Source organism: Rosa rugosa, chromosome 3 (assembly GCF_958449725.1).
Source record: "Rosa rugosa chromosome 3, drRosRugo1.1, whole genome shotgun sequence".
NCBI classification, from domain to species: Eukaryota; Viridiplantae; Streptophyta; class Magnoliopsida; order Rosales; family Rosaceae; genus Rosa; species Rosa rugosa.
In genome coordinates this window covers 34550864-34621774 of record NC_084822.1, presented here as the reverse complement: position 1 = coordinate 34621774, position 70911 = coordinate 34550864, and the positions used below count along the sequence as shown (strand labels likewise).

General features: G+C 41.0%; 5 protein-coding genes, 1 long non-coding RNA gene and 2 other non-coding genes across 9 annotated transcripts; 7 read left to right on the top strand and 1 right to left on the bottom strand.

Annotated features, from left to right (window-relative positions):
* Positions 1-278: 278 nt before the first annotated feature.
* On the top strand, positions 279-2204 carry LOC133739889 (uncharacterized). The gene is made up of 2 exons (XR_009860873.1): positions 279-1658; positions 1846-2204. It is a non-coding gene; the product is annotated as an uncharacterized LOC133739889 (long non-coding RNA).
* Positions 2205-11131: 8927 nt separating this feature from the next.
* LOC133737620 (uncharacterized) lies at positions 11132-14529 on the bottom strand. The gene is made up of 2 exons (XM_062165144.1): positions 14245-14529; positions 11132-11941 (listed from the first exon to the last, which is right to left on the bottom strand). Exons 1-2 carry the CDS (start codon positions 14527-14529, stop codon positions 11132-11134), a joined length of 1095 nt encoding a protein of 364 aa, XP_062021128.1.
* Positions 14530-20693: 6164 nt separating this feature from the next.
* Positions 20694-22609, top strand: LOC133740990 (aquaporin NIP1-1-like). Its single transcript, XM_062168918.1, has 5 exons — positions 20694-20813; positions 20934-21158; positions 21689-21886; positions 22160-22221; positions 22399-22609. Exons 1-5 carry the CDS (start codon positions 20694-20696, stop codon positions 22607-22609), a joined length of 816 nt encoding a protein of 271 aa, XP_062024902.1.
* A 25470-nt stretch (positions 22610-48079) lies between these two features.
* LOC133736534 (transcriptional elongation regulator MINIYO) lies at positions 48080-55347 on the top strand. The gene is made up of 10 exons (XM_062164057.1): positions 48080-48355; positions 48452-49217; positions 49765-49859; positions 50098-50285; positions 50627-50732; positions 50832-51092; positions 51697-51885; positions 52006-54261; positions 54367-54576; positions 54991-55347. The coding sequence occupies exons 1-10, from the start codon at positions 48146-48148 to the stop codon at positions 55180-55182; spliced, it is 4473 nt and encodes a 1490-aa protein (XP_062020041.1). The 5' UTR covers positions 48080-48145; the 3' UTR covers positions 55183-55347.
* A 557-nt stretch (positions 55348-55904) lies between these two features.
* Positions 55905-56056, top strand: LOC133741609 (U4 spliceosomal RNA). The gene has a single exon (XR_009862052.1). It is a non-coding gene; the product is annotated as a U4 spliceosomal RNA (small nuclear RNA).
* A 1640-nt stretch (positions 56057-57696) lies between these two features.
* Positions 57697-59197, top strand: LOC133735511 (acetylserotonin O-methyltransferase-like). The gene is made up of 2 exons (XM_062162917.1): positions 57697-58490; positions 58758-59197. Exons 1-2 carry the CDS (start codon positions 57711-57713, stop codon positions 59055-59057), a joined length of 1080 nt encoding a protein of 359 aa, XP_062018901.1. The 5' UTR covers positions 57697-57710; the 3' UTR covers positions 59058-59197.
* A 735-nt stretch (positions 59198-59932) lies between these two features.
* On the top strand, positions 59933-60049 carry LOC133741611 (U5 spliceosomal RNA). The gene has a single exon (XR_009862054.1). It is a non-coding gene; the product is annotated as a U5 spliceosomal RNA (small nuclear RNA).
* Positions 60050-61455: 1406 nt separating this feature from the next.
* LOC133739429 (uncharacterized) lies at positions 61456-64588 on the top strand. Of its 2 annotated transcripts, none has more exons than XM_062167207.1 (4): positions 61456-61637; positions 62156-63572; positions 63679-63735; positions 64026-64588. In XM_062167207.1, exons 1-2 carry the CDS (start codon positions 61586-61588, stop codon positions 63424-63426), a joined length of 1323 nt encoding a protein of 440 aa, XP_062023191.1. In that variant the 5' UTR covers positions 61456-61585; the 3' UTR covers positions 63427-63572; positions 63679-63735; positions 64026-64588. The 2 variants fall into 2 exon arrangements, with proteins under 2 accessions (XP_062023191.1, XP_062023192.1); XM_062167208.1 differs by having other exon boundaries at positions 63645-63735.
* The last annotated feature ends 6323 nt before the right edge of the window (positions 64589-70911 follow it).

Sequence of the window (70911 nt, the reverse complement as noted above, 5' to 3'; positions counted from 1 at the left end):
ACTCCAAAATTTGAGCACATTTTTATCACGCGTAGCAAAGGCCCCCTTATTTTAATTAGGCACAGCAGACAAACCCCATCGCATCTTGGATATAGAGAAGATCTGAAATAACACAAGCATGCAACGAGCTTGGAACTTTATCAGCTGCATCGTTGCCCCAAGTGCAAAGTTGAGCTCATTTAAGCTTTGATTCATGGCCAAAGAATAAGAATTTGTGCCGCAATTATTTGTTTCATCTTTGCTTGAAGCAGCCGTATTTATCTCGAACTCTCAGAATTTTCAAATGCTTGGCATTCCATACACATGTTCTTCTTTTTTGTGGTTAACGCAACGATTAGAACAACGTAGGATATGATATACAACCATTCAAGGATTATTTCACTAATGTTGGTAACTACAATACAAGCAATCAGTATCACGTGGGAAATATGAACAATAATACACGTACTACTAGCAAAACAAGCATTACATACAGATTTTTTTGACACTGACTTTGAAAATCAGTGGTCATTGACTAAACACACAGATAATCCGTTTGAGTTAGCAATTGACACAGAGATCAGTATAAGATAGAGCCAGTTAGGTCCCAGAAGAAAAAAAATTTCACAATATTCCGTGTGAGCTACTATCACACACAGATATCGGTGAGAGACCATTTTGATTAGACTGTGTTGCAGAGTTTTGATATAGTAGTTCACAGTGACTTCACACAGCTATCCGTGTGATTACCTTATGTTACCGAAGTCTGTATGCAATGTTTTGATAAAAAGTTGCATCGATAATTGCAAAAATGCAATTGACACATATAACAGTGTCTTTTGTCAGTCCACACGGACATCTGTGGTTATGTCAATATACAAATGACACTGTAAAACGTATGAATTGATAACTGATTTCAATATAACTTAGACTTGTAAAATAAATTCATTCTCAGCTGAACTTCCTATGGATTTTCTCTCTTGAGTTCTCTGTTCTCCGATCTTCGACGACACACCCGTCTTCAGATCTTGGTCTCCTCTTCCAAGAGTTCAGACAGCAACTCCGGGTGATTGTCATATGGATATATGAATTGGTGTTTCTTATGAATATTCTTTTTCACTTTCAGGTTTCAGATTGCTTTTTTTCATTTTTTTTAACTTAAAACTTTTTCAAACTGATTTACTAACACCCAAGGTACTAGTGCTTTACTCTGAAATCTTCAAGATTAGTTAGTTCATGAGAACCATATCACGAAGCTGACTATAAATCTCTTTCATCGACGACAAAGACGACATCGCTGCTAAAAGTCATCGCCGGAGCCTCGGAATCCGATTTGGAAGCGGATCGATTCGGAGTCAGCGGCGGCGTTGTCGGGTTCTATTCCGGCGCATCAATATGGAAGAAGTTGAGGTTGTCGACGATTGGAAGTCGCTGGGTCTGGTTCGACTTGGTTTTGGTTCAAGGCCGATCTCTTGCCGGAATGGAGTTTGGGTCGAACGTCGGCCGTGTCTGAAGATCGTTCACGATCTGCTCTGATGCATCGACGAGATCTGGATAATAGTACTCATCGGCCTTCGATGAGGAGCTTGATGTTTAGGTTGGCTTCTGGACCTATACCCTCTTCAAATTCAACCATGCATGTCTTCCTCACACTGTTCTGGGCTATTGCCATAAAAGCTGTAAGTTTCTGTTTACAATAGCAGATCTGCACCTTCTACTGAGTTTTTATTATGGTTTAATTGCTTTAGTGTTGAGGTTGGTGGGAAGTGGGAAGTGGGAAGAGGAGGAACTTCATTAATTGTTTCTTCACTTTGTTTAGAAATTAATATATGGTTTGTGAATTATATATATGGTTCAATATTGCAGAAGGCAACTATGCTGAGAAAGGAAGTAGAGATTCGTTCCTGAAATGAAGAATTAGATATGCAGTACTTGGCAATTATGCAAGAGAATGCGAAGACGGCGGAATGCTTGGTACTCTGGAGGGATTTTCTCAAGTTTTAGAATTGCATCTTGGAATTCCAAAGTTAGTTTGTTGAACTTTGGAATGAGAAAGAACAGATCTTGGGAAAGCAATTTTTTTGAGACAAGGAGTTCAATTATTTTGCTGTATAAATTTAGTATATTTTTGCATCGAAAAAAAGTAGATCTTGCTAGATGATTCTAATCTTTTGTAACTTCTTTTTGAAAAAACAAAAAAATGAGAGCAGATATTTATATTTTTATTTGTTTTTTAATTTGCAGAATTTGTTTTTTTTTTAAATGCCATTACTTTTCCACATTGAAATCAGTGGGGTTGGGAAGCTGTTTCACACTGATTGAAACATTAAAATATCACAACGCATGTGGGCTATTCGTGGGGTCCACTACAAATTTTCACACGGACTCCTAAAACCGTGTGAGATACTTGTTTTGCTAGTAGTTATCAGCTAACAGTACTTCGCAGAATGGCCGACAATTAATAATAATAATAATAATAACAATAATACAATAAACTGTTTATCAAACTAAAATCGAAGCAAAAACAAAACATGGTGTAAATCATGGTGTAAAAATGTTTATAAATAATACGACCAAGATTCGAACCAGATTTGGTAGAGAATGCCTGGCGCAAATCATGTTGTAAAAATGTTTATTAATAATCCATAGAGAATTTGGTAGGGTATGCCTGAAGAGCTAACCATAAAAGCCTGTTGAGAGGTTTATCAATGTGTTGTCTAATAAGTGTGGTGTGATTCACTTATTCTAGTAGTGCCTTATAACTTTGCCAGGATCTGTATGAACACTCGAGCTCCAAAACTCGTAGCACAGCTCTTCTTTTAGGCCTCACTAGAGATGGCATGCTTAGTTAAGCTTGTAGCCCGCTTGCGGAAATGAATTCCAATCCAATAACAGTGTTGCCATTAGAAGGCTCAACAAGTAACAGTTTTAGTGCAATAATTATGCAAATCAAGAACCAAAGTAGTTGTCTTCTCAAAAAAAAAGAACCAAAGTAGTTGCTCTTATATGTGAAGTTAAGTTCCGTTGCAACTTTAATCCATCCACAAGCTAAACTTACATATCTAAACTCGATATCCTTAGAAGACCAGAACTGCATATTAAACTAAACAAATATCGCAAATATAATGTCATAATAGCATGAGTAATGTTAGGTGAAATTAATAGATACTTTTTCTCTTGCTTATCACATAAAATAATGAAAAACCAAGCCGTGGAGTCTTCCATAAGTGAATAACCTGAAGGATGTGAACTTGCACAGTGTGATACATAAACTTTTAGAAGCAGAGTCAAATGTTCATCACTCTTGCAAAGCGACCAACATTCAAAACAAAATCAATGAAAGTTGATTTTCCACCTAATACAGAAAAGACTTTGGATTTTATAACAAATGGCCAAAAACTCAACAGCATCATACTTATGTTGAATAGATAAAGTCGTCAAATAACCAATAACAATTATCCAGTGTTGAAGTTAAGTGCTTGCCAACCAAACTTTACCACAGAAAGCTGAAAAGTTAAAAGTTTTCAATATTAATCATTAGTAAATTGAAAACTAACAGAAGGTGAACATTTTTATACATGTACTTTTAAAAGAAATACAGAAAGGAGTAGTCTGTTGAGTTTTCATTTCTATTCCCAAGTTGAACAGCCCCAAGTGCAAAGATTGTTTTAATCCAAGTCTTTGCTCTCTCTGTGGATTGTATCTAACCACTAATTTCATTAATTAACTTTATGCAGGAAACAAATTAACATAGCCAACCAACTTCGAACCTTGATTTGACACTCCAATTTCATGTGAGGACTACACAAGGACCGAAAATCAGTGAACACGTATATCTAGCTGGTTGCATTAATACATGAGTACTCCCTTGAAGGTCCAATTAATTTTTAGAATTGGAGACGGTTAGTGTCTGTTCGGACTCTGGAACGTTATAGCTAAGGAGCGGATTTCAGGATACCTCCAAGGCTCCATAGCGGAGCTGGTCACTGGCTACAGGTTTCTTTCCTACCAGACCGGAGGTGGCCGAGAATGTTATGTCAAAAAGACCAACGACGATGAAAAAGGAGGAGGAGTAGGAGCGCTATGCTCAAAATAGAATGAGAATGATTACAAGATAGAATGGATCTCTGTTATGAACAACAATGACTAACCATATGTTGATATCTGTAATTAAGAACAATATATCTCATGTCTTCACATATTCAGAACAAAAATATACTAAACATAATGCAACAAGAGCAAGGGAAAATCAACTTTGTGGTAAGCAGCCCCACTATTGTAACTTGAACTGGACTTGGTAGGGCGAGCCAAGCCTTGCAGTAGTTGTTTGGCTCCAAAACCAGTTGGCTTGCAAACTGTCTCTTTTGAGCGAGTGATTGAGCAGGCGTGCCAGCACCGCGGGGTGCAGTCGTTGGGGTAGTCCCTTGACCTGACTTCTTCTTCAAGCGCTGTGGACGAGGAGAGCACCAACCTCGTCACAGGATTCTTCTCTAGCCTTTCGGAAAAGGACTTTTGCCTTACGGATAAGGACTTTGGGTGTGATCTCTTCGGTCACCAAAATCGATACTCAACGTTGTAGGTTGAGCAGAGCAATCACTGGGAAATCTTGAGAAAGCACGGGGTTTGCTAAAGCGTATCTTTAGCTTCGCTGGGTTGCGAGGGCGTTACCCTTGCTTCGCTGGAAGTAACGGTGGCGGTTGCGCTCGCAGTCGGCTCCTGGGGAGACTGGGACTGGAAGTACGGTCGCCGGGTTTCAACAAGGTTGAAGGTTTGCTCCGGGGAGGCTCTTTAATCGCTTGGATTGATTGATATGAGAGAGGTCCCTTCTTCGTCCTTGAAACCTAGTATATATACTTAGGGTTTCGACTGTTCCTTGTCATAGAAGGGATATTGATTGAAGTTTCCTATTCAATCCCCGCTACCCGACTCCAATAAGGTTTCGTTTTCCTCATGGATTACGGAATGGGTGAAGCTGAAACCCAAACCCGAGTAGGCTTATTTTTTGGGCCGCGGGTATCGGCCCGTTATGCTAAATCCACTAAAGGATCTTGCCAAAATTACTTTTGGGCTCAAACATTGCCCCCCAGGCCCCGATATCAGGCCCATATTTATAACTGATTGAAGGGGACTTAAAACGACACGTCTGATGATCGAAACGATGCAATTAATGAGGGTTGCGTCTATTCGCTTGGCAAAACGTCTTTTCGTCGCATCGTTTCCCTCACAAAATCTTTTATTTAAATATCGCAGCCACCCTAGGCCTGTCACATCAAAACCCTTCCAGTCTCTAAAACCCAGAAAGACTCCTGCTCCAAACCCACTTTGCAGAAACCCAGAAATGGCTCCGCCAAAGAAGGTGATCATCGATCAAGAAGAAGAACTTACTGAAGGCATCGCTCGCACCTGGGGAATCAAAATCGGTGCCCGCTGTCGCGCTCATACTTCAGTCCAGAGACCTTTGCTTCTCAGGTTTTCAAATCATCACGTCGGGCTGGGTTCGACACCGCGAGACTCCATTCCTGACGACGCCATCGTCCTCTATAGTCTGCCCATTCGTCAACCCGCCCAAGTCCTCCGGAGGACCCCTGCAGATTTCAGCAGTTGGGGTGCACACAATCATCGAGCGAAAATAGGGCATTGGCCGTCCAAAATCAGTCCAGATGAGCTTTCCTGGTATCGTGAAGTAAGAGCAAGAGATTTGGCTCGCTGGAACAGGGCAGGTATTACCCACACCATCGATTTATGCTTTCGCCTTCCTCGCGGTGGGAATCGCTCACCACTCGCTGCCTTTCTTTGCTTTTGGCATACTACCACCAACACCTTTGATTTTCGATTTGGCCAAATGAGTATAACATTGTTGGATATCCTCACCATTACTGGATTACCCATCGATGGCGAGCCCTACCTGCATGGCCAATTTGATTCTGACACCTTCACCGCCACCATGGCCCAAACAAGTCGCAGTGCTCACAGCGGTTCCTATCCGCGGTGGGTGACCCACTATCGCAAAGAGCGCAATGCGACTGGTGGTATTGCTTTCCTGGAGTACTGGCTCTGCAAGTTTATTTTCTGTACTTCTGCTTGTAAGCCCACTGGTGCTTGGACTCTTCTAGCAACGGTCCTCTACAACGGCCGCCGCGTGGGGCTAGGACAACCAGCGCTGGGTGCCCTCTATCGCACTTTATACCAGGCCACAATGCATCCCTTCGAGACTAGCATTTCTGGCCCCTTTTGGATTCTCGACTTCTGGATTCAAACCTACTTTCCATTCTTCCGCCGTGACGACATTCCTCTATTACCACCATCTGATGCCCTTATTGGTCAATGGTTTTGTCGTGAGCCGAGGTACATATCTCCACCATATTCTGAGTGCTTCTCATACTTGTATCTCCTGCATGAAATGCCGTACTGTGATTTAATACTTAATAGGAGATTCCCCGCTCCTCTTGAAAATGGGTTCCTTCCCAGAGCACCTGGTTATAGCGATCGCGCGCGCTTGGCTTTTCGCCGCGCGATCTCTTGTTCAGATATTAGGCTCGTTGTTGATGAACTCACCTATGAGCTTTATGCTCCCAATCACTTTGCTCGCCAGTTCGGCCTCGTCCAATTGGTGCCATTTCCCCTCTATGATGCCTGGAACCACAACACTTCTTGGCGCCGGATTGGCCCCTTAACTGGACCTCCACCCGAACAAAGCATGCTCGCGCTGGTCGATCTCCCTGACTGGGCGGCTGATATCGTCCCCATAGACGGGACCGCTGAAGATTATGATCAATGGTGGAAGGAAGTCTCTGTTAACTGCTAGAGGCAAAGAGATGACGAACTCTTCGCGGCCATCTTTGAAGAACTGAGATATCCTTATGATGCTGACATTGAAGAGCTCGCTCGCTTCCATGAAAATGAAGAAAGACCTCCACCACCTGAACCGGCTCCGCGACCCGCGCGAGCCCCACGCTTGGTTCAAGCTGGAATTGTAATTCGCGAGCCCCCTCCAGAGGTAAGTTCATATTCGTTGTTTCCTTGATCATTTTCAACTCCAAACTCTTAACTCAAAGTTCATAACGGGGGCGCGCACCGTCTTCAAGCCATCGCGCCGCAGGTGTTCCTCCGGCCACTGGCCCGGCCGCTAAACAGAAAGCAAAGCTGAGCACGCTTGAAGTAGAGGACTCCTCCTCTGATGATGATGATCCTCAAACTGTAAGGACTTTCTTCTCAACACGCATAATTTGGCAGCCTTCTCAAATTCTAATTTGATTTGTTTACCAGATCGCTGCTGCTTTAGCACGCAAACGCAGTCGCGCTGAATTCCGGACTGGTCTTTGGGCAACAGATGAACCAGTCGCTGATCGATCGGTAAAATTCCTCTCTAAAGCGGGTATTGACCCTTTGTTTTGCCATATGTAATAACGTTTCTCTGCTTCAGGTCCGTCACAGGTTTCCGAGGCCAGTTGGAGAAGGCTCCTCTGCCGCCGGCGAAGGTGTATCTGGCACGTCAGCCCAAGAAAACATTGGTGACTCTCCCTCTGCAATCAATGCTGCAAGCAACATGCAGTTGGTTGTAATTCCGGCACAAGTCGTAGGTGACAGTTCGCATGAGCCTGAAGAAGGGCTGCCACTTCTCCCTATTCCCCGCGAGCAACCAATTCTCCTTCTAGGATCAGGAGTACCCGACTCAGGTCCAACTTCCGGTGAGACTGCCCCAATACCAACAGCAGACTCCCGCGAACTACCAGCTGAAGAGGTATTTCTTATAACCAGAAATTTTATCTTTATCCTTGATTCGGTTATTCTGAAGATGTTTCTTTCCAGGGTCCCAATGCAGAAACGGTAGTCAGAGAAATAACGGATGAGGTTCCTGCTGAACCCGCTCCCAATGTGGTTGGTGAAGAACCTGCTCCTCATGCCCCCCAAGTCATTGAAGTCGAGGAGATAGGAGTACTGCCTGAGCCCATGCCAGAAGCAGTACCTGTTGCGGAGCCTCTTGAAGCCCCTGTTGCTGAGGAACCCACTCCGTCCACTTTAGAATGGTTAGCTCGCGTGCTTGAAGTGACCCCACATGGGGTTGTAGACGACGCCAAAGAAGGTCTTCGTCGCCTCTTGGGCCCTGATATTTTAATCCCTGGGGCGCCCGCGAAATTTTTGGAATATCTGAGAGTGCTTCTCCGCGAAGGCGCCGTGTCTGAAGATCAATTTCACGAGGTTAACCAGCTGTTGCAGCAACTCCCACAAGGGCTCAATGAGAGGACGGTCGCGAGCGCTCAAGCCAGGCAGACCGAAGCACATTACCAGGCCCTTACTCATCGAACAGACAACGCGCGCGATTTCTTGGGTGACCAAGCTGACCTCATCAGGGACCTGACGATCGAGAGGAACCATTTAAGGTCCCAGATTCAGGCCCTTCAGGCCCGGTTGACTGATGTCACTGCTAGGCTCGTCCATGCGGAGCCTCAATTAGAACAACCCCTTGCTGCCTTCGAGGTGCTGTCCCAAGAACTGGCTCAAGCTCGAGTGGCTGCCCAACAAGCCGCACAAGCCGCCGCGGATGCTAGTTTTCGCCTGGACTAGCTCTTTCTTCGCTTGAACCATGCAGGTCGAAGACTTCTGGACCTCTGATATTCTAATCTCAGGCCCATATTTGTATGAACAATATAATTATTAATTATCTAAATATTTAGCCCACATTGCTTGGCCCAAATATCTGTTCAATTTATTTTTCAAGCAATTTAGCATTTAACTTTCTTTTATTGCTTTTGAAACTGTTTTGAAAAGATAATCTCGAAACAGAGCGGTTACCTCCTTGGAAACTGTCCCGCTTCCCACGCGCTTTCAATTATCTTCATTTCCGAGATCTTTGCATTCAATTCCAACGATATTCATATTGATGGCGTTGAACATATTCCAACTGCCCAACGCGCAGTTAAGACCACTGAGACTGGTCCTATAAATACCTGCGCTTCGAGAAGACAAACTCAAGCAAATATGGCTTTGACAGTAATAGTTTCACAAACCCTACTTCTCTTCCTTTTGTTTCTGAAATCTTCTCCTCACGATCTCAGCCTCAACCTCAAATCTTTAGGTTTTATGGCTTAATCTCACTGCCTGGGTAGGTCTTATGGCCTTATCTCAGGTCCATCCGCATGTCTTTGGTCTCTGGAAATCCGGATGGAATTCCCCGGTTTCCATTAGGTTGAAGAACACGCGGCGCTCCTAACGCGGCGGAACCTGATTCTGAGGGACCCCTCTCCTTAAATTTCTCGCGTTGGAGCAGGCGAAAGAAGGGAGGAAGGCCACTCGAGGCCGGCTGTTCTTTTTTCGCAGCCTACCTCCGGGAACAGACTGTCAGACTTCTGTCATTCCCCTGGAGGTAGATGTGGTTGTGAGTCGCACTCTCCTGCAAACCATCTCCATCTCGGAGGGTAATCCATTAGAAGGTTTAGGATGGATTATTTCCTTCCTTCTGCCTCCAGTACAAATGAGAGCAGCTGTGACTCACATCAAAGGAGCATGTGGGTGAAGAGAGGAAGAGTATTCATGACCAAAGCTCAACCACCCCCTTTGTCACCCCAAGATCACAAGATCCAGAAATTTTTAGCAGATCTACAACTCTTATGATTATTAAGCCACTTTTGGCCTTGTAAACCGTGAATGTAATTATCTTGATTTGTAATGCTTCTGGCCACAAAGCCACTTTATGAATGAAAGTTTCTGAATATTCTTCAAAAAACTGTTATAAAATAAGGCCTCATGTATAGGCCATTATATATATATATATTCTCGACACATATTGTCTATGAATTTGAAAATGTAAACTGTTCACCAAAATAAAGCCTCATGTATAGGCCATTACATATAATTCTCAACACATGTTGTCAAGGGATTCTGTAAAATAAATGTATAGAGTGTTGCCCCCTAGTATTCGTAGGCGAAGCAAATCCATGAAACAAAGGCCACAGGAAAGGCCTAAAGGGATGATGGGAGCCGAGGAAGACTATGGTTGCCCCCCAGTCTGGAAAGAAGGAGGATCTGGAGGGTCCTCGTATTCCCAAACACTAGGGTAATACTTCTTCAGGAAGCGCCCGTTGATGGGATTGCGATGGATGTCGCCATCCAAATCTTTGAGGTGAAAAGTCCCGCGCTCCAGAATGCGGTGAACAACAAAGGGTCCTTCCCATCGTGGAGTCCATTTACCGCGACCAGTCAATTTCTCGCCAAAGGGCAGAACTGCTTTCCAAACAAGGTCGCCTTCCTTATAACTGCGGCCACGTGTCCTCTTATCATAGGCGCGGGCGATACGCTGTTTTTCCATCACTAAAGTGTCCAAAGACGCCAAGCGCTGCTCGCTCAGGTCCTCATGCTCTTGCCACATTGCTTGAACGTAATCTTCGCCAATTAGGTGATGCTGATCCTGGACGCGCAAGGATTGAACGTTGATTTCTAGGGGTAAGACGACGTCATGCCCAAACATTAGTGCATAGGGTGTTGTAGCAGTAGGGTTTCTCTTGGATGTGCGATAAGCCCAAAGAGTCTCATACAACGTTGTGTGCCACAAGCGAGGGTTTTCGGCAAGCATCTTCTTGATAATGGTGATAATAATCTTGTTACTGGCCTCTGCTTGACCATTGAACTAAGCGTAATATGGTGTACTGTGGACAAACTGGATGCCCAAGTCGTTGACGAGGTTCTCTACCGCACCGCCCATGAACGCGGCTCCCCTGTCTGAGACAAGCACTTCAGGGATGCCAAACCTGCAAATGATGTTCTGAAAGATAAATTGTCTAATAGTGGCACCTGAAGCCTCTGTCAAAGGCTCAGCTTCGACCCATTTGGTAAAGAAATCAGTGGCCACAATGATGAACTTGTGTTGGAGGGAAGAATGAGGGTGAATCATCCCAATCAAGTCCAATGCCCAGCCTCGTGCAGGCCAAGGTTTGATAATAGGCTGCATGGGAATATTGGGAACGTGTTGCACCGGACCGTGTGCCTGGCACTCTTGACATCCCTTCGCGAACGTGATACAGTCCTTCAAAATGCTGGGCCAACAATACCCATGTCTGCGAATAAGCCAGCGCATTTTAGGACTCGCTTGATGGGCGCCACATACTCCTGCATGTGTTTCTCGCATTAAGCGCTTTGCTTCGCGGCCATAGACACATCAGAAGTCTATGCCATCTTTCCCACGTCGTCGCAACTCGTCACCCCTGAGGAAATAGTTTAAGGCAAGAAAACGTATCTTCCTGTCTGTCGTAGGGTCTGGTTGCTTGAGGTAATTGATCAATGGAACTCGCCAATCGACGTCAATAGGCTCCAGGACTGCGACAACCGGATCGTCTGGCGGGTCAAGCCGTGCAAGCCACGAAGGCAACGTGCGACGTTCGACTTTCAGAATGCGCTCGCGAACCCCATACTTCAATGTGATGCCTGTGGCCAGCTGAGCAAGCTCGTTGGCCGCAAAATTGCGCTCGCGAGGTATGTGTTCCAAATCCGCGTCATCAAATTGATCCAAAAGCTTGATGGCGCGATTCAAATAAGGAATGAGCAGACAGCTTACGCACCTGTATTTCTCTTGGAGCTGACTTATCACGAGCAGAGAGTCACCGCGAACCTGAACGTCTCTCACTCCCAATTCCAATAACACTTCCAACCCAATGATGAGGGCTTCATACTCGGCTTGATTATTTGTGCACTTGAACTCCAATTGGAAAGAATAAGAGAAACGATCACCTGCTGGGTTTTCCAGTACAATCCCTGCCCCTGCTAGCGTTTCGGTTCTGGAACCATCAAAAAATAATACCCAGGGTTGCAAGGAGATTGTAGCTTGATGCCAGATGGCATATTCTGGGATGCACGCCAAATCTGGTCGAATTGCGGTGGCGGTAGCTATCTCTAATTCCTTCACTGGGGGAATATCCAGCATAGGATGATGGGCCAGAAAATCTGCAATAGCCTGTCCCTTCACTGCCTTCTGTGGAACGTATTGTAGCGAGAATTCAGATAGAGCTAATACCCACTTGCCAATGCGTCCTCTCAGAATAGGTCGCGACAACATGTACTTGACCAGGTCAGTTTGAGCGATGATGCATGTAGTAAAGGATAACATGTAGTGTCGCAATTTGCACGCGGAAAAGTACAGCGTGAGACACAGCTTTTCCATAGGAGTATACCTTGTCTCGCAATCCGTAAGTGTCCGACTGAGGTAAAAGATGGCATGCTCGACACCTCCCTCATCATCTTGGGCAAGTAGGCTACCAATGGAAGCCTCAGCTGCTGAAATGTATAACTTCAATGGGAATCCAGCGCGAGGAGGCAAAAGCACTGGTGGGCTTGCTAAATAGGCCTTAATCTTGTCGAAAGCCGCTTGATGTTGAAATTCCCAGACAAACTCTTTCTGTTCTTGTAACTTCAATAGTGGAGAAAAGGGCTGGATCTTACCTGCAGAGTTAGAAATAAAACGTCGCAGGAAGTTAATTTTACCCAGCAAGCGTTGTAGCTCCTTCTTCGTTCTCGGAGGGGAAGCGTTGATGACTGTGTTTGCTTTATCTTCAGGGACCTCAATTCCCCTCTGATGGACAATGAACCCCAGGAAATCTCCTGCTTGGACTCCAAACACGCACTTGGCGGGATTCATCTTAAGTTTGTGTTGTCGCATGCGCTCGAAGACTTTCCTGAGGTCTGTGATGTGATCCCCTCTCGTCTTGGATTTCACCACCACATCATCGATGTAAACCTCCAAAATCTTTCCAAGGATATCGTGGAAGATCAGGTTCATGGCTCTCTGATAAGTGGCCCCAGCATTCTTCAGCCCAAAAGGCATAACCACATACTCAAAAACGCCCGCGAACCCAGGACACCTGAAAGCGGTTTTATGTCTATCCTCTTCAGCAACTGGAATCTGGTGATACCCTGCGGTGCCATCCATAAAGGACAACAACTCATGTCCTGCCACAGCGTCTACCAACATATCTGCCACCGGCATGGGGTAAACATCTTTAGGTGTCGCGAGATTGAGGTCTCTGTAATCCACGCAGACCCTCATCTTACCATTTTTCTTGTGAACAGGCACTATATTGGAGAGCCACTGATTGTATTTGGCCACCCTGATAATGCCTGATTTATGCATTTTCTCGACCTCCTCCTTGACGAGAACTTGAGTTTCTGAATTCATTCTTCGCGGTTCTTGCTTCACAGGCCTCTTGTCAGGGAGTGTTGGCAGTTGATGGCAAACCAAGTCCTGTGACAGGCCGGGCATATCTTCATATTTCTCTGCAAAGCAGTCTTTGAACTCCAGTAAGAGCTTAATAAGCCTCTGCTTTTCGCTAGGCTCTAAGTAAGCGCTGATAGCCACTTCCATAGGCTCAGCTGTTGTTCTGAGATTGACCTTCTCAGTAGGGTCTCTGACCTTAGAGGGTGTATCGTCCAGCGCTGCAGGAGCGAGCTGAATTTCGACCTCATCTTCGTGATCGCGATCAGAGAATTCTTCACTGACGGCTTCTAAGGTCGCGATTCGATCATAGGCCTCTCTCTCCACTAAGTATGATGATAGTCGTTCATACAACGAGTGGAGGGCCTCTATCCCTTCCTCCGGAAGGTCGTAATCCATTAATCGTTCACGGGTTTGGGCACAGCGTGGCCAGGCCTCTCTAGGCCCTCTTTTGCGAGCGTGAGCCCCCACTGTGCCAAATCAGAGGCCGTCACCCCTGTGGGGCGGCCTTTGTTATCGATGCCACTCACCTGCAATGGAGTAATAGGCTCCAAGTAATACCTGGCATCTACATAATTCGCGGATACTGGGAATGGACGAGGGTCCGCTTTGATCACCTCAGCCTTGTCTGTTTCCCTGTTCCACATAACGAGTTCCTGATGGAAAGTTGACGGAACACAATAGCTCCGGTGGATCCAGTCTCTGCCCAGAATGGCGCTATAAGCTGCATAACAATCTGTCACGAAGAAAGCATAAACTCCCTCTGCAGGGCCGACCTTGATGCGCAAGAAAAGTAAACCTAAAGTCTTTGTCACGGTCCCCGCGAAGTTTTTGAGTGTAAGGGATGTAGACTGGATCTTCTCTTTCTTGATCCCGAGCAAGTGCATGGTCCTGGTAGTGATGACGTTTACGGCAGCTCCGGTGTCAACCATGATCTTGCTAACTTTGGTACCGCCAACTTCTGCTGTGATGTATAAAGGTCGCATGTGTTAGACCATAGCAGGTGTTGGCCTGGTAAAGCTCATGAAGAATTCGCTGCTGTTAGCATCTTCTGTTTCAAGAAAGACAGCCTCTTCCACAGGTGCCGTAACTGCTGAAGTAATCTGCACGGGTTGTGCGCTACTTCCCTCAGCTTCCACGCAATCCTGCGCGGCGACGGGCAGTGCATACCTTGCGGGTAGTACGTAAACCATGTTGCAGGACGTATCAGTCATGACTGTTTCATCCATGCCCTCAGCTAGATCCAACTTGAGTTCATTGACAGGGATGTCAGTGTTGAACTGCTTAGCCAACCGGTCCACCAACGATTCTTCAGTGAGACCTTTTATCTCACATTGCTCATGTTCCTGCATTCCGGTAATCCGCATAGGAGGAATTGACTTTGGCTCTTTGACTACATTCGCCTCAGAAGGGATGACTACTACACTCTGGACCTGTTTGGGTTTCCACTGTAAAGTGTCGGAAGTCCTGTCCTTGCCCCCCAGTCTCTCAAAAACTGAGGCTTTGGCCTCCAGGTCTTCACGAAACAGTTTGCGTCTGACAGGTGGTCGTTTAGTTGGCGAGCTCACCTTTCGAGCTGGGGGAGGTCTCCTTTCGTCGGTAATCCTGCAAAAAACATTAGGCTTTGAAGCCCCTGGTGCTGAGCTCGCTTGCTTCTGGAAGCTACGAGGAGTTATCAACGGTTTAGCAGCTAGCGCCTCTTGATGGTGGCGGTGGAAGCAGGTGGAATATAGGGCTTAGTTAGAGCATCTTGATGCTTGATCTTAGCCTGCTCCTCTTGTTTTTTATCCACTGCGGCCGCTCTCAACTTCTTGAAAAGATTGGAATCCTTTGGAGATGGCGGTGATGACACTTTCTCCTTTTCTCTTGGACTGGCAGGTTGATAGTTTCGCGATGGCGAAGCCCACTTGATGGGCGGAAGAGAACCAAAATGAAATGTCTGCTCGACTTCTTCGTGTGACACTTGGATGCCACACTCTTCCTTGCATCGCGAGCATAGGACCACGGATGAAGCTTGGCCTACTGGTTCAGCCTTTCTCTTTGTAGGGATTTTGTCATCATCAGCTTGGACTCCTTTCCCCTTCGTGCTCAAATCCAGGGTTGGTTTCCTGTGGTGCTGCCTGGCCCAGTTCACATCGACCATGTTGATCCCAGTGTCAGGAAAAGGGTTCAGGTCAACGAGCGCTGCAGCTGTTACTGGAGCTTCCACCTGCAAACTGCCATTATTAAGCCATACCTGAATCTGGTCTTTGAGCTTCACACAGTCAGCTGTGTTATGATTCCATAGGTTGTGAAATTTGCAGTATTTCTTTCCTTTCAGCTGATCTGGTCGCGGAAAAGGTCCGAAGTCGGTCTTCACCATCTTCGCGGCAATCATCTCATCCAGAATCTCATGTGCTTTATTGGCATCATATGTATATGTTGCGAATTCAGGTTTGGTGAAGGCCATTGACTTGAGCTTTACAGGTTCCTTGGAAATTTTCAATTGTTTCAAGGCTGGATTCTTCCTCCCTGTCAGCTCATAAGCAGCGATGTCATTATCCTCTTCTTCATCTTCTTCCTGCACTAGCTCTTCTTCGTGATGATGGTAATAAGGGTCATAGGTAGCTGGCTGGTAATGCAGGGCTGCAACTGTGCGATGCTTTCCTGGCACGTATGTCCCTTTGGATGCATTCTTCCTTGCATCAGTTTCTCTAAGAAGATGTTCAAAGCTGCCCACTTCTGTGATAAGCTCTCCCATTGACTGGATCATGCTGCCATGTTGCTTCTTTCGCTGGCGAGGCTCCAATCCCTTGATCGCCAACTTGATCAATTCTTTCTCAGGCAGGATTACGTTCAGTTTGGCCTTCTGGATCTGGAAGCGCTGAAGGTATGAGACTGCAGACTCAGTAGGTTGATGCGCCATCTGAGTGAGAGAAGCCAAATCCACCTCAGGTTCGATGGCTCCAAAGGTTTCTCGAAAGAGCTTTTCCATTGCGGGCCAATCTGCCACTGTCCCTGGTCGGAGTTTGGAAAACCACCTAAAGGCAGCTCCAGAGAGAGAAGTGCCAAAGATCATGCACTTGAGGATGTCATCATTCTGGTACTGGCCGCATTGCACCTTGAACCTGGCCAAGTGGGTTATTGCATTCTCGGTGTCCTCCCCTGAAAAAGTAGAAAATATGATATTTTTATAGCCTCGAGGGAAAGGCGCGAGCATTATATGCGGCGGGAAAGGTCCCTCATAGACCCCATCAATCTGGGCCCTAGGGTTAGCCAGTCTGATCATCTCCTCTACCTCATCTCGTCTCACATATTCTGGACCCGGAGGAGGAGGAGGTGGTGTCGCTACTGTATGGTGAACAGCCTGCACAGGTATTGCTTGGTTTGCAGCTGCTGTCCCTCCTCCTATCTGTACAACGCGGGCTGTAGCTGGTTGCTGAAGGGTCACGGCTGGCATAGGCATCTCTTTTGCCAAAGCTGTTATCTTGACCGGGTTACCAGCTTGGTCAATCCCATAATAGTTTCCTGGCAGCTCTTGATATACGTTCTCTACCCCATCGCTGTCGTACTGAATGAACACGGCGGAGTCGGACGAAGTTTCAATACCCTTTGATGCCTGCTGCTTCTGTCTAGCAGTCTGCCCACCTGACAGCTAGACCTGTAAATGGACCGGATTTTGATCCGGACCCGCTCCAGATCCGTGACTATTGGACGGGTTTGGATCGAAAGTTTTGATCCGTTGATCAGTTAATGATCCGAATCCGTTAACCCGTTTATTTAACGGATCAAATACGGATCTAGGTCGATCCGATCCGTTAATGATCCGGCCCGTTTTTTTAATAATAAAATATTATTTTTTATTAATATATTATTATTTTAAAAAAAATATATAAAATATAAAATATGAAGAATTTCTAATACAATTTTTTGCAGAAATCTAAGGGACAGATTCCAAGAAGCATTAAGAATTTTGATAATGTAATTCTACTTTTGGTGATACTTTTCATGTTGTTTTAATATTTTATTAATATCTTATGAGGTATCATGATATATATTTAATATTACTATTTAAAAATTTAACATATTTGAAATTATAACGGGTCGGATTAGCGGATCGGGTATCCGTTAATCCGGCGGATACGGATTTGGATCGAGCTATCAACGATCCGCCGGGTTAACGGAGCGGTTTGGATCGAATTTTTTTTTAAGTAAACGGATTTGGATTTAGGTCGATCCGATCCAAATCCGGTCCATTTACAGGTCTACTGACAGCGTGGTCTTTTCCTTGCTGTCGCCAATGACCATGGCTTGTTCTTTACCTTTCAATTGCGTGGTAGCAGCGGATGCAGCAGGTGCAGCGGTATTGCTACTAACCTTCTCGCGCTGATTTGGCGGCACATATTTACCTGAACCAGAAGGTTGGCCAAGCGAGCCAAGGATAGCGTTAGGATCTCCTAACGTCTTATTCAACACTTCTTTGGCTTGGTTCAACTCAGCTCTTTGCATGGCCACCTCGGTTGCAAGGGTCGCTCCATCTTTGCGAAGACCTGCCATATCTGACGCTGTTTGCTTGGTATGGTTTGCAAGAGCATCAATGATTCTTTTCTGCTGCTGACTCTGGGCATCTGCGATGCTTGTAGCATGAGCCCTTAATGCACTCTCAGTTTGTGACATTAGTTGCTCAGTTTCCACAGCTTGTTGGGAAATACGCTGGTTTATTTCTCGTAAGATCTTGTCTGTTTTCGCATTTGCCCTTTCCAGATCAGCGGCCATCTTCTTGCTATGGTTCTCGATATTTTCCGAAATGATCGCGCAAGCAACCTCAACGGTCGCTCCCTCTGGAATAGGCTTCTCAATGAAAGCCTCTTCTTCTTCACTCCCCACTGTATTGGAGACAGCGGCGGTGACAGGCTCACTGGCCTGATTAGTAGTGACAGTTTGACCTTCAGCAATGGTCGAATGACCCTCTCCCTGTTCAGTTGACATATCGGAGAATTGGGGATGAAGAGAAAATCTTTGAGTCACTTGTTCTTCAGAAAGACCACGACAATCCGCGCGAGGATGCGGTTTGTAACTGGAGGTCTTATGCTTGGAGCAGTTAGCGTAGCCCTTTTTATAAGGGTTTTCACTTGACTTCCCAATGGCTAACGTTCACGAAGAGACACTAGTTGGTCCCACTGGGCGTGCCAAAATGTTTGGCTCCAAAACCAGTTGGCTTGCAAACTGTCTCTTTTGAGCGAGTGATTGCGCAGGCGTGCCAGCACCGCGGGGTGCAGTCGTTGGGGTAGTCCCTTGACCTGACTTCTTCTTCAAGCGCTGTGGACGAGGAGAGCACCAACCTCGTCACAGGATTCTTCTCTAGCCTTTCGGAAAAGGACTTTTGCCTTACGGATAAGGACTTTGGGTGTGATCTCTTCGGTCACCAAAATCGATACTCAACGTTGTAGGTTGAGCAGAGCAATCACTGGGAAATCTTGAGAAAGCACGGGGTTTGCTAAAGCGTATCTTTAGCTTCGCTGGGTTGCGAGGGCGTTACCCTTGCTTCGCTGGAAGTAACGGTGGCGGTTGCGCTCGCAGTCGGCTCCTGGGGAGACTGGGACTGGAAGTACGGTCGCCGGGTTTCAACAAGGTTGAAGGTTTGCTCCGGGGAGGCTCTGTAATCGCTAGGATTGATTGATATGAGAGAGGTCCCTTCTTCGTCCTTGAAACCTAGTATATATACTTAGGGTTTCGACTGTTCCTTGTCATAGAAGGGATATTGATTGAAGTTTCCTATTCAATCCCCGCTACCCGACTCCAATAAGGTTTCATTTTCCTCATGGATTACGGAATGGGTGAAGCTGAAACCCAAACCCGAGTAGGCTTATTTTTTGGGCCGCGGGTATCGGCCCGTTATGCTAAATCCACTAAAGGATCTTGCCAAAATTACTTTTGGGCTCAAACAGTAGTGAAAGGCAAGGATCGCATGCGTAAGCCCCAATAGCAGGCTAATATGGTAACCACTCTCCCACCTTCAAACAAATGCTCATGTTTATCTGGTGTGGAAGACTATTTGTATAGACTTCTTGGTTTGATATTAACATCACATAGGTGACACCACCAGTTATGAAATTCTGGTTGAACTTTGTACGTTCATTCCAATATATCCAGTATTGCTTATGCAACAGAACTCAGCACGTCATAATTTGACTGCTGATTGTCTTCGCCGATATGGGATCTAATGTGGTTTTAACATCTAGCATTTCAACATGTGGTTTTAACATCAAGCATTAAACTGTTGAACAACAAACAAACCTCACTGGGGGAATTGAGATCTAATTTGCAAGATGCAAGGGATTACGAATTTACTTAAATTTAGTTTTCTTCAAGAAGTTAGGTTAAGAGAACTTCTGTTTTTAGCCCTGAAAGAGCTCTAGCTTAAAAAAAAAAAAAAAAAAAAAAAAATTGTTTCTAGTTTTACCAAAAATGATACTGTCGATTCTTTTAATTAGGATACATATTCGAGATTGTTCAGAGAGCTTTCCCAAATGTAGCCCTAATGAGTTAAAATTACAAAATAAAGAAATTAATTCTCACTTAAATTTAGTCTTATCTGATTACACATTTAATTTCTCTTGAACGGAAATTTAGAATATATATCCGAATTAACATTCGGATACATATTCGAGATTGTTCAGAGAGCTTTCCCAAATGTAGCTGTAATGAGTTAAAATTACAAAATAAAGAAATTAATTCTCACTTAAATTTAGTCTTATCTGATTACACATTTAATTTCTCTTGAACGGAAATTTAGAATATATATCCGAATTAACATTCGGATACATATTCGAGATTGTTCAGAGAGCTTTCCCAAATGTAGCTGTAATGAGTTAAAATTACAAAATAAAGAAATTAATTCTCACTTAAATTTAGTCTTATCTGATTACACATTTAATTTATCTTGAATGGAAATCAAGAATATATATCCGAATTAACATTCGGATACATATTCTAGATTGTTCAGAGAGCTTTCCCAAATGTAGCTCTAATGAGTTAAAATTACAAAATAAAGAAATTAATTCTCACTTAAATTTAGTCTTATCTGATTACACATTTAATTTCTCTTGAACGGAAATCTAGAATATATATCCGAATTAACAACATTTTCTATTTCTACATGTTCGCCAACTCAGACCATTGTCATTCAGACATTGAACAAATCCTCAATATTTTGTTTAAGACCCGTATTGTAACAAGGTACCTATAATTAGTAGTAATTAGAAGATATGGAAACCGGCATAAATGTCTTCTCTGTAATAGTTGAAGGAGCCTTAAATGCGTTTTTTCTGTTCACAAATTATATCTACTACGAAAACCTTCATATGAATCATAAGCCCTTTTGATAAAACAAATAAAAACCAAGGAGAGCATTTCCTACTGGCCAACATCTTCTCGCTCCAAGATTGAAGGGAGGGAAAAAAACACTAGCAATTTTCTCCTTCTGGCTTACTTTGCTCTCTCTATAATTCCCTAGCTTTTTTAGTACTTTTAAGCCATGGCTAAGAATCTTACAACCAGTGGAAGCCATGTTCTCAATGTTGAAAATGACAAACCTTGCTCCAATACCAACCAAGAATCAAGCAGTAGCTTTTTCTGTGTACCCTTTATGCAGAAGGTGACATAAATCTTGTTACTTTCCTTAATTTTTGGTTCAAGCGTACAATTGAAAAATGTGATCTTTCAGTTTTAAAATGATTCCATCAAATGTTTAAAGTTGAGATCTTTTTATTTTCAGGTGATTGCTGAGGTGTTGGGGACATACTTTTTGATATTTACGGGTTGTGGGTCTGTGGTGGTGAATTTGAACACAGAAAATACGGTGTCGTTTCCAGGGATTGCAATAGTTTGGGGACTAGTTGTGATGGTCATGATTTACTCTGTTGGTCACATCTCTGGTGCTCATTTCAATCCTGCTGTCACTATTGCTTTTGCTACCACCAAGAGATTTCCATGGAAACAGGTGAGCTAACTGCTAACCAAACTAAACATGCATGTGATATTATTTTGTTAATATCTTTCCTTTAGAAATCGTAAACTACCCAAACGCAGTATGAAAATCAATGTGTAACTTCTTGATTACTGTAAGAATGAGAAGTTTTCCAGAGGGCATTGTTTAGTAGTTTTGGCTTAATTAGTCAAGAGTATATGTGATCCTTCAAACTCTCCATGTCCCCTTTCACCAAAAAAAAAAAAAGAATAATAAAATCTTATGAACAAATTGTGTTGTATATTCACAGCTAGTTTGGCATTGCTTCTAAAATTGACTAAAAATTATTTCTACAATAAAAAATTGTTATTTTATGTGTTATATATAGATGGCTTGGAAGCACTTCGATGCTAGCAAATCTAAAACGTGCCCTTGCTATCGAGGAGTGCCTGCACTTCATGCATAATTTACACCACAATGTCTCTTATTAACCAACCACAACTTGATGAATACCCATCTTTTTAATTCAATGTGCTTTTTGTTATTTGATTTTCTCTCTATAGGTACCCCCTTATATTGCTGCTCAAGTCCTTGGATCAACATTTGCAAGTGGTACACTTAGACTACTGTTTAACAAGCATCAAGACCACTTTGTAGGAACAAGCCCTAGTGGAACTCCATTGCAGTCTTTCGTGATCGAGTTCATAATCACATTTTACCTCATGTTTGTTGTTTCTGGTGTTGCTACTGATAACAGAGCGGTTAGTACTATTCTACCTGTACCTCTACTGCAGCACTGGTCCTGAACTCTAGAGTTTTTCAGTTAAAAACTATCTAATATGACTACCTGATAACGGGGCTGGTGAATAAACTTGCTTAACCTTATGAAGCCTGATATAATTGGGATTTGTGTATATATATATTATCATATTGCATAATTTGACCCATATATTCCAAATTGTCTGCATCGTGAAATCTGTTATATTAAAAACTGTCACTAATTAATAATATTCTAAAACTGTTTGAGTATGCAGATCGGAGAGCTTGCTGGGCTTGCGGTTGGCTCCACTGTTCTTCTGAATGTGTTGTTTGCAGGGTATTAACTTCCTTATTAATATCTTCACAATATGATCCCTTCATATCCATCCGTATTTAATTAATGATAAATAGTGAAATGTTCTTCCTTTTGGAAGCTTCCATAGGTCAAACTAAGAACTTTGTCTTACTTTGTTTTTCATTCTATTAGTATGTCTGATTAGGGCATATTTTGCAGGCCAATTTCAGGAGCATCAATGAACCCAGCAAGAAGCTTAGGACCTGCAATAGTATCAAACCATTACAAAAACCTGTGGATTTATATTGTGTCACCAATTCTTGGAGCTGTATGTGGTGCCTTGGTCTACAATGTAATCAGATTTACAGATAAGCCACTGCGTGAGCTCACCAAGAGTGGCTCTTTCTTGAAAGGCGCATGCCGTACCTAATTGATGAAAATAGAAGAATAAGGGATTTGTTAGACAGAAAGTGATCTAATTGTGGGTGAGGGAGAAGAGAGAGGTAAAGACTATAAAAATCTCCGACAGCTTCCCTAGGGAGGTGAACTTTAGAGAAATTGTTGAGATGCTCTAAAGACCATTTACCCATCATTTTGTTTATTTTCTCTGAAAGTGGGGTTAAGAGCATCCTCATAGTAGGTCAAAAGTCAAATATTTTTAGCCTACCAAAAACATAATATTCTCTCAAATATGCATGGCTTATCAACAAAAGCAGCGGTGCTGCCACCGTAGACCAAATTCTATAAGCCAAAAATCAAATATCATCATAATTTTGTTGTTTTAATTTATGTTGTTCATATTTTAGTATGTCACATTCTACCACTCTTTTTCCCAGCTCGGAATATATCTTCGAGTATGGTTTTGACGAGGTTATCAATAAAACTAGTCTACTTTGTTATATGGAAATAAGTATATCATACAAATTAGTGATTACACATTTATTTTAAAAATTCTAAACATATCAAATATTGGGCTCATATTGAAGATCTCAACAAGATCTTTACAATGATATAGTTTTAATATTTAGTAACATTATAAATAACATATATATATAAATTAGTTTTCCTTAAATGCATAATACATGTTCATATAAAGAAACTTTTATCAAAAAAAAAATATAAAGAAACAGCGGGGCCCACAATGTTAGCCCAAATTTTGCCTATAAATTTTAGCCAGGCCAAATTTTTTGTTGATCTTTGGAAAATAGCTTACCATGGGAGCACCTTGTAAGCTAAAAGTGACTTTATAGCCTTCCATGGGAGATGCTCTTAAAGGGGAAAGTTAAATTACAATGTTTGAATGTTACCATATATGAAGTTTCCTTCTTATCCTCTATTAACGTAAGAGATCAAAATATGTTTTCTTGTTTCACTCTTCTCAGGTTAGGCATATTTCTCGTGAAGCGCATGGTGTAGCCAATAGATTGGCTAACCTCGCTAGCGTTAATTATTTAAATGATGTTTGGTTAGATGAGGCTCTTGTTATTATTCGGGATGTTCTCTACAAAGATTGTTGTAATATTGCTAGAGGTCAAGGCACTATGTCCCCCTCTATGCATAATTTTAATGATAATATAATAAGTCAGGCGTGGGGATGAACCTTCCAGCTTGGCTGGGTTCCAAACCCCTTAAAAAAAAAATGTTTTCTTGTTTCTCATTATATTAGTTTTGAGAGTTTTTTTTTTTTTTTTTTTTTTTGAAAGGGGTTTGGAACCCAGCCTAGCTGGGAGGCTCAGCCCCACGCCCGGTTCCATTTATTATATTAATAGTAAAATTTTGCATCGGGGGGGACGTATCACCTAAACCCCGAGCTACAGATAAACAATGACAATAATCCTCATAGAGAACATCCTGAATAATAGCAGGTGTCTCCCCTAACCAAACATCATCAAAAGAACCACTACTAGCAAGATGTGCAAGCCTATTTGCAACACCATTTGCTTCACGGTAAATATGACGGACTCGAATAGACTGGAAAGCATTAAAGTACTCTTTACAGTCATCCAAGACCCGACTTACCTCCGAGAAATTCTTCTCCTCACTCTTGAGAGCAGCAATCAAGATGGCAGAATCGCTTTCAATGTCAACGTCAGCCCAACCTTGGTAAATACCAAGAAGTAGACCAGCTCTACACGCCTCCGCTTCCATATTCAGAATCGAGTGTGCATGTACAAAAGGTCTAGCTAAAGCAGCAATACCCGTGCCAGAATCATCTCTTACCACTACTCCAATACCCCCACGACCATCCTCCCAGCAAAAAGCCCCATCAACATTAATTTTAAGTCTTCCACTCGGTGGACACTGCCACTTAACCTTTGGCCTGCCCTTTTTCTTAACTGCTTTGGGATGATATTTCTGATAATCTTCCAACAAACTCGACGTCCACTGCACCAAATTCATGGGTTGAAATGAAACCCCCTTCCACAATATATTATTACGTTCGGTCCAGATTGCCCAAAGCCCCATGAAAAAATATTCCCGTTGATCCACCGTGAGAAAGTCCATCATCTCCATTATCCAGTCCACCACATTACCCGCTGGGTGGAGCCTAGCATCTAACTTCAAAGGCCCAAAAAGCCAAAAGCAAAGAAGAGCAGGACATGATTTGAAAACATGCGTACCTGTTTCCAATTCTCCCATGCAAAAAAGGCACTGTGGGTCCTCCACCCTAATCTTCCTTCTCACAAGTGAGGACTTTGTTGGCAGGATACCATGCAATAATCTCCAGACAAAGGATTTCACTTTTGGAGGCACCCGGGCCCCCCACAAAGCCACCCAATAATTATGTTCCACTCTTCCACACCCATGCAGAGACGTGGAGGCCTTGTCCTTGCTGCACATGAAATTGTTAAGCACATGGTACCCACTACGCACACTATAAAGGCCTTTCCTATCATAATGCCATATAAGACGATCAACCCTCCCACGCAAGCTTAGAGGGATGCATGCAATTTTCTCCACCTCCCCCTCCGTGAAAAGCTCCCTCATAAACTCTACATCCCATTCATTTGTATCAGCATCAATCAAATCCATCACCCTTAGCTCCTCAGTACCCTCCAACTTAGGCGAATATGGCCTAAATTGACAAGGCTGTGGAACCCACGTACGGGTCATCCCACACCGAGATATCCTGGCCATTGCCCACCTGATACCGCAACCCCAATTTTAAAACTGCTCTCCCTTTAAGAATACTCCTCCACGTATAAGACTCCCCCCCTTTAAGCTCAGCATGCATGAAGGAACAGTGAGGAAAATACTTAGCCTTTAGTAACTTAGTAACAATTGAATCGGGATTCTGGATAAGGCGCCAACCCTGCTTTGCCAAAAGTGCCAGATTAAAATTCACCATGTTTCGAAATCCCAAGCCGCCGTCCTTCTTCGAACAACACATCTTCTCCCAAGCCATCCAATGAATCTTTCTAGTATCACCCTCATCCCCCCACCAGAACTGAGCCATTAATCTATGCATTTCCGAACAAAGATGTTTAGGGAGCTCGAAACAGCTCATCACGTAAGATGGAATTGCCTGAGCAACTGCTTTAATCAAAATTTCTTTACCCGCTGTGCTTAGTGTCTTCTCTCTCCAACCTTGAGTGCGGTTTCTAATTTTTTCATTTAAAAAACCAAAAGCCTCCTCCATAGAATAACTCAGCTCAGTAGGCAACCCCAAATACTTATCATGTTTCTCCACTCTGTTCACTCCTAAAATCGCCGCAATTCCCTCCTGCATAAGCATGTGTACATTCTTGCTAAAAGAGATACAACTCTTCAAGTAATTTACCTGTTGACCAGAAGCCCTCTCATAGTCTACCAGGATACCCTTCAGAGCCTCACATTGCTCTCTCCCAGCCTTGAAAAAAATGAAAGAATCATCCGCAAAAAATAAATGGCTTATGCTAGGAGCCTCCTTACAGATTTTGACCCCCTGCAGAACCTGCCTTCTTTCTGCATGCAAAATACAACGAGAGAGGACCTCTGCACACAGTAAGAAAAGATATGGGGATAATGAATCACCTTGCCGCAATCCCCTCGACGGTAAGACCAAGCCTCTAGGATCCCCATTGATGATAAAAGAATACGAAACCGTTGAAACACAACTCATGATCCATTTCACCCAAACTGGCCCGAAACCCATCCTCACCATCACTGCCTCCAAAAACGTCCACTCTACTCGATCATAAGCCTTACTCATGTCAAGCTTCAAAGCACAAAGCCCGACCTTACCACACCTCCTCCTCTTCAAACAATGTGAAATTTCAAACGCCATTAATGAATTATCAGAAATTAGCCGACCAGGCACGAAAGCACTCTGATACGGTGAGATCAATGCATCCAGAAACGGTTTCAATCTGTTAGCGAGGACTTTTGAGCCGATCTTATACACCACGTTACACAGGCTAATGGGCCGAAGCTGTGACATAAACTGAGGAACGTCTACTTTCGGGATTAAAGCCACATAAGTCCTGTTCACCAACCTCATGCACCGATCCGAGACAAAGAACTCCCTGACCGCCTCAACCACGTCATCCCCAATCAACCCCCAAAACGACTGATAGAAACACGGAGCAAAACCATCTGGCCCCGGAGCCTTCGAGGGATGCATGCATTTAAGTGCTGACCACACCTCCTCCTTTTCAAATGGTTTCGTAAGGGCCAAATTAGCGTCCTCCATCACCCCCTCCGTTACTGCTTCTAGAATATTCCAGAACTCTCCAGGCTGAGTCGACGAAAAAATATCCCGAAAATAATCCAGGACGATAGCTTCCAGTTCGTCGTCCCTTGAGCACCAAACCCCATCATTATTGAAGAGCCCTGTAATAGCATTCTTCTTTTTCCTGTTCTTTGCGCGCTGATGAAAAAACCGTGTATTTAAGTCCCCATCCTTTAACCAGAAAATCTTCGCCCTCTGACGCCAGAAGACATGCTCCTTGTGCAATAAGTCATTCAACTTAGACTGAAGGGTTGCTTTATTGCAGTCAAAAGCCATCGACAAGGACCCATCATAAAAGGAAGCTAATTGACTTTTCACCCTATCAATGTCCTTTTTAATATTCCCAAAGCTTTCTACACTCCAAGACTCCAACGTCTCCCTTGTTTTGTCTAATCTATTCCATAACTTTTGAAAGGGACCCACTCCAGTAGTACTTACCCAACATCTCTCCACCACCTCCTTACACTTGTCCTCCACCAACCAAGCTTCCTCGAACCGAAACCTCTTTTTCCTCTTTTTCCTCTTTTTCTTTTGTTCTCTGACCTCAAGAAGAATGGGGAGATGATCAGAAGAATTTGGGTCCAGGTGGCAGACCCTAGACGCTGGAAAGCACTCCCTCCATGCAGACGAACACGTAAAACGATCTAGTCTAACTTTCACCAATTGACCACCACGAATCCCACTCCACGTGAACTGAGGACCCACAAAGTTAATGACCCCCAACTCACAAAAATTCAAAGCTTCCTGCATGTCATTCATTTGTCTGAAATTCCTCAAAGCACCACCTAATTTATCCGTTCGAGAGCAGATTTCATTATAGTCACCACCCACCACCCATGGAAGATTTCCTTGAAGACTCAAATGCCTCAAAAGATTCCACGTCCTAATCCGGTCCTCCACCTTAGGGTGACCATAAACCCCAGTAAACCTCCACCGTTTTGGATCCCCGGCCTCACCTATAACCACATCAATATGATTCTCTGAAAAGGACTGTAGCGACACCTTGATATCCTCATTCCACAAAAGACACAGACCCCCCGCTCGGCTAACTCCTTTTCCTTTCCTTTTCTGAACAAACCTGCAACTAACCACCAAAGCATTCTTCCAACCGATCCGTTTCCGAAGCCCCGAGATGTCATCCTCTGTACACCGAGTTTCGCTAAGGAAAATTAACTTGGGAATGTTGAGAGAAATTATCCCTTTAAGCCCTGTAACTGTCCAAGGGTTCCCAATCCCTTGGCAGTTCCAACACAAAACATTCATGGCTCGTGATGGGTCGAAACCGGACCCATCACGGACGAACGTTCGGAAGCACGTTCACAGCTCCATAAAGTAGACTTCAGCACGTCCCCAGCCCTTGCCATACCTTTCCCTCTACGACCCCCCACTACAAAACCTCTCTTCACACCCTTCTTCCTTATTCCTGGCTTCGTAGACTTGGAGGTCAGCCCAGCCCCAGCAAACCCCCCTTGCCCACTTTCCACTCCATCAGAAGGAGCGTGACTTTGTTGCTGCCCCAAAGCCCCCAACCCATTAATCTCCTCAACATGCACGGGGTCCACCTGTTCCCTAACCTCATTGGGCCAATTTAAGTCAAACCCAGATGGCCCAGTCTCCCTAGACTCCCCCGAATCCACCGGAACCCGCTCAACTAATCCCGAAGAAGGTGGGATAATGATCTCTCTACCAAAAATCTTGGACCCCAGCGGGTTATCCTCCCTCACCTCCATATTACCCAAAATCACGGACCCCAGCTGGAGATCCTCCATCACCGCCTTATTACCCAAAAACAATTCCTTATTACCACCAACGCCATTAAATGTCTCCGTAGAATCCCTATCACCATTAATTCTACGAGCCCGGGAAGGAAACAACCCCGAAGATGACTCAGCCACCAAATCCGTCCTTTGACGCCGTCGTTTGATCTGTCGACCGCCGTCCTCCTCCGGCGAATCCTTATCGAGGTCCATCCCGTTTTCAGAGGCTGTCCCGCCAACCATCTCCTCCCATTCCTCCCTATTCCGAACCATCCCAGAAAGCGGGAACTCTGGCACCTGCATCGACCATCCGCCCTTACCTTTTTCCAGGATACCAAAACGACGTCCATTCCGAACCAAATTTTCGAGCGCAGCCTCTCGCTCCCGAGCTTCCTTCTCCGCCAACCACCGATCCTTCTTCTCCGCACAAAGCAGGAAATCAAATTGTTTCTCGCGAATCACACCACTTTTATGAAGCTCACAACTGTTCGAGTCATGGTGGAGCACACCACAGTAATAACAAAACATAGGAAGCTTCAAATAGTCAAGCTCGAAACAGGAACCCTTCTTCTGCCCCGGGAGTCTAACATGCGCCACCCTCCTCAAAGGTAGGTCCGTATCAATGAGAACCCGAACCTTCAGACTCGTACCCAGGTACACCCCATGTTCAGATTCCTCCATCCGCACAAAACGCCCCACCTCATTGCCAATCCTGACCCGTCTCCTTCTCCATGTAAAGAGGTGGGATACCCCAAGCCCGAATCCAGAAGAACTGCCACTTTAATGAAATCTGCCGCAGATCATCCAACCCATCGCTAGCCGCAATCGCAAAAAGAGACTTGTTGAAATGCCAAGGACAACCCCATAACACCCGGTTCCGGTCATATTCATGGGAGAACGAAAACACCACCCTGTCACTCCCCTCAAGAGCCACCGCCGTAACCCTACTTTGTTCCCCTAGATGTTTCTTTGGCGTCCAAAGCGCCTTCATCGTCCCAATCAATGCCTCCATGCTATACTTCTTATTCGTCAACAAACGTCCAACCAGCAAAAACTTCCTAGATCTCCATTTCTCCGGGCCCTCAGGAAGAATAATTTCCTTCGCCTCCTCCTCCGTTAAGACTAACCGCTTAATCAGACCCCCCAACTCGTCCTCCATCCTGCAGATCCCCGACCCCACCGATACCAACCCTTTCCACACCGAAGACACTAGATCTGGCATGCGTTGAGACCCAACGCAAGACAAGGATCAACTGTAACCTTTGCCCGTAAGTGAACGAAGCAAAAGGAACCCTAACTCCCTTCCGTCGCCACAGAGAGACGAGAGAGAGAAGAGACTTGGCTTTGATATCTAATGACTACTAGGTTAGTTTTGAGAGTTTTTATCACCACTAGGGTCAAAACTTTCTTGCACCGAACAAAATGATATCCAACTTTCAAAAGTGATCAAAATGATACCTAAATTTTTAAAAACAAATCAACTTGATACCCAACTTTCAAAAGTGATCAAAATGATACCTAAAGTTTTAAAAACAAATCAACTTGATACCTCGGTCTATTTTTGGTAACTTCCTTGTTAAGTCAAATGCAAAATCAAGCCCAAAAATTGAAGTGATTTGTGGTCAGAGGGCCATCAACCATCTATAACCCAATTTTCTTCTTCTATAGAATTGAAAAAAAATAAAAAATAAAAAATCCTCCATTCAATTTCAATTCTACCATCAATCATAGAAACGAATAAAGTAGGGATGTTTCACAACTTCAAAAGAAACAAAGAAAAATGGAGAGAGAGAGAAGAAAAAGAAGAAGAAGAAGGGAATTAACAAAGTAAAATTTTTGTGTAAAATATTATTATAATCCTACAAAACACCGCACTACACGTGATCAATTTTAACAAAAAAGTTACAAAAAATAAACCGAGGTATCAAGTTGATTTGTTTTTAAAACTTTAGGTATATCATTTTGATCACTTTTGAAAGTTGGGTTTCAAGTTGATTTGTTTTTAAAAATTTAGGTATCATTTTGATAACTTTTGAAAGTTGGGTATCATTTTATCCAGTGCAAGAAAGTTTTGACCCTAGTGGTGATAAAAACTCTAGTTTTGATGAATTAGAATACATCTCTTACTCAAAATGGCATATTATATAATTAGAAACTGGAGAATGGGATAGCAAAAGGAAAGTGCCCTGGCAGAGAAGGATGAGATTGAAGTTTCTAAAAATTTTGGGGAAATCACATGAATCGTATCCATAAATGGAATGAAAAATTGAATTATTATTCAATAGTTAATGGAAATCCTTTTTGTAACTTCTTACCTATCACAAAATTGTACATGATAGATAAATAGTTTCAAGAGATTTGTCCGAAGAAAAAGATAGATAAGTGGTGATAGAGGTAAAAACCCTAGAATGGAAATCCTCAACACGTTGATATATAATCGTATATGACTTGTTAGCGCATACTACGGGAGTATCTAAATTAAATTAGGGTCATTACCATTTACTATTGTGTGTGTGTGTATGTGTGTCTGTGGAGATAGAGAGAGATTCTAAAGAGAACCTCCTTAAATTTGAAATTTGTGGATATTTTTATTTTTAGCATGTAGTTTAATAATCTAAACTACTCATTCTCTAGTTACAGTTACATACACACATGAATTCTACAAAAAAGTAGCCAAATTAGAAAACGTTTAACCATTTGCTTAGCACAATTTTCGTTCTAATTTTATTTAACGGACTACATTTGTTTGTATAATTTCAATGAACAAATGATTATGGATTTGGTTGATTGCATATGAATCAGAAGGATCAAAGTTTGAAATTGTTGAAATAGCTAGATTGTATATTAGTGAAAAATTAATAGACCTAGGCACGGGCCGAGCCCGAAGCAAAATTCTCAGAACCCGAGACCGAGTCTGAAGTTTTCGGGTCGGGCCTAGATCAAGGTTTCCAATAGTCAGGACCGAAGAGATCGAGCCTGAACCGAAGTTTTTTTCAGGCCAGGTTTGCCGAGTTTTTGGTTCTACATGGCATGAGTCACTGATCTGCGAACAATCGACGACAATGAAGATCTATCACCGGTGGAGCTTCTTGCTAATTCTCACCTCATCCCAGCAATTATAATGGGTCAAATCGCTGCCGATCATATCAGGAACTACATCAGAAGTGTCAAATCACTGCCTCGCTACTACACCCAACAAAAACTTATTCAAGGCTAAAACTCAAAATCAGCATCCTTAGCTTTTCCCAGTGAAATTAGCAACTTTCTGCAACTTTTCACAAAACCCAACTCAAATTATATGCTCAGGACCAATCTCCACCAACCCAGTTCACTAATTTGCGAAACTGAGATTGGTACCAAAGCAAAAATCAGTCGATGAGAGTAGCCACATAGAAGGGAAGAAGAGAGAGAAGAAGAGGAATTTCAATTTTGAATTTTCATTTGGGCTCTGGCGGAGAAGAAGAGGAAGAAGAAAGAGAAGAGAGAGAGATAGAGAGATGTGGCTGACTAGTTGAGGGGAGAAGATTCTAAAAAAATGTCCTTTTATATAGTAGTGCGAGATAAAGTGTGGATGAGTCTGTAGTAATACTATAGACTTCTCAACTGAAAACCTACCACCTAATCAACTTACGGGATTTTCCCGTTTTCACAAAACTTATCAGACCAGTTTTTTTTTTTTTTTTTTTTTTTTTTTTGGGCCCGCACCGAACTAAAAAACAAAATCTGAGAGCAAAAGCCGGACTGAATCGGCTGGTTCGAACCTATTTGGGTTGATTTTCCAGTCTTCCATTTTGTTTTTTTTTTTTTTGCCCAACTCTAAAACTAATAAAAATTCTCAAATTTTAAAAGGAGGTTCTATCTAGAACACACACACACATATATCCATGAGAAGAATAAAATGCACAGTAAATTATTCCCTCAATTATTTTTCTCTCATATTCTTGGACTTGGTATGAGAGCAAAGATCGATCCAATTGGGATTTTGATTCTCTTCTTTCTTTGATTTATGAATTTTTACCTCATCATCGAGATTTGATCTCTTGTCCATTAGAAGATTTGTTCTTGACTTAGACCTAAAACTAGGGTTTGCTGTTCACAAGCCGAATTATCTATACTATTATTAAGAGAAGAGGCTTTGTTAGCCAAAACTGAAAATTTTGACAGATTTAACCCTGAAAGATTAAAAAACTTTGACAATAAATTAAATTATAAGGGTAAATAGGATAATTATAAAATAGATTTTATTAAGAAAATTGAAAAGAATTATCCCACAACCTCCACTTTTCTCTCCCACTATTTTCTCTCTGCAATAACAGATATATTTTCTTTTGTAGATAACTTTTTTTTTTTTTGCAATTAAAATTTTTCTTACACATGCAGAGCATGTGATTGCAGACTAGTATCTACTATGAAAACCTTCATACGAATCATAACCCCTCTTGATAAAACAAAGAAAGACCAATAAGAGCCATTCCAACCGGTCAACATTTTCTCATTTCAAGATTGAGCGGAAAATAAAAAATAAAAAAACACAAGCAATTTCTCCTTCTGGGTTACTTTGTTCTCTCTCTATTTCCTCAGCTTTTATCTAGTGCTTTTAAGCCATGACTGAGAATCATGCAACTAATGGAAACCGTATTCTCAATGTTAAAGATCACAAACCTTGCCCCAATGCAGACTAAGAATCAAGCAGTAGCTTTTTCTGTGTACCCATTATGCAGAAGGTGACATAAATCTTGTTATTTTCCCTTACTTTTTTGGTTCAAGCACACTTGAAAATGTGATTTTTCAGTTTCAAAACCATTTCATCAAATGTTTGAAGTTGAAAATTTTAGATATTTTTATTTTCAGGTGATTGCTGAGATGTTTGGGACATACTCTTTGATATTTACAGGTTGTTAGTGTTGGGGACATCATTGAGTATGAAAATGTATGCAATTTATGAATGATGTGCCCTACTCCCAAGTATAGGAGGTCAAGTTTTAGTAAAGGGAAAGTGAGAGTATCGTACCCAAAGGATTGAGTAACTCTACCCTAACTAGATTACCGCGAAAATAAGCCTAGAAAACACATGCAAGTCTACGTTTTTACAAATCAATAGTCTCGGCCCTTTGGAAGCCAAAACTACCAAAAATGATATTCACAATGATAAAGTGGTGAATCGGATTGATTGATTTTAGAGTTTACGCAAACAAATTAAAGTACACAAAAATAAAGTAAGCAAATAAAAATAGAGACTTTGATGTAAGAGAGAAATAGAGACTTAGGCATCACACCTAACCTTACTCATGCACATAATGTAACCCCAAATTAATGTAACAACATGCTTTGATAAATTTCCCCTTAATGCTTTGATGAAGCTACCAAGAAACCAACTAGTCATGCAATTTAACAATCTCTTCTGAAGCAAAACTAAATTACACAACCTTTATACCATTCAAATCTTCCGGATCCTAAATGGCCTATGGTGTCGTGAGCCTAAATTCTTCCGGAACCTAAACTCACAACATCATGCTTTAATTTCAGGGTAAGAAATTCAAGCAACTTAGTTCTTCCCGTAGGAATAAGCTAAGCCACCACCTATTTAGCTACACATGCTCACGGAATCAAGAATTTATCAAGTTCATATTTTCGATTCATTAATTTCCTAAAGCATGCTTCTCGGTGATAAATCTATGAACATACTTAGGATACATGAAAGTATAGTAGCCAAAAGATTCAAAACATGCATAAACGTTAAAAAACATAGGAATTACATTGTTTTGTGCACAAGTTTGGCTAGGGCCCCAAATTCAACTACTCACAACTCATATTTACACAACTACAAGCCATAAACATCATAAATAACAAATAAAAGAGAGCAAAGAATGGAGAACAAGTGATATACCCATGGGTTTGACTCTTTTTTGGAGCCAAACCAAAAGCACAAGATGTCTCCCTTGCCTCCTAGATGCTATATGAGAAGAGAAATACTTCAAAGTATAGGGATTTTGGTTTCTAGAACCCAAATCACTATACAAATCCACAAAATCTCAAGAACAAAGTAAGAACAAGGCTTGAATGTGTGAGAAACAAGAGAAGTGATTGATCAAAGTGTGTAGAAACTTCGGTTTTGGTGAAACCCAAGTGGCTACACACCTTTTTCTTACACAAAACTCAAATAACTATGTACAAGATATGAAAAACTAACCTAAAACTAGAGAAAATAGAGATTTTGATGCTCCAAAATGAGAGAGCCAAGGGGGTGCACGGTTTTGAAGAAAGAGAATGAGCTATTTAAAGGCCAAGGCAATTCAAATCAAGGGTGGAAATCAAAAGAAATGAAGGGCTAGATGTGATTGACAAATGTGTAAGCACAAAATGTGTATTTAGTCTTTAACTCCACATATAAATGACCTAGAAAGCCCATAGATATTTTTGTGGAGGAGAAAAAGTAAGGGTAGAAGGGTCATTGTGTAAGGGAACAAGGTAATAAATGGGAGACAAATGTGTAAGGTGTAAGAATGAGACCACTTGTCATCTTTCAAATTTTGAATTTCAAAATAACCTAGACCTAAAGTCTCTAACCCTAGTCAGCTCTTCTTTATCCTCCACACATGTTCTCGGCAGGCCAACTCGGCCGGAAATGTCCGGATTCCAGCGTTGACCACCGGTGACCCATTTTTTGTCCGTTTACGCACTTTCTTCTCCTTTCTTCCTTCAATTGAATCTCCACCGAGTGTTCGGAATTGGCCTTTGACTTCTTCATACCAAATGTTCCTACATGAGTGTAGATCATCCTTGTAAAATTTCAAAGCTTAGTTCACCGTGGTTTGGCTGGAACTGCTGCCGGAATCCGTACAGGTCCAGTTTTACAATTTTTGTCTTTTAGTCAGAAACTTGGACCAATCTTTTGAAGGCCTTGCACTTCGAACTAGCTCTTGCATTCTTCATACGAAATGATCCTTAGGATGTCTAAAATGGATCTAAAAAGTTTCAACTCATTTGGAGTTCATTGGGTCAGTCTACCGCTCCTCCTTCCTTGCCTAACTCGGTTTCTCCTAGACGGAGTAGGAAAATGTGCTAAAATGAACTTTTTAGTGCATTTCCAAGATTCTCCATCATTTCCTATCATGATAAGGAAAACATAATAAATATATATAAATAAACACAAAGGTTAAGCAAAATTGTAAGATTAGGGGAATAATTACTAGGTATTATGGACCTAATAAAATACCTCACACTTACACTTTGCTTGTCCTCAAGCAAAAACATGAACTAAACTAGCACAAACAAACTAAAAGGCACACTTGCATCCTTGATGAAAATTTAACCATTTCCCTTAGAGATCCATGACTTAGTGGAATGACTTTCAATTAAGCAAGCTTAAAAACCAAATTTTCAAAATGCAAAGCTAATAATTGGATTTGGAAAGTCGTGCTCGACAAAATAGATTGAATGCATATGCCATGTGTGGCACCGTAAATGATTCACATGGGATTAACTTGAACCGCATTTGTCTAACCATCAAACTCACATGGATATCACTCATTTTCACTCAAGTGTTTAATGGTTAGTGTTTGCAGTACTCAAAAGCAATTCAATTGACATGCTTTCCATAGGCTTGCTCTTTCATCTTTTCTCCACATGATCATTGCATGAGTTCTCTTGGATCACAAGGTCTTTTATTTAGGTTGTAATGGGGCTTAGGTGAGGGGTTAAAGAAATGAAGGGAAGGGAAATCACAAATTCTAAGCATCCTAGTAAGCAATTCTCTTGTTGAGTTCCTTTTTCTTTTGGCTCTAAGTGCTTTGTAAAACCTCATTTTCTTTTCCACAAACCCAAAAACTAAAGGACTACAAAAAACTATTATTCCCTTTTTGTACAACCCACACTCTTTTTGTATTTTTTTTTTCACTCACACTATTTTTGCACAACACTTTATATATATATATTTTCTTTTCTTTGGTGACCTAGTCCATATTGACTTTGAATAATTCTTTTGATATCTTTGAACATGTTTCTAGGGTCACCCATTTTCTTTTCTTAGCTACAACCCGTAGCTCACACAGACAAATATTCTACCTCACCTCACACTTATTCTTTTATAATATCCTCCAACCCATTTACAAGCACCAAACTAATAATATGACTCATATTGCTTACCACTTGGCTTAGAAAGGGTAGGAAAAGTGTTTAAGTTTTTAAAAGGTAGACATTTTGTAGTGGTGAAGAAATGAAAAGGCTAACACATATTTACAAAGGCTCAAATTGGCTTACTAATGGATTTTCATTTTAAAGGACAAAAACTATTTGGCTATGGTGGATTCCTAATGCCTTGGTCTTCCCCAATAATAACTCATGTTTGATATAAAGTCTCGAAAGATTTGGAGCAAGTTCTAGATTACATATGCAATGAATTGATCACACAATGAAAGAACTAGTGCATTTTGACTATGTATGCACTCTCTTAGGTTCAAAAGCTCACATAATTAAGCATAAATAGTTTCAATAAATTTGGTCCTTATCTTTCCCACATGAATGCATCTAAAATGACATAGACAATATGAGTTTAAATGCACGTGAGCACAAAACGCCAAATCCATTTATTAAATAAGCATTTATTTTCAATCGATCGCTAAACATGCTCAAAATCAATCAAACCAATTAGACATAAGTTCGGTCTCATCCTCGGGGGTTATTTATCTATTTTGGAACCATGCAACCAAGCCAAAATCTTTTTGGAATTTTCAAAATTTTCAATTTTTATGGATTTTTCAATAAGAAAATGAAAAGAAAACAAAGGATTAGGAATGAAATTACTTAGCCTTACACCTCACACTGAAATCACACATTGTCCTCAATGTGCCGTTATGAACAATTGTGAAACACGTGCGAAGCTTAGGACCAAATAAAAACTTCCTAATGCTAGTCAACACAATTTGTTAACAATTAACAATGGCCAAACAAGCACATCACACTTAAAACATTATATAGTCCTTAATGTATAATGAAGCTATTAAGATCCTATCAACATTTTGAAGAGCATGCATCATCAAAGGCCAAGACTATCATCAAAACAATTAAACTAACTACATGGCAAGAGAATAAGGGTAGTCACCTCACACTTGAACTTTGGATAATCCTTTCAATAAAACCTAAATCTTTTGTGTCTTATCTTTTGACCAAGGGTGAAATATCTATCCAAACCTCTTGAAGCCACAAATTTATTAACATAAATATATAAACACACAATTCATGCTAGGAAAGATAAAAGTGAGAGGTTAGAAAGCGCAAGCTCTTTGAAGATCCCCTTTTAGCTCCATAATGCACATTTCCTATGGTGATAACCTTACAAGGCCATGTTTGGCACTTGCCATCCATTAAACTCCATGCATCAAGAACCGAAGGAACCTCACACTTGGATATTTGCACACTAGCATCTTCTCGGCCAAAACTCCTAACAATCCCAAATTTCTTCATTTTGATTTATTCTTTCTTCGATTTGGAGTTCGCCAATCCGGATTTAAGTTTAAGGACATTAACAAGGTCCAATGTTCCTCATCTCAAAACAAAACAAACTAATAAAATTTGAACTTTAACAATTTCTAGAAAATTAGAACTCAAATTAAAATTTGTGAGTAGAAAAACAAAAGGGAAAAGGAATCCAAATTTGGGTGTTGTCTAACACTCAACCGTTCGGTAACTCCTCATAAAATACGACCAGGTAAGAGTAAGAAGAGATTTTGGTGGAGCCGAAACTCACTTGAATACACTTCTCTCATTCAAATCTTACCTAGACATCGTATCCAATCGGATGAGCCTACTTGTGAAGAGTGAATAAACTCGACGTTACAAAGATGAAATCCAAATCCTATTTACTTAAAAACTACAAACTCTAATCAAATTCTAATTTAAAGAAATAAGTTAAAGCACTATTTATTTAAATAACAAATTTTAAATAAGTAACTAAAAGGTGAAATTGCACAAGTAATAAGCAAAGAGTAAATAGGCAAGACTATTTTCATCATTTTCAATATGCTCAAATTTTTTTCGTTAGTCCTTCTATTACCACAATTTACCAATATCTTTTCCCACTGTAATATTCCGGTCAACCAAACGGGGCCTAATGAAACTTATAAGCTATATATAGCTACATTTTTAAACTATAGAAAAATTATCCATTTCCGTAAAATTTTGAATAGTCATATAAATTATAAATTATAAATTAGTAATAAAGAGAGTCCATGGTTCAAAGATATATATATATATATATATATTTATAAAAACCCCACCCCATTCCCACCCTTGATGGGGCTCGAACTCCTGACCTCTTATATATGAGACCAAAGCCTTACCACCCCACCAAACACACACACCCATGGTTCAAAGATATATATTTTAAAAGAAAGTGCACCAAGACTTTGAAACTTCTAGGATTTACTTAACCAATAATTTGATTTGCTGATAGAATCGTGTACCAAGATATATATATATATATATATATATATATATATATATATATATATATATATAAAATCCTGATTATTATTCTAGAGTAATTTTGCGGTGTTAGGATGATTCTAAAGGTGCTTAGATCTAATTGATAAAGCAAATATAGTTTAATATTGGGTGTTGTAAGCCTCTGGGCACCAACACCCAATTTTGGGGAGTATTTTAGCCGAAATTCCCAAAGTCTCAAACGTGGGTTGATTTCATTCAAGAGTCTTGAGATTCATGAGCATAGTGCGTGATGCGTTGGTGACATCCGTGACATGTACCCCTCCCATGACACCAACGGTTAAATTCCACATTAACCAAGTGTCTATAGTTCCAAACAGAGCATCCCCTGATTTAATAGCCTTCTTAATAGTATTAACATTCTCCATCAACCATAGCAGCTTCATAGCACTGAAATAGGTGCTTATGGGCAAACCACATATCTCTGAAAAATGAGTTCTTCCCCCAGATAATTCTTTCTCCAATTTTTCTAGCAGCATGTTAATGCTTTGATCCGTGGGGGATCTAATTAACGATAAGTAAAGAGAGAGAGAGCGACACAAGATGTATAGTGGTTCATTTCCCGCCTTAGCGGGAAACTACGTCCACTTGAAAGCTTATACTAGTGTGTCGAGCCTTGCGGCCTAACAAGATTACAAGAGATGTAATGGAGTGAATGGTGTTTAAGTGGGAGGAGAGTTCCTTTTATAGGTGAAGGAGTGCTCTTCCTTTACATGGTTTTCGATGTGGGACAAGCAAAGATAACTATTCTAGTGTAGAAAGCCTAGTTTGTGAGGGCAACTTTGCAAGGCCGGAAAGGTGGCTTCCCGGCGACGGATTTGCGACTTCCGGATACCGTAGCGTAGCTTGAACATAGGGCTACAAGATGCAAGTAGCGGTTGGGCCTTTCCATAGCTTGTGGGCGTCCCAAAGAGGGTGTTACTTATGCTTGGTGATGTAGTAAATACTCCATATTGTTGGAGGTATGTACAAGTCCCCGAAGTCCCCAAGTAAGAGGAGCTTCTTGGTTGGGGAGTTATACACATGATGTCACCAAGCATAAGTAACCGGGCGGTATGGAGCCCCTACAAGTCCCCGAACTCCGTAAGCAAGAAGGGACTCGTTTAATCCTGCACAATGAGACAGAAAACACGCATATGTAGAATGCTTGTTGTATTGGTTACCGTTCGTATTTAATGGAATGCGAAAAGAATTCGATTTGTAGCGGATCAACAAATGGTAGAAGAATTCCATATTCCATTAATGTGTATGAACATGTAAAATATTGGTAGTTGTATATGTGGATCTTATGACCATATAACACGCACAATAGATAGTGGCAAGTGTAATGGGTGTCCAAATTAATTTTGTGGGAGTAGTCCCCGTGACATAGAACGAAGCGTTTGTGAACTTGAGGCTTAAGTAAAACATGTTGGACATGATCGAGCAAGTTGGGTTGTTTGAGCAGGTTGGGTGTAGTTGAGTGTGTAGGCGTTGTGCGAGCATGCAAGGCGTGGCCCAAGCGCAAGTCGTGGCCATACTCGATACCCAAGCAAGTCGTAACCCGAGCAAGTCGTTTATCCGAGCATGTTTTAGTAAGTCGTAAGTGTCACAGGCTTCTAGATGAGTTGTCACGTGTGAGTGATTTTAAGCATGTATGTGTGTAGCATGTACTTGTAGTAAAGTTGCTAATAACATTTTGTAGGCATGCGTAAGGGTCGTGGAGACATGTATAGCCATGGCAAAGGCTCTAATTGCAAGAGCGTAAGAGATAAGATATAGTGACTTATCTTATGCCAATTTGGAGGTTAGCGGAGTTGGCCGAGCATGGCGGTCCATTGCTTGTGGCGGATAAAGTATTCCGATAATGTACGTCAACTTGTAGTTGAGATTGAATGCTCCATAGAAATAATTGAATTTCCTTAGAACGAAATAGGTGATTAGTTCATGAGTATGTAGAATCAATACTAGTATTTTGCATGTATATGTTGCATATGTACTTTGATAAGATTGTAAGCAAAGTGTATAAGCAAAGTAATAATGGACGACAAATATCTTGCATATATATCTATTTTGTTTAATAATCATGTGGTTGTGTGCGTTAATAAATTAACATGCCTGGTTTAGATAGCTGCTGTAAATGTCATAAGGCATATGTGTTAAAAAGGCCAGTAGGGATGGCGTATGCAACCAGTGAACAAGTACCAAAAGCGAGATGTAATCATGCATAATAGAGCTAGCATGTATAAAGCCTAAAATGAGCTTAACGTGGCAGTTAAGACGCTTTGTTTGTACATGTATGTATGGACATATATTTTCATGTGTCATATGCATGTGGATGAGCACACGTGTCACTTTGAGTAATGAGCATATAAAAAGCAATTATATGGCTGTGTTGCGTGTACATATATGAATAAGTACAACATGCTATGACAGTAGATCACGAGTTTCTAAATGGACAGAGTAAAATTGTTGACTTGTGCGAAGCCATGGGTGTGCGGTGTCCATAAAAAACCCAATAAATAGATAAAGAAAGAAGAGAAACTCAGCTTTTGTTGGCCGTTCTGTCCCCGCAGAAACCCAACACCTTAATTCATAATTGCAGGAGGGTGCCCGGGTCAAGGGATTTCAGCAGAGTGCTTTGACAAGATCGGTGAGAACAAGATCGGCGTTGTGCAGAGGTAGCTCTGGGTGTCCAGAGTAAACTGGGTGCATTGGAAAATTGAAGCTCCGCCAGGGAGATTAAAGCTCCGGTGCATGTTCAGCGGAGGTGAGTGCTATTGACGGAGCACATGTACCGCTGGGTCGCCGCCACGTTCGCTACCCACGGACGAAGAAGGTTGGCGGTGCAAGACCGTCTGACATTTGTGGAGCCCAAGCCTGGCGGAGACTCCGAAATCAGCGGAGCGGAGCTCGTGGGTGACGCTGATGGTCAGCGGTGAAGCTCCGCGGAGCTTTGGTGATGATCGGCGGTGCGGAGGTCGACGGTGAAGTTCCAGCGGTGAACCTGCAGCGGTGCAGCCCGGCGGTGCACAGTGTGGCGGAAGATTTTCCGTCGGAGAGGAGCAAAGATAAAGTTGATGCTCGGTTTTGTTGCAGAGATAAAGGTGATGCATGCACCTTTTTGTGATTGCTGAATAGCTAGTGGTGATGACCGGTGGTATGTGCCGCTGGTGGAGCTGAGCGGAAGAACTGCCGCTGACGGAGATTAGCGGCGCCTTGTTTCCCGCTGATGAAGCTTAGAGGAGAAGCTTGCACAAGCCCAGCGGACTGGTGCTCATGACAGCGGAGGTTATTGCCGGTTAGCGGAGCGGAGATGCTGGTTGGCGGAGCAGTGCACTGGGCTTTGCCGCTGACGGTGGTCAGCGGGGAAAGAGTTGGCCGGCGGGGTGGTGCCTTGGAGATGGCCGGTGCCTAGCGGAGGTTTGTCCTTGGCGGAGCTGTCAGTGCTGGTGATGATTGAGGAATGGTCATGCTGGCGGAAGCTCGAGCTTGGCGGTGCCGCTGACTGAAGAAGAAGGAGGTTGGATTTGGGTGTTTAGACTAGACCTCTGGGTGTCCAGAGTAAATAGCCGCCCCAATTTGTTTTTGAAGCTCAGCGTTGACCAAAAGTTGACCAAGCCTTGTTCGACGTTGACTGGCCCCTGATGGGCGTTGACCGAGCCCTGATTTGATGTTTACCGAAGTTCATGGTACGTGACGAAGCCATTGTGTTGGCTTCCCACAGACGACGCCAATGTTAATGCTTTGATCCGTGGGGGATCTAATTAACGATAAGTAAAGAGAGAGAGAGCGACACAAGATGTATAGTGGTTCATTTCCCGCCTTAGCGGGAAACTACGTCCACTTGAAAGCTTATACTAGTGTGTCGAGCCTTGCAGCCTAACAAGATTACAAGACATGCTCACAATTGTGCATTAAGAAAATTAAAGCCAGCTTGCCATAAATGGTTTCGGATGTTATTTTCAAAGTACCTACAAACAAAACTGGTACGAGCATCCATCCAAACAACAGCATTTTAAAGAGGACAGCCAGTGGATTTGTTCCAAACGAGAGTGGTATCTCTCTGATTGGTCAACCCAATCGCCTTCAATCCACCATCGACATTGTGCCCGTTGGCTGTGGCTTTGTCCAGAGCCATAGCCATACAAAGTGTCACGCTCTCCAATATCTCCATTGGATCATGCTCCACCCATCTATCTCATCATAACAGACAAACATAACACATAAATCAATGACAATTCCAATTTAAATTCAGTGCAATAAAAAAAAAAAAGTGGTTTACCCTGCTTCTGGGTAGAACTGAGTGAACTCGACCTGGTGAGACCCAACTGGGTATGCCAAATGATCATAGATTATGAGTCTGGTGTTGGTGGTTCCTTGGTCAATTGCCCCAATAAACACTTCCTCCTCTGCTTTCTCAGACATTTCTCTTCTTCTCCCTGAGATCAAAGCTCAATACTTTGTTTTGTTTTGGTTTTTAAAGACAAGACACAAGACTATGATGTAACTTCTTAGAAATGTGGACTATCCAAAATGGTAGCAAATTCTAAATTAATTGGATAAGATAGACAACAAAGAATATAAAATTTACATACCAAAATCATTTACCATAAAAACACAGATAGACAAGCAATTGAGTTATGAAGGTTCATTTCGCTACTTCGAGGTTAGCTGATCTACGTTCTACTCTCATATACTGCCACGAGGCATCTCTTACTTTCTTTTCAATTTTGTTTGTGAGTTGACTTGGTGCTCCTCGTGCGGAGGACTTTCACCCCAAAGGAGATCCTCAGGCAATAATAAAGAAAGTCATCATTCTTTTAAAGATAATAATGTCAATTTTCAAATTTTCAAATTGTTTAAGAGAACGACCTTTTGTTTTTTGTTACAATGGAATGGAGGCAATCGCCTTGAAAACAAACCAACTAGAAAAGCGAGATCCATATATCTTGATTAATTTGTTTATGAAACTTTGTTTTTTCTCATACTGTAAGCTATATATGCAAATAATTTGATTAATTTGACCCTTCTAAATAATAAACTTTGGTGCCCAGAGGCTTACAACACCAATATTAAACTATATTTGCTTTATCAATTAGATCTAAGCACCTTTAGAATCATCTTAACACCGCAAAATTACTCTAGAATAATAATCAGGATTATATATATATATATATATATATATATATATATATATATATATATATATATATATATATATATATATATCTTGGTACACGAATCTATCAGCAAATCAAATTATTGGTTAAGTAAATCCTAGAAGTTTCAAAGTCTAGGTGCACTTTCTTTTAAAATATATATCTTTGAACTATGGACTCTTTTTTTTTTTTTTTTTGAAAGAAAAGTTCATTGATCTTGCGATTAAAATCGCTCAGGAGGGCATCCCAATGGGGAGCATACAAAGGCCAGAAACGCCTAAGACTTTGAGCTAAACTAGAACAAACTAGAAGATGTACTACATCAACCAATTGTTCATGTACAATTAAACTCTGCTCTGAAACTTTTCTAGAAGAACTAGCAAATTCTAAAGGTGAATCCTCATTGTCTTCAAGATAATTACCAACAACGAAACCATTGTCATGACCTTGAGAGTTGTAGACCCAACAATCAGAATTTGCGATCCGGGCATGTAGAAGATCAGCAGACCAATCAAGACTAGACTCGACCCAACATAAGGGACACTGCTCGCCAAAGCACGCAATTGTGGTATTCACAGCGTGACTATACCGAGCCTTTTTATAGAATCTAGAAAGGTTCAATCCACCTGAAAACAAACGCGGCGCACCCAGAAACCTCGTCCAAATTAACATAGAAGCAGGCAATGAGTCACCCGGGTCCCAGATCCAGACCCATGGAGAGGTCTGGCCCAGCAGATGAGCCCAACACCAGCCCATAAGGATACCCCAGATTACTCTGGGCACCCCACGCAGAGAACCCAAACACCACCGCCAGCTACCACCCGACGTGATCATCAACCATCTCCGCCACCAGAACAAGATCAGCCACCAAGGGAAAACCAAGCTGCCACCGTGCAGGAGAGCAGAAGCCCGCCTAGCCCAATATCGACATCGCCGCCTGAAACAGACCAGACTGAATTCCACCAGTCGTGCCTGCACCAGTACGAACCAGATCTGCCCGCTTGTTGACCGATCTCTTCTCCACCACTCGCCGGCTAGGAACGGCTACAATCCAACCAGAGTACCGCCAGGATCCCACACCACCAGAAAGCCCCAAACCTGAAGCCATATCACAAAGAACAACCGGCTAATCAGATCCCTTGCCGTCGTCAGAAAATCGTCCCGTCAAAGGATGAATGGTGTGCAGCCATAGTGAAGAGAACTCGTACGCCTGAGCGGACGCTGGAGAGAAGGAGAAGGAGGCCTCCAAAGAGGATACCCATCGGTGGCGGCGCTAGGGTTTAGAGAGCTCTCGCTCTCTCCCATCTCGTTTTTGTTGGTTTATACACTATATCTTTTTCCTTGACAAATTGTTTTGAACCATGGACTATGGACTCTCTTTATTACTAATCGATAATTTATAATTTATATGACTATTGAAAGTTTTACGGAAATGGATAATTTTTTTATAGTTTAAAAATATAGTATTATATGTAGCTATATAAAAATGTAGCTATATGTTGCTATACATCTATGCTTATACCTAAACCATATTCACAGGGAATGTTATATGGTAGCTGATTTTCTGGCTAAAGAGAGTATGCATCATATTGAAACTGTATGCGCTCTTACTAATATTCCTCCCAATTTGGTGATTGAAGGCATTGGTTGATAATATTCCTCCCAATTTTTTTTTGTTGTTGTTGCACTGAATTTAAATTGGATTTGTCACTGATTTATGTGTTATGTTTGTCTGTTATGATGAGATAGATGGGTGGAGCATGATCCAATGGAGATATTGGAGAGCGTGACCCTTTGTATGGCTATGGCTCTGGACAAAGCCACAGCCAATGGGCACAACGTCGATGGTAAATTGAAGGCGATTGGGTTGACCAATCAGAGAGAGACCACTCTCGTTTGGAGCAAATCCACTGGCTGTCCTCTTTACAATGCTGTTGTTTGGATGGATGCTCGTACCAGTTTTGTTTGCAGGTACTTTGAAAATAACATCCGAAACCATTTATGGCAAGCTGACTTTAATTTTCTTAATGCACAATTGTGAGCATGTTTGGATTAAGTAAATACAATTTTTTGTTGTAATTTTTGATTTCCTATGGAGAATAATGGTTGTGTGTTTGTGGTTGTTTTGCTGCTAGAAAAATTGGAGAAAGAATTATCTGGGGGAAGACCACCAAGCATAAAAAATATGCATAGGTAGTCGTGGAGGTGGAGACCACCAAGCAACACAACACCACTGGTCTGGCGACATCCACAAGCTTCGATGGTTTGCCGGTACAATGGCAATTGTTAAGTGAATAAATCCTTGTTGAGACTTCAAGGATTGAATGTGAAGATTAGTTATGAAAGTCCTTGTTATCGGTTGTGCATTTATCGTGATTAAATAAAATAAATTAAACGAGCGCTCAAATTTTTATTCTTTCTACATTAGTAGGTGTAAAATTATCGAGATGACTATTTAATTAATTACAATATATTCTAATATTCGGTGTTTTTAATTACTTTTTGGAGCAATTAGCAATCTCCTTAACTTTTTATTCTTTATAATTTTTTCTTTTTTATTCTATCTCTCTTTTCCTTTCTCTTATTCTCGTCTCTCTCTTATTGTTCAATCAACGAACCCCTAGATCAGGAAAAAAAATTATAATCAAATTTTAGACACAAGAAATTTAATGAAATTAAAATTTATTAAATAATTCTTTTGACACTTGAAATAGTGACCAACCAAGCCTAGATGGCACGTGGTCCCACAAAATGTACACGTGGCTCGAGTCACCAAAACCAAGTAGGCTCGGAGGATGACACATATCGATACACTAAGGGGTCCATCGGCAATAAATGAATGCATCCCGATTAAATTAGTTGATATTAAGACGGATCAATTAAATTAAATTTGTTGATTTCATAAAAAATAAAGTATTAAATGCAGTATACTGAATATATATCAATCAAAATTAATTGATTGATCAAGATGAACATGCTTCGTTTTAACGGTTTTGTGACAGAAAATGGACAGAGGTACGACGTTAATAAGAAAAAATCCTTCTGGGCTTTGAGAATCAAGCAGATTTTGATTGATCTGGGCTTTGATTGATCAATAATTTGGGCGTTGGTCAAGGAATGAGTATTCCCAGTGACTGGCAAGGGGTGGGGTGTGTTTGGATGGCTGGATTGGCGGATCATATTGCTTTTAGGCCTGATCGATTTGGTTTCATACCGGATCTGGGTTTGCTTGATCGGTCTGTCCCCGAGTCTGTCAAGCAGGCTTGTGGCGCTTCATCAAGGGCTGACGATGGTGATGGTTGGATGAGGTATGGCAGCAATGAGTGCCTTGCTTCTGTTTTTGCGGAATCTGGGCTGGGGGAGGGTGGTTGTGACAAATGGCATCTGCCTTTGATGGAGGTGTGACAATGGTGGGGTGGCTATGGGGATGGTCTGATGGTGGTGGTGGGTGGGACTTGATTACAGAGAGAGAGAAAAGAAAGAAGATACTGAAAAGAAACATAAGAAGCAGACAAAGAGATGCGGACGAGATCTGTTTTTTTTTTTATAAAAATTAATTATACTGAGAAAAAAAAGAAAGAATAAAATATATTAAAATAACATACAATTTTGACATATAAGTTGGAGTAAGATTAGGCAAAACTGAAGGTTGCCATGTCACATATGTCAAATTTGAATTTGACACAAGCTAAAAGAAAACTCTATTGCAGATGCTCTAAGGTTGCATTGGATCTAATAATATCCACGTGTGACCATATCCTTTAAAGTTTAGGTAGCTCAGGAGAGTATCCTCTTCCCTAATATAAACCAGCCCGCCCAAATTCCTTGCCCTACTTTCACAGTGAAACTCAGGCTCCATGGAGAAGAAGCAGAGCACTACGGGCAAGAACAACAAGAAGAAGATATTCGGCAACACGGCGCTTCAATTAAACGATGCAGACGCTTCGTGCATGGTCGGCGGTATCGTGGAGAAAGGCTTTTCCGATAAGCCGGTTTTGGGGCCCGTTGCTCCGCCCCGGCCCAGCGTTCTTCACTTCCCTGTTGCTCGCCACCGCTCCGAGGGCCCGGTAAGCTCTGATTAGTACTTAATTTCATCATCACTGTAAAAAATTTAGTGAAAATTGAAGAAATAGTGGTGACTGGTAATTGGTTTTTGTTTACAGCATTGGAGTCCGGTGAATAGTAAAATGGGTGGTGAGGAGGGTGAGGATGATAGTGAGGATGATGAAGCTGTTATGGACTTTGATGTTGTAAAACCTCATGCAAAGCCAATAGTGAGGAAGAGTAAAAAAGACATGAACTTTAGCAAGAGGGTAGAGATGGAGGTTGATGAGAATAGGACAAGTACAGTTAGGGAAACCATGAGAACTAGTGTTAGGAAGAATAGCTCGAATCAACTGCGTCACCGGACAAAGCCTGTGTTGGCTAACTTGAAGAATGAGCAGGAATCAGTGTTGGACAGCAATGACATGGAAATTGATGTGATCCCAAAGTCGCCTGCTGTTGATATTCGAGAAGAACAAGTGCCCGTTTCGCTTGAGAGTGAGATTGATGCGGAGAACCGTGCTCGGTTGCAAGGAATGTCAACCGAGGAGATTGCACAGGCGCAGGATGAGATAATGGGGAGATTGGACCCGGCATTACTCCAAGTACTCAAAAGGAGGGGTGAAGAGAAACTGAAGAAGGAAAGAACCTCCAGCTCAGATAACAAGGACCGAAAACCTTCCCCTAGTTCTCACACTGCTATGCCTCATGTAACCGCAGCGAATACCTCAAACCATACACGGAGTGATGGTTTAGTGCCGATTTCAGGCCAAGCCAAGGGCAAGCTGTGGAATGCTTGGAGTGAGAGAGTCGAGGCCGTTAGGGGATTAAGGTTTTCCTCAGATGGGACTGTTGTTGGAAATTCTTTGCAGCAGATGCCTCAAGGTAGTAATCTATTTTAATTATTTTTGTTACTCCGATTGTTTTTCACTTAGTGGTTCCAACTGTATCATCTGGCTTTTCTTTCTTATCCAAATAAAGCATTTTACTCTTCCAACTGTGTACACTGTTGGCTCCTGTTTGTAAGAGTTCATCTACATGCTGAGTTTGTTTCTTGTGTTGGATTATAGTGTAATTTTTGGTGCCAGCGTATCACTTTTGAATTAATAGGGCAGGTCATCAACTGATTCTACCACTGATTCCTTTTAGTGGTCCAAGGCTGAAACTTTTTACTTTGATTCTCATACTATTATAGATCACTCGACTAAGATTTCCTAATAATAAGTGTCTGAACTGTCTGGTAGGAGGTTATTTGTATAAGATTTATGTTTTCTAGACTTATAGTGTAGGACTTAATTATGCAGTTAAAATATTCTATGCCTATGAACTTTATAGCAGCAGTAATGTTTCTCTCTAGACAGGGCAATTGCACTAAAAGATATTTCTTGAAGATAGCATATGAACTAATTCTTTATTCCATCCAATGTTACAGTTAATCTTGCGGGGCGTGACTACCTGCGTACTGAGGGAGATCCTGGTGCTGCTGGTTATACAATTAAAGAAGCAGTGTCACTCACTAGGAGTTTGGTCAGTTTATTATTTCTATCACCTTTATTTTCCTGTTAGGCCTCAAGTTTAATCATGCTTCTTAATTGCTGTAATTCTAGCCAACTGATTGGGTGATGTCTTTCTCAAATATTCCTAAGTCTTTTGATGTAGGATGTTCATGGATCTCTACCATTCTACATATGAGATCTATAGGTGTTGGTTTTGCTTTCTGATTTCAACTAGTTCTTTTACCATTTGCTATTTTTGGTTGCTTTAGATTGCAGGACAACGGGACCTAGCATTGGTTCTTCTTTCAAACGTGCTCAATAAGGCATTACAAAATATTCATCAAAACCATGTTCAAATTACCAGACAAGATGCTAATAAAGTTGACAGATCTGTCGACTGGGAGGCTATCTGGGCTTATGCACTCGGCCCAGAACCTGAACTTGTTTTAGCTCTCAGGTGAGTTACATTTGGATGTTTATATACTATATCTTAGTTAGAAGTATGCCTGATTATCTGTCTTGAACTTCTAAATCTACTGTTGTGTAAACAAGTTTTTCTTTTTTTACCCTCTGTTATTGCATGTTGTGTGATGGTTTCGGAAAAGAAATTAAAAGCATAATTTTTCTTGCAGTTCACCACTTGTAAATTGCAATACTGGTTTCAAACATGACTTAAAAGGCACCATTTTTGTTACAATTCATCATTTTTAATATACTGAGATTTCATATCCATTTGAATCTGATGTTTTTGATGTCATGAACTCATAATGTTGCATTTTAACCTATGATTTATTGTAGGATGTGCCTCGATGATAACCATAAATCCGTGGTTCGAAAGTGTGCCAAAGTTATTTACTACGTATTGAGCTGTGATGTGAATGAGAACTTCTTCGATGTCTCGGAGGTAAAGTCTTTCTTTTGTATTCTTCCCACAATTTTGGTTCTATACATCTTTCTTTGTTCTTATTTCAGTTACATAAAGCTTAACATATCTTCCTTCCAGAAATTAGCACCTATTCATAAGGATACTTTTACTGCCCCTGTATTTCGAAGCAAACCGGAGATTGATGTTGGTTTCCTTCATGGTGGGTTCTGGAAGTACAATGCTAAACCTTCTAATGTTCTTGCTCTTGATGAGGATATCATTGATGATGAGATTGAAGGGAAGCGTACAATTCAGGACGACATTGTTGTTGCTGGACAAGATTTTGCCGCAGGTTTGGTGCGGATGGGAATCCTTCCAGCGCTTTGCTATCTTTTGGAGGTTAGTCTTTATGAAAGAGAATTACACACTAGTCTAAATTCAGATGCTTAACTCCTTCCTCTTTAGGGGACTTCGACGTTATATTCCATATTGATAGCAGTATTGCTGTATTGGTACTATATCACCATGTGTAACCTCTTTCATTAGTTGATATACAGAGGTTATTTTATGTATTTAAGTTTAAAGTATTACTTCATAATCACAATCCTTGGTGTTAAACATAATTTTGCCTACTTTGACAGGGTTTCCTGTGTGTCTTATGTGTGTGTGTATATCTGTTCACCTGTCCATGCATTTTCTATGTTGTATATCTGTAAATACACCTGCATGAGTTTATCATTTCTGAGCTATATGCCTAAGTAGAGGAACCATTTTCTTTTACCCTTTCCTCATTCTTCTATCTGGTTAGTAAATGTGGGTTTGTGTATTGATAATGTCAAAACACTGAATCACCAAGTAATGGTGTTATATGATATGGTAACATCCTAGAGAAAATTTAGATGAGGACTTTCTGATCTGATTAAATTGATCAAGGGACTTTTTATGAACTTGAAAAACGACAGTTTGCAGTTTCCTGAAGTCGTATTGTTTTGTGTGGTTTCAGTCAGATCCTACAGCAGCTTTGGAAGAATACATTCTTTCTATACTTATTGCTATAGCAAGGCATTCCCCAAAATGTGCGAATGCAATTATGATTTGCGAAAGGCTTCTCAAAACAGTGGTCAGCAGATTCATTGCAAAAGACAATATAGAAATTCAGCCTTCTAAAATTAAGTCTGTTAGACTTCTAAAGGTAACTGGTCTCTGTTAATTAATCTCACTATTTATTTGTATTAAACTAGACGAGAATTATTCCTGCATCTGCTTACAGATGAATCTAATACTGTTATCTTTGTTTTTGTATATCCAACAGGTGTTGGCACAATCTGATCGGAAGAGGTGTTTTGATTTTATAAAGAATGGGAGCTTCCAAACTCTGACGTGGCATTTGTATCAACCTGCATCCTTCCTTGACAACTGGGTAAAATCTGGAAAGGAAAAGTGTAGACTTTCATCAGCTCTGATAGTTGAACAACTGCGGTTTTGGAAGGTCTGCATTCAGCATGGATATTGTGTGTCATACTTCTCAGAAATTTTTCCGTACTTATGCCTGTGGCTGAATCCACCTATGCTTGAAAAACTTATAGAGAACGGTGTTCTTTGCGAGTTTGCTTCCATCTCTAAAGAGGCCTACCTTGTATTGGAGGCTTTGGCTAGAAGACTTCCAAATTTGTTCGCACAGAAGCATCACAGGAATCAAATCTCAGAGGATTCTGGTGATGACGCTGATTTCTGGTCTTGGAGCCATGTTGGTCCAATGGTTGAAATAGCTCTGAAGTGGATAGTATGGAAGAATGATCCCAGTGTATGTAAATTGTTTGACAGGGAAGAACAAATTTCTGGTCATCTTGTTTCCCAAGATTTATCAGTGACTTCCTTGTTGTGGGTCTATTCAGCTGTCTTGCATATGCTTTCCAGAGTGCTTGAGAGAGTGATCCCAGATGATACTGTCCACTTGCATGAAAGTAGTACTCTTGTGCCATGGCTTCCAGAGTTTGTTCCTAAAGTTGGCCTTGAAATTATTAAGAATGGGTTTGTTGGAATAGATTCTAATGCAGGTTGCTCCTTCATTGAGAAATTGTGTAATTTGAGACAGCAAGGTGATTATGAAACATCGTTGGCTACTGTATGTTGCTTACATGGGTTACTGGGGATTATCATTAACATTGATAAGTTGATAACTTTAGCCAGGGCAGGCGTACAAACGCTTCCCCAAAATAATACTTCATCAAGAGAAGAGAAAATACTCAAGGACGGTATACTTAAGGGGTCATTGGTTGAATTGAGAAGTGCGAAAAATATGTTTGTGAAGTTAGTTGCTTCAGAGTGGCACCTTGTGCAATCCATAGAAAAATTTGGTAGGGGAGGTCCTGCTCCTGGGTTGGGAGTTGGCTGGGGTGCTTCTGGTGGAGGATATTGGTCTGGTACTGTTTTGTTGGCCCAGGCAGATGCGAGGTTTCTCACTGACCTGATTGAAACGTTGAAAATTGTCCCTGATTTTGATATCCACACAGAAGAAGATATGATGTTCATTATACTGGCAATCAATTCATCTCTAGGAGTCTGTGTAACTGCTGGGCCAACAGATGGTACTTTTGTGAAAAAGGCAATAAATAGTTTGCTCGACGTCTCTGTTTTGAAGTATCTGGATATCTGTATTCGTCGTTTTCTCTCAAGTAGGGGAGCTAAGCTGTTCAATTGGGATGATAAAGAAGAGGATTACCTGCTCTTGAGTAGAACATTAGCTTCTCATTTCAGTAATAGATGGTTATCTGTAAAGAAAAAGCTCGAAGATAGTGACAGCAAGAATATATCATACAGTAAATCACTTAAGAAAGGTAAGAGTTCCCTCAACACCATATATGAGGACATTGACACATCAGGTATAACCAGTCAAGATTTGGTAGCAGAGTGGGCTCACCAGAGACTACCGCTACCTGTTTGCTGGTTTCTCAGTCCAGTCTCAACTCTTTGTGATGGCAAGACCGCTGGTCTTAAAAAATCTTCCAAGTTACAGGATCTCATGCAAGATCCAGGTGATTTTCTTGTAGTTGCTAGAGCTGGACTTTTCTTCCTTTTGGGTATTGAAGCACTGGCTAGTTTCCTACCTACTGGCATCCACTCCCCCGTTAAGAGTGTACCGTTAGTTTGGAAATTGCATTCTCTCTCTGTACTCTTACTTGTTGGGATGGGCGTGCTTGAGGAGGAGAAGAGCCGGGTTAGTTATGAAGCTTTGCAAGATCTCTATGGGAATCTTCTTCATCAGGCAAGGTCGCGTACCTTATCGTCAGAACCGAGAAATAAAAATAACTTGGAAATTCTGGCATTTGAATCAGAGATTCATGGGACATACTCAACATTTATTGAAACTCTTGTGGAGCAGTTTTCTGCTGTATCTTATGGTGATCTGATTTATGGCCGGCAAGTTGCAGTTTATCTTCATCGTTGTGTTGAAGCTCCTGTGCGACTTGCTGCCTGGAATACACTAACTAATTCTCGTGTTCTTGAACTTCTGCCACCTTTAGAGAATTGCTTTACTGATGCAGAGGGGTACCTTGAACCTGTTGAGGTACTGCTGACTAGTTATTGATTTTGTTTGTTTTTCTGTTCAATATAAATGGTCCTTTTATTGCAATGGTGATGAATTTATATATCTAATCTGGTGTCTGTGCAGGATAATTCTGATAATTTGTTGGCTTACGTGAAATCATGGACTTCTGGTGCCCTGGACAGGGCTGCAAGTCGAGGATCACTTGCATATACGCTTGTTCTCCATCACCTTTCAGCTTTCATATTTGAGTCGTACACAGGTGATAAATTATTGCTTCGGAATAAGCTCTCAAGGTCTCTTTTGCAAGATTTCTCCTCAAAGCAACACCATGAGGTATGTAAATCCTTTCAAGGTTGTTAAACTCTTCTTGTGTTTCATGTTAAGCAAGTTAAGGATAATGCCTTAAAAGAGAAGGAAAACCATGGTGTACGGCAGAGTAGCAGACCCATTTTTTTATTTTTTATTTTTATTTCTTTCAGAAAGGGTACCAAGTAGTTGTATTACATATTAGAATGACCTTTCATAAACCTCTTTGTGTGACAAATTGGTTCTAAGCAGACAATCATGGCTACCTTCCATGCTACCTCACCTTATAGTTGGATAAATACACTATGATATGAAATTGAAGTTCACAACTGTTTATATTATACCAATGCCCCTATTTCAGCTACCTTTTCTCCATTTTTCACTTCTCTCATAAAGCAGTACTTTGGGAGTATCTAATGAGAATGGTATACGTTATTGCAGGCTATGATGTTGAATCTTATTCAATATAGCAAGCCATCTGCATCACAAACAATCAAGCAAGAGGATGGAGCACCAGCAGGGACTGCCATTGCGAAGAGGCTCGTGTTATTAATTGAAGCTTGTGAAGGAAGTTCTTCACTTTTAAATGCTGTCGAGCGGCTAAAGTCTTCCTTAAAGATCAGTCAGTTATGAGCATGTGCCCGCACGTACACGGAGAGAGAGTGACAGAGAGAGACTTGTTTAGTGACGTTTTGCATAGATGAACAATTTTTCTAACTTGTGAACGACTGAACTAACTTTTGTAACTTCTGTACATAATGAAAGTTCAGCAGAATGCTATTACTAAATCTTTTGTCCTGTTGCTAATGTTCCCTGCTTTTTGGCAAAGCTTTTGAGCCATCCAAGTTATATAGTATCATAAACCTTTGAGCCAACTGTCCCTCAATTATATGCATCAACAAGACAACAACTGATGTCCAATCAAGAAGAGTGCATGGTTTATGTAGTAGTTGTATTAGTGCTGGAATTTGACTCTTGTATTCACTAAGACCTTTCGTTGATATATTTTAAGCTTTCTTTGAACAAAAAAGAAGAGTGTTTGTCCTCCCAAATTGGTATATGCTAGTTCTTGATAAGGATCCAATGTGATGTTAATTCAAGGGTATATGACAACTGCTGTCCATTTAAAACTATCAATATCACTGAACATATAGAAAGAGGAACGAAAATTTGGAAATTTGGAAATTTGGCTTCACCTCAGCTCAGCTCAGTAGTATGAGGGCCATCTATTGGAAATTTGGAATTGAATGGCTTAGATAGTTTCAGGCATACAATTGGTGATCCCACATCAGGAGAGAGGCAAAGGCTGAGTTCTCCAGCGCATATAAAAGAGGAATCACACAGCTGAATACACCATCTTTGCGCTTGGGGCAATGACGCAGCTAATGAGGTTCTAACCGAGGCGCGTCTATTGCTGGTTGAAAACTATTTCCAAACCCCCTCCTGGGCCTGGGTTCAGCCCAGTGCCCTCGAGAATTTCTGGAAGGGCTCCCTCCGGGTTAAAGCCCTACAAATCTTAGTTAAATGTTTCTAGTTAAAAAAATCGAACTAGGTTTGCTAAATCGTTTTGATTAAAGAATATCTGTAGTTCTGCGAGTTAAAATTTTGTGTTATACGGATCAAAACCTCTCACAGGCTTTTACGGTCAGCTCTGCAGGCATACCGCATACCCTACGAAATCTGGTTCGAATCTAGGTCGTATTATTAATAAACATTTTTACACCATGATTTGCACCAGCCATACCCTACCAAATCTGGTTCGAATCTAGGTCGTATTATATAAACATTTTTACACCATGATTTGCACCTTATCTAATCCGATTCAAATATTGGTAAATATAGTTTATAGGACATTTAGACAAACATGTAATTACTTCTTCTCATACTATATTTGTAGGGTAGTGATAAACAGTATTGTATTATTATTATTATTATTAATTGTCGGCCATTCTGCGAAGTACTGTTAGCTGATTTATTGTTCATATTTCCCACGTGATACTGATCGCTTGTATTGTAGTTACCAACATTACTGAAATAATCCTTGAATGGTTGTATATCATATCCTAAGTTGTTTTAATCGTTGCCTTAACCACAAAAAAGAAGAACATATGTATGGAATGCCAAGCATTTGAAAATTCTGAGAGTTCAAAATAAATACGGCTGCTTCAAGCAAAGATGAAACAAATAATTGCGGCACAAATTCTTATTCTTTGGCCTTGAATCAAAGCTTAAATGAGCTCAACTTTGCACTTGGGGCAGCGATGCAGCTGATGAAGTTCCAAGCTCGTTGCATGCTTGTGTTATTTCAGATCTTCTATATATCCAAGATGCGATGGGGTTTGTCTGCTGTGCCTAATTAAAATAAGGGGGCCTTTGCTACGCGTGATAAAAATTATATATCCAAGATGCGATGGGGTTTGTCTGCTGTGCCTAATTAAAATAAGGGGGCCTTTCCTACGCGTGATAAAAATTTGCTCAAATTTTGGAGTTGTTTTTGTGCTATAAAAATGCATCAGTTTAGTCAGAATGTATCAGATACCTTTAATTGGAAATATTTCTTAAACAATTAGTAATTCGATCTTGTAAAATCTCTATGAAAATGATGGATTACTCAGACTGTATACAAAAATTGTGTATATAACTTGCTAAGAGCATAGAACAAGCACACACAAACACACAATAAAAAAGATGGAAGATACACAAAGAGAGCTAACTTGGAAGAGAGAGGAGGAACGTGCCAAAGTGGAAGTGTTGAAATATGTGCTTGGGTTTTTGAAAATTGCAAGGGTAAAATGATCAAATGAGTGAACTTACTCTAACAATTTTTTGACGCTCATTTAGATGTAAAATATTATCTTTCGTTAATCATTTCCATATCTTATAAAAATAACATGTGGAAAGTGCATCTTCTGTCGTAAGATACTTTTAGCAAAGAAGTAGCATCCTTCCAACATATTGCGCCAAGACTGTAATGAGGACAATTGCCAAAAAAAAGATAAGATTACAAAATGACCAGTGGGACGCATCCATTATTAGAAACAATTCCTAAAGAAATGAGCAGTTGGAAAAATTAAATCCCATTGAAAATGATGGATTACCCAAAATGTTCACTCCAATTGTATATATCACATGCTAGGAGCATGGGACTTGCCAAGAAAAAGATGGAAGATACACAAAGAGAGCCAACTTTGGAAGAGAAAGGAGAGGAACGTGCCAAAGTGGAAGCGTGGAATTATGTGCTTGGGTTTTCAAAAATTGCAGTGGTAAAATGTGCCATTCAGCTTGGAATAGCTGATGCTATTGAAAGCCATGGAAGCCCCATGACACTCTTAGAGCTATCGGCAACTCTTAAGTGCGATCCTTCTTCCCTTTACCGCATCATGAGGTTCCTAGTTCACCAGAAAATATTCAAAGAAGTCCAACCCAAAATCCCATCCGGCCCCAAAAGTTATGCACAAACACCTTTGTCCCGCTGCCTACTAAAATCCAGTCAAAATAGCATGGCTGCATTGATTTTGCTGGAGAGTAGTCCAGTAATGCTAGCACCATGGCATGGCCTTAGTGCCCGTATTCTAGGCAATGGCACCAATACTCCCGCATTTGAGGCAGTACATGGTGAGGATATATGGAGCTTTGCAGCGGCTAATCCTGGTCACAGCGAGCTTATCAATGAAGCAATGGCTTGTGATGCAAGCTTGGCACTGCCTGCACTGATTGAGAGTTCTTTAGAGGTTTTCAATGGGATTGAGACCATAGTGGATGTGGGTGGTGGTAATGGAACTACTTTAGGCTTGTTGGTTAAGGCCTGTCCTTGGATTACTCGAGGGATCAATTTTGATCTTCCTCATGTTGTATCTGTTGCTGAGGAGAGTGATCGAGTGGAGAGTGTTGGAGGAGACATGTTTGATTGTATTCCAAAGGCCGATGCTGCAATTATCAAAGTCAGTAAATATACTGTCCTCAATCTTGCTTAGTAGTCAAGCTACCTTTTCTTATATATGTTTGTGACTTCTTTTTTTCATTTTTTATTTTTTATTTTTTTATCCATCATTAACTTACCGTTTCTGTGATTCTTTAAATTAAAGATACTTACGCTGGTAATAACATGCTACATCATCTGTGTGATCTGGTAATGCGGTTTAGAAAATATCATTGGCATCTAGCATTAATTATTTGTATAAATTTTGATTATTCTTATGTGTATTTAGTCGGTTCTTCATGACTGGGGAGATGAGGAGTGCATCCGTATACTGAAGAAATGTAAGGACGCAATTCCTGAGGACAAAGGGAAGGTGATAATTCTGGAAGCTGTTATTGAAGAAGATGAGATCAAAGACGAGCTAACCGATGTGAGATTGATGCTAGACATGGTGATGATGGCTCATACTAGCACTGGCAAAGAGAGGACCTTGAAGGAATGGGAATATGTTCTTGGGGAAGCTGGCTTTAGCCGACACACGGTCACACCTATTAATGCTGTCCAATCTGTTATCCAGGCTTTTCCATAATGTTCGAAAACTTGTGGGATTTGAAGTCCTGAATTTCGTGTATTATTGTATTGTTCAAGTTATACTTGCTGGTATCTCTTTGTAGTTTTTGTGTGGACAATAATACAGTTTGTGCTGATCTCTTTCAATCCTAATTCTGATGGGAAGTGAATTGTTAAGTGAGGGATGTATATATTGTGAGATTCGTAAGTTGAGCCTTGAACTAAAACTATGAGTCCAACATATCTTGGACTAGAAAAGTAGCTAGCTAGTTGGCTAATCTTGCAGTTACAAAATGAAGCAGGCAGGAGGGTGTACGGCCCTGATTAAACATGCCCTATTTTTCTGGTAGTGTGCTTCGTTGTCAAAGACGGTAAACTTAGGCCTTGATTGAGCCTCAGACCAAAAGAAAAAAGGCCTTGATTGAGTCATGGCCACCACTGACAAACTTTCAAAGGGTTCTCGTGGTTCAGCTATCACTATCTGTGTAATGTAGAGATTATATCCAGAATGCAATCAAGAAAACCACTCAGGGAAACGTAGCCTCGTGGTGCTATCAACAAGCTCATGGAATTACGTCGATCAAGTAAAGTTGCAGGCTTGCATCAATCACATCAGTTGATCTTGGATCACAATATTCAATTTCTACAAGCATGTGTGTATATATACAACTAAACTTACAAACAAGTACATTATATGTAGTTGATGTGTAATTACTACATCAATAATTAAGACCATTACTTACTTCCCTGAAATTGGTAATTGTAGTCTGTGAAGAACTGAAAGGAGCAGTAATAAGTTTCGGGTCTACGTATCCCACATCGCCTGGAGAAGAGAAACTGTCAAGTACGAGAGAGGTATAAATTGAAGCAGCATAACTTTTGTAATGCTCACGGAGCCATGCGTTGAGCACAGAGCGAACTATTCTTTCGCCTTTTACTAAAGAATACCGTGTGCGCGGCGCTTTAAATGGCATACGCCTATTTTTGGAAGGGTGCACCTCTGTGGGTGCCCCTCAGATTGTAGTTATCAATGCTTGTGTGTTACCGAGTTGAAGTAAATCTATACTCGCTTGCGAATTAGAGTTAGGTTCGTTTGTTGTTTAAAAGTATAATGCCTGATGTTAAAACCACATCAGATCACATATCGGCGAAGTCGGCGAAGACAATCAGCAGTCTAAGTATTATGACGTGCTAAGTTCTGTTGCATAAGCAATACTGGATTGGAATAAATGTACAAAGTTCAACAAGAATTTAGTAACAGGTGACACCAACAATCACCTATGTTATGTTAAATGAAACCAAGAAGCCTATACACATAGTCCTTCACACCAGATAAACATGAGCATATGTTTGAAGATAGGAGAGTGGTTACCACAGTAGCCTGCTATTGGGGCTTACGCATGTGATCCTTGCCTTTCACTACCGCAAGGCTTGGCTCACCCTACCAAGTCCAGTTCAAGTTACTATAGTGGGGCTGCTTACGACAAAGTTGATTTTCCCTTGCTCTTGTTGCATTATGTTTAGTATATTTTTGTTCTGAATATGTGAAGAGATGAGATATATTGTTCTTGATTACAGATATTAACATATGGCTAGTCATTGTTGTTCATAACAGAGATCCATTCTATCTCGTAATCATTCTCATTCTATTTTGAGCATAACGCTCCTACTCCTCCTTTTTCATCGTCATTGGTCCTTTTGACATAACATTCTCGGCCTCCTCCGGTTCGGTAGGAAAGAAACCTGTAGCCAGTGACCAGCTCTGCTATGGAGGTACCCTGAAATCCGCTCCTTAGCTATAAAGTTCCAGAGTCATGCAGAACAGACACTAACCGTCGTCCAATTCTAAAAATTAATTGGACCTTCAAGGGAGTACTCATGTATTAATGCAACCAGATATACAAGTTCACTGATTTTCGGTCCTTGTGTAGCCCTCACATGAAATTGGAGTGTCAAATCAAGGTTCGAAGTTGGTTGGCTATGTTTGTTTCCTGCAGAAAGATAATTAATGAAATTAGTGGTTAGATACAATCCACAGAGAGAGCAAAGACTTGGATTAAAACAATCTTTGCACTTGGGGCTGTTCAACTTAGGAATAGAAATGAAAACTCAACAGACTACTTTCTGTATTTCTTTTAAAAGTATATGTATAAAAAGGGTTTTTATCAGCTATAGGGTCTGAACTTTATTGTACCGGACAAAATGGTACCCAAACTTATAAAGTGATCAATGAGGTACCCAGACTTTTGAAAACACATTATCGAGGTACCTTCGTTATTTTATCGTCACGGCTCTGTTGCAAGAGACCACGTGTCATGCACGTGATAAAATATTGAGGGGCATTTTCGTCTTTTACTTGTCTGACTAAACCTAGAGGTATCAAGTCTTCGTCATTTCCTCTGAACCCAATACAAAAATCAAATTCAGAGTTTTAAGAAAAGGGTTTCTCAAAAAGGAATTCAAACAGAGTTTTCTGAAAAAGCTTTCGAAATCTTTTGAAAAAGCCTCTTTTGACAAGATTCGCGAATAATCTCTCTATATTGACTGATGGGGGATTGCTGGAGGTTCTTTAGGGTGTCTGGACTACGACCACCTCAAAGTAAGTTTGAAGCTCGATTTTTAACCCTTTATCACCATGGGTCGTCTTCTATTTGCTGTATTATGATTGATTTTACTATTATTTATGTTGGGGTTGTCAAAAACTGGGTTTTTTAATTGTGGACCTAGGGTTTATTAAATGGGTTTGTCCTTGGAGTGTAGTTGTTTGACTGGAGCACTCTCATACGTTTTCTGGTGTTATAGTCTTTTTTGTGTGGATGTTGTCTCATTATAAATAAAAGGCATGTAGATTAAAGTATTTGAATATGGGGAGATTATGCTTCAGTTGTACTATTTTCAAAGCAAAGACTAGATTGTTTAATCAAAAGATTGCAGACATGTGCCTTAGTGTTTATATTCTTCAAATAGTCATATACTTCAAACCATATTGGTTAGTTTGTATTGGTGGGTGTGAACTGTGAAATCAGTTTTCTTAGTATGTGTGAATGCCTCTGAAACGTGTGGGGATGACAAGCAAATTAAAGACTTAACTTGTTTAGACTTGTGTGAAATATGCAGTTTCAAATGAGTACTTCACCATGGAGATACACCATGGAGGTTATTTCGACAAGATGCCCGATGGGACAAAGAAGTATAAAATAGCTAAGTTCAATAAGTTGGGTGGAGTCTTGTATTATGATGGATTGGATCCTGAGAAGCTTACATGGGTAGAGCTCGACAACATTGCATGGGAATTAGGATACAGAGAGAAACCAATATCCTATTGCTACAAGCTGCCGGGGACATTAAGCTGTGAGGGATGGATTCCTGTGAAGAATGATGCCGATGCTGCAGAGATGACAAAGCAAATATCAAATAAGAAAAGACAAATCAGCTTGTATATCACTGGCGGTGGCAGAAGGAAGAAAAAGGAGGCTGAGTTGGATGATGTAGTGCCAAGGCCTTCTAATTGGCATAATCCTTTGAATAATGTGCTGCCAGCAGAGAAAATAAATATTGATGTGTCTGCTAATTTGGTGGCTAGCCAAATAAATAGGTTATACATGGAAAAGGTTGTAGGGGTTGGTGTAAGAAGTAGTGTAAATGGCAGGAGGGATGATTTGATAATTAATGACAATGGTGTAAATGAGGGTGTGCTTGGTGAAGGGTTGAATGTAGTAAAGAATGATAGTGAGGTGGGTAGAGATTTGTCTGAAGTAGTAAATGAAGGTAGTGTGGTGGAGAATGCAGTCAAAGTTGGAAATGAAGATGAAGAAGGGCATGAAGGTAACTTAAATACATTTAATGTTGCTGTGAGAAGGCCTACATTCAAAAAGAGTGCAACCAGACAAGAAAAAGGCAAAGCTGCAATCATTGAAGCACCATTGGAGGCTAGTGGATTTAAGAAGAAAGGTAGACAAGTTAAGGGTTCAAAGTATAAAACAAGAAACGAAGGAAAAAAGAAGTATGACAAGGTAGATTCTGATTATGGTAGTGGGGGTTCAGATTTTTTTATCGATAGTGATTATGAGCAAGACCAAAAAGATGATGATGTTGATTTTGAAGAGAATGTTGCAAACCCAGAAAGAGTGGAGGAGTATGATGAGATGGGCTACAATGGTTTGTGTTCTGATGATGAAAGAGAATCCCATGTGTTCATGCTATATGTGCAATTTTTAAGAAGAAAGAGAATCCTGCATTATATGTTGACGAATTCCTTCACCCATAAAAGTATTTGGATTCCTACAATCCAATCATTTTTCCCATTGCTGGTGATGATGACTGGGAGCAAGTTGATTATCCAATTGCTCCTCCACTTTATAGGAGGCAAGCAGGTCGACCTAAGATGAAGAGGAACAAAGAGCCTGGTGAGAAATTGGCACCTCCTGCGCCTGAATCTGATGGCACCATTAGAATGCCTAAAAGCCAATATGGGACGAAGATGACATGCACAATATGTAACCAGAAGGGTTGTCCAACAAAAATGTCTAAATCTGTAAGTGTTTAGTTAATTTTTTTTTTTTAAATGCAAAATCTGACCATCTTTACAATCTTTAACAATTCTTAGGTAAGAAGGTATCTGAGCCTCAAAGTTTATGTAGGGTGAAGGTAGCTCAAGGGATGGCCAAGCAAGAAAGAGGCAGAATAATGATCAACAGGTTTTAATATATGCACTTAGTTGATTATGTGTTCTTTATATTCTTTATATTGTGGTATTCAAAAGTTATATTCTCTTATATGAATCTGCTGTGGTAATTTAAGCAATTGTTATACTTTGATCAGTTATGTGATAATGGTGATATATTGAATATTAGAGCTTCTAATTATTAATACTTAAATAGAACACCCACAGAACTAAAGTGTCCAGCAAACTTAGATTAAGTTTCTGAAACCTTTATTTATATAGTTGACATGAAGAGATTTAGTGTATTTTGTTATAATGTTGCAGGCCAAGAGAGCAGCTGCTCCAAAGAGGTCTAAGAATGCCATTCCTCAGGTCATCACATCAAAAATGACATACAAAAAAAGAAAAGCAGCTGAGGAAGCATCATCGTCACATGCTGTGCAACCAAATTCAAAAGCTAGAAGGCAACCAAGTTCAAAAGCTAGAAGGCCAGCAAGTTCAGAAGGTAGGAAGCAACCAAGTTCACAAAGAAGGAAGAAACCAAGTACACAAGCCACTCAACAGCCAAATTCACAAGTTATGGAGCAGTGCCAGACTTCACAGATTACTCAACAGAGCCAGACATCCTCTGAATGGGCAGGCTTTTGAAGATGTTAAAATATGTGCTATGCAACCAGCTGACTTTTAAGCAGACATTATTTGCGCTTAACTTTTGAGTTTTGTTGTCAGCTTCATCTTAATTGTTCTAGTATTTAAGTACATAATATTAATTGGTGCTAGCTTTTGTGTTTGGATTTAGATTAACTAGAGATCTGATCTAAGGATGATGCACATACAATGCTTTTGAATTAGATGAATGGATGATGCACATTCAGTGCTTTTGAACATGTTATGGTGATGCTCATTTGATTTTTTTTACATGTATGATGTCCTATAATAGCAGGTTTTGAATATCTTTGTTTGTCAATGAATTACAACTCCGTAAGTAGATAGTTACTCAATTAAATTGCAATAAGATAATGATGGTGATGTTTTGTGTGCAATCTGATGGAGTGAAAATCAAGGGTGTGAGGAAGTTTTGGAGGGAAAGTTGGGAAGGAAATCAGCACAACTATTGATTTTTAGAGGGAAATTTGAAGGGAAAAGGAGGGAATAACAACATAACAAGGGGTATTCCAGTTATTTCCGCTAAAAAAAAGTCACGTGCACGGAAACGTGATCTCTTGTAACAGAGTTGTGACGGGAAAATGACGAAGGTACCTCAATAATATGTTTTCGAAAGTCTGGGTACCTCATTGATCACTTTATAAGTTTGGGAACCATTTTGTCCGGTTCACTAAAGTTCAGACCCTGTAGCTGATAAAAACCCGTATAAAAATGTTCACCTTCTATTAGTTTTCAATTTACTAATGATTAATATTGAAAACTTTTAACTTTTCAGCTTTCTGTGGTAAAGTTTGGTTGGCAGAAGTAACTTCAACACTGGATAACTGTTATTGGTTATTTGACCACTTTATCTATTCAAGATAAGTATGCTGCTGTTTTTTTTTATTTTTTTATTTTTTTATTTTTTATCAATTAAATAGAGGATTAGGCGATATTAGTTCCTCTGCGACAGCCGATATGGGGTGACTGACACCCACCCACTGTTTGGACCCAAAATGAACATTTTGGCCTGACAATGCGTGTCTTGGAGAAATTGAGCCAATGTCAGTGGCTCAAGCTATATATTGTCGACAAGTTCGAAATATATATTTAGAGGCTAAATAAAGCCTACTATGGAAGTATGACAAGTCAACTTTAGCATATTTTCCTACTTCGGCTAGGAAAAAACCGAGCTAGACAAGGAAGGAGGGGTGGTAGACTAACCAAATGAAATCGAAATGTGCTGAAACTTTCCAGATCCATTCTAGACAGCCCAAGGATCATTTCTTATGAAGAGTGCCAGAGATGTTTTTGAGTGGAAGGCCTTCAAACAATCAGTCCAATCTTTTGCAGAAGCAAAACTGGAAAACTGGACCTGTAAGAGGTCCAGCAGCGTTTTCGGCCCAACCACTATACCAAAAATTCTGAAATTTTGCCAGGGTGATATACACTCATAATGGAACATTTTTTATGAAGAGGTCATAGTGAAATTAGGAATGCTTGTTGGAGAAATAATTGAAGGAATAAAGGGGCAAAAACTGACCTAAAAACAGCTCAATATTCACATGTTCATGTTTCCTACCCACATGAAAAAAGCTAGATGCTTTTCTTCTTTTCCTTGGATATATTTTTCAAGACAATCTCTTTAATAGATCATCATCACTTCCATGTTGTTGCACCTTCATGCCTTGCTTTCATTTCATCATTTCTCTATCTTTTCCATATTTTACAAATCACTTTCATATTCCACTTTCATTATTTTTCTTCCACTCATCATTTCACTCTTCTTTTTCTTCCCTATATAAACACATTCTCTTCTCATTCTAAAACACACATTCACAACACAACAACAACATCTCTAAGATGATCTAAGTTCTCTCTAGAGCAAACCTCTCTAAGAGCAACTCCTCTCCCTCTCTTTCTCTTTCTCTTAGCGGTGATCTCACTCCTAGTCCTAGTCTTCTCATAAGCCGACTTTCAGTGCCACCAAACCCTCTGTCAACGTGCTTCGGTCCTAGTCTCCTCGGGAGCCGACGGTAGTGCCGCGACCACAACGGTTACAGAACCAGCCAAGCAAGGGTAACGCCCTAGCAACTCAGCCAAGCTAAAGTCACGCTTTAGCAAGATCTCAACATTTCCCGGTGATGTCGCTCTGCTCGATCTACAATATTGAGTATCGATTGTGTTAACAAGAAGAAAGCTCAGCAAAAGTCCTCGCCACGAGGCACAAAGAATCCCACGACGAGGTTGGTGCTCTCCTCGTCCACAATTGCTTGAAAGAAGTCAGGTCAAGGGACACCCCTGACGACCGCACCCGAACGGTGCTGGCACGCCCGCGCAGAAAAGAGACTGTTGACCAGCTGCAGCAAAATTGGAGCCAAACATTTTGGCACGCCCAGTGGGACAAGGTTAGAATTTTTTTCTCTTGAAGCACATTCAACCACCGGGCTTCAAAACAAACATTTTGGCACACCCGGTGGGACCACATCAGAAGTTTTTCTCTTAAAGCACATTCAACCACCGGGCTTCAAAACAAACATTTTGGCACGCCCAGTGGGACTACACTAGAGTCTTTTTGCATTTGTTCGCCATCATTGAGATGCTAGGGGAAAATCTTTACCAAAAGAAATTCCTAAAGTAAATAGATGGTCAATGTTGCCACCACTGGCGATACTGCCATTAATGATGAGTTTATGCCTATTCCCATCCCAGAGGGGGCAAGCATTGATGAACAGCTCGCCATCATCATGGCCAACATCGAGAGGAATAAAGAAAAGCATGCCAGGGACATGGCCATTTTGATCGCAAAAACAAAGCAGAGGTTTCGCGATTGGGACCTAGAAATTGAGCAGAACGCTCGAGAAGAGGTCATTTATGAGGCTGATTTGCCTATAGGTGGCAATCAACCTAATGGCCTCACTGGTGAATCACAGCCTTACATAGAGGCTAATTATGGAGAACGTCATCAACAAGATTGTTCTTCAGACAAGAAAATTGTCTCTGAACAAATATCTGATGTCTCCACTGATCAAGCCAAATATGTGGCTACTGATCAGATGCATGGGGGGCAAGATATGACCCATGATCATCCCTTTGATCAAGAGAAGTTGGCGTTAGTTGGCGACAAAGCCGATCTTGGAACATCTTCATCTTCAAAAGTGCAATTGAAGATCATGTTTCGCCAACCAACAAAGATACTTGGGGGGCAAGATTACTCCTCCTACGAGCCAAATTTTTCCCAAGTTTTCGATGAGAAGTATCTTTGTTCTTTTCCTACAAGCTCTCACAGGAGGGATTTTTACCCTACAAATTTTGATACATCGGAGCTTGGAGTGAAGCATAGATGGCCTCCCCCGTGGCCTTCTGGAGGTTAGCCAAATATAGTGCTGCTAACTTCTTTCTTTGTTTTTAAATTTCCTGTCAATTTTCAGTTTTCATTTTTATTTTCGTCATTTGTGAATCATAACGGAATAGGTGAAGTCTCTTTTGTTAATATTGGCCTAAACTCCTTATTGGTGCCTAGTTCAGGTCCCTTAAGGTTAAGGGCGGCTTTTATTAACACTTGTTGAACTGTCTTCACACTTATGACCTTTCTCATCTTAGTAAGTATAGCCTATGTGAAATGGTGTCTAGAAAGGGGACAACGTTCATGACAGGTTCTTGAATCCAGAAGTGCGTGCAAATGGGCCTAAACCACTACGTGGGAGTAGCTCATGCCAAAATGGATTCTGCCTCTCTTGTTCGCCCTCCCCCACCTGGCTATTTCAGTAAGGTTGCCCAAAGGATTTGAAAGAAAATTTGTGTCTAGACGACTATACTTGGGCCGCATGTCTAAACCTTGATTCACAATGTCTTAAAAAAAAAAAAAAAAAAAATACAAAAAGAGTTTCAAATTTGTGCGTCGCGGAGGATGCAAAAAATTGTGTTCTTGCCTAGTAGTGGCTGGAACTTGTTAATATACTTAAGAGGCCATTGGTATTGGTCTGGGCACATATACAAGAGGCATTTAATATGCCTAGTATGGTATTAGCAGTGGAGGAGGTCAAATCAATATTTTTGCCAATAATTGTGGCGAAAGCTGGGTTGCGAATTGTTGGCAGCGAAGTGGTTTTAATTACATGGCCTCGCAAAGGATGGTTCGCGAAGGAAGACTGGCGATTAATATATGTATGCTCACTATGTATAATTAAGAGAGAGAGAGGCTACTGTTCAAGTAATTTTAGTCAAGCCAATACAAGTGGCTTTGGAGCAACGACATTATAAGAGGAGTGCTGATTCAAGACCTCTTCAGTCAAGACGAAGACCTTTGACTTCGAGGTCTGGGGGGCAATGTTTGGACCCAAAATGAACATTTTGGCCTGACAAGGCGTGTCTTGGAGAAATTGAGCCAATGTCAGTGGCTCAAGCTATATATTGTCGACAAGTTCGAAATATATATTTAGAGGCTAAATAAAGCCTACTATGGAAGTATGACAAGTCAACTTTAGCATATTTTCCTACTTCGGCTAGGAAAAAACCGAGCTAGACAAGGAAGGAGGGGTGGCAGACTAACCAAATGAAATCGAAATGTGCTGAAACTTTCCAGATCCATTCTAGACAGCCCAAGGATCATTTCTTATGAAGAGTGCCAGAGATGTTTTTGAGTGAAAGGCCTTCAAACAATCAGTCCAATCTTTTGCAGAAGCAAAACTGGAAAACTGGACCTGTAAGAGGTCCAGCAGCGTTTTCGGCCCAACCACTATACCAAAAATTCTGAAATTTTGCCAGGGTGATCTACACTCATAATGGAACATTTTTTATGAAGAGGTCATAGTGAAATTAGGAATGCTTGTTGGAGAAATAATTGAAGGAATAAAGGGGCAAAAACTGACCTAAAAACAGCTCAATATTCACATGTTCATGTTTCCTACCCACATGAAAAAAGCTAGATGCTTTTCTTCTTTTCCTTGGATATATTTTTCAAGACAATCTCTTTAATAGATCATCATCACTTCCATGTTGTTGCACCTTCATGCCTTGCTTTCATTTCATCATTTCTCTATCTTTTCCATATTTTACAAATCACTTTCATATTCCACTTTCATTATTTTTCTTCCACTCATCATTTCACTCTTCTTTTTCTTCCCTATATAAACACCTTCTCTTCTCATTCTAAAACACACATTCACAACACAACAACAACATCTCTAAGATGATCTAAGTTCTCTCTAGAGCAAACCTCTCTAAGAGCAACTCCTCTCCCTCTCTTTCTCTTTCTCTTAGCGGTGATCTCACTCCTAGTCCTAGTCTTCTCATAAGCCGACTTTCAGTGCCACCAAACCCTCTGTCAACGTGCTTCGGTCCTAGTCTCCTCGGGAGCCGACGGTAGTGCCGCGACCACAACGGTTACAGAACCAGCCAAGCAAGGGTAACGCCCTAGCAACCCAGCCAAGCTAAAGTCACGCTTTAGCAAGATCTCAACATTTCCCGGTGATGTCGCTCTGCTCGATCTACAATATTGAGTATCGATTGTGTTAACAAGAAGAAAGCTCAGCAAAAGTCCTCGCCACGAGGCACAAAGAATCCCACGACGAGGTTGGTGCTCTCCTCGTCCACAATTGCTTGAAAGAAGTCAGGTCAAGGGACACCCCCGACGACCGCACCCGAACGGTGCTGGCACGCCCGCGCAGAAAAGAGACTGTTGACCAGCTGCAGCAAAATTGGAGCCAAACACCCACAATCTCGAAAGAAAGGGGGCCATCGCAACCGGGAACCCACCGCCCATCCCTCTATTTTATTTTATTAAAAAAGGAAAAGAAAACACAAGAGGAGAGAGGGGGACAAGAACCAAAACCTCTCTGAAAACAAAATGAAATAAAGTACTCAAAGTGAGCACTGAGCTAAAATAGTTACGAACTAATGAATAGAGCAATCATGCAGCAGAAACCACCGTTGCATGAAATCAATCAAGCACTTCAGAATTAGCTAATACGGAAATTCGGTAACCCTTGCAGATTGTGAACAAAGGCAGCTGATGCACAAGGAGGGCAAGAGTCCCACCAATAATGCCCCTCATGATCCACCCCATAGTTAGCTAAGCAATCAGCCATTTGATTCCCTTCTCGATAAATATGTGAAAACTGAATCTGCATAGAGGAGAGAATGGTACAACAATTGACCCAATCAACTTGAGTTTTTGGCCATTTGTTATAAAATCCAAAGTCTTTTCTGTATTAGGTGGAAAATCAACTTTCATTGATTTTGTTTTGAATGTAGGTCGCTTTGCAAGAGTGATGAACATTTGACTCTGCTTCTAAAAGTTTATGTATCACACTGTGCAAGTTCACATCCTTCAGGTTATTCACTTATGGAAGACTCCAGGGCTAGGTTTTTCATTATTTTATGTGATAAGCAAGAGAAAACGTATGTATTTCACCTAGCATTACTCATTCTATTATGACATTATATTTGCGATATTTGTTTAGTTTAATATACAGTTCTGGTCTTCTAAGGATATCGAGTTTAGATATGTAAGTTTAGCTTATGGATGGTTTAAAATTGCAACCGAACCTAACTTCACATGTAA

Coding starts and splice junctions, on each gene's coding strand:
- LOC133735511 (XM_062162917.1), top strand. CDS start 57,711: ATGGAAGATACACAAAGAGAGCCAACTTTGGAAGAGAAAGGAGAGGAA. Junction 58,491..58,757: donor CCGATGCTGCAATTATCAAA/GTCAGTAAATAT, acceptor ATGTGTATTTAG/TCGGTTCTTCATGACTGGGG.
- LOC133736534 (XM_062164057.1), top strand. CDS start 48,146: ATGGAGAAGAAGCAGAGCACTACGGGCAAGAACAACAAGAAGAAGATA. Junction 49,218..49,764: donor TTTGCAGCAGATGCCTCAAG/GTAGTAATCTAT, acceptor CCAATGTTACAG/TTAATCTTGCGGGGCGTGAC. Junction 54,262..54,366: donor GGTACCTTGAACCTGTTGAG/GTACTGCTGACT, acceptor GTGTCTGTGCAG/GATAATTCTGATAATTTGTT.
- LOC133740990 (XM_062168918.1), top strand. CDS start 20,694: ATGGCTAAGAATCTTACAACCAGTGGAAGCCATGTTCTCAATGTTGAA. Junction 21,887..22,159: donor TTGCTACTGATAACAGAGCG/GTTAGTACTATT, acceptor TTGAGTATGCAG/ATCGGAGAGCTTGCTGGGCT. Junction 22,222..22,398: donor CTGAATGTGTTGTTTGCAGG/GTATTAACTTCC, acceptor CATATTTTGCAG/GCCAATTTCAGGAGCATCAA.
- LOC133737620 (XM_062165144.1), bottom strand. CDS start 14,529: ATGCAGGAACATGAGCAATGTGAGATAAAAGGTCTCACTGAAGAATCG. Junction 11,942..14,244: donor CGGCACCTGTGGAAGAGGCT/GTCTTTCTTGAA, acceptor TACGTTCCACAG/AAGGCAGTGAAGGGACAGGC.
- LOC133739429 (XM_062167207.1), top strand. CDS start 61,586: ATGGGGGATTGCTGGAGGTTCTTTAGGGTGTCTGGACTACGACCACCT. Junction 61,638..62,155: donor TGGACTACGACCACCTCAAA/GTAAGTTTGAAG, acceptor TGAAATATGCAG/TTTCAAATGAGTACTTCACC.